The sequence below is a fragment of the Phyllostomus discolor genome, chromosome 3 (assembly GCF_004126475.2).
Source record: "Phyllostomus discolor isolate MPI-MPIP mPhyDis1 chromosome 3, mPhyDis1.pri.v3, whole genome shotgun sequence".
Lineage (NCBI taxonomy): Eukaryota > Metazoa > Chordata > Mammalia > Chiroptera > Phyllostomidae > Phyllostomus > Phyllostomus discolor.
In genome coordinates this window covers 102917336-102989424 of record NC_040905.2, presented here as the reverse complement: position 1 = coordinate 102989424, position 72089 = coordinate 102917336, and the positions used below count along the sequence as shown (strand labels likewise).

The following is a 72089-nucleotide window of genomic DNA, read 5'->3' as shown; positions in this document are numbered from 1 at the left end:
CAAACCAATCACTTTAATTCTTTCAAGCCAGTGGTCTTTGCCTTCATTTAAAGCACGCTTGCTACCCTGGATGACTGGGTTCTGGGAGCCATGACAGAATTATGAAATCGAAGTTGTTCATGTCCTGCCCTCCTGTCTGCCCGGCCAGCTTCTGCCTTCCTATTTTCAGCTCCCTTGCCTCCCCCACCTGCCAGTTAAACCAGGCAGGGGAGAAATGATGACCATGATTAGTCCCCTATGCTGCTCCATTTGAAAGGGGTTATTCCTCAGGAGACAGAATGTGTCCCTGATGGACAGGAAAGCCTGTTCAATAATGCAGGCTTTAGTGGTTGGAGAGATGTAGGGGAGGTGGGAAGGAAGGAAGATGTGTTGAGAACTGACAAAGCTGTTGGCCTCAAGAGTCCTTGAGTGAATAAACTCTGATTAAAGTCTCTGAAGGAGATGAGGGAGGACAGCCGCAGCCTGCTTCCTGAAGTGGCTCCAAGCAAGTGTACTTCTAGAGATGCAAGGTGAGGAGTTTGATGATTTTCCTTTTGAGATATAAATGGGGAAATGAAGCCATTTGCCATGGTCTCCCACCCCCATACGATTTGATATGCACAGTTTTCTCGGGAACAGAGTGACAGGAGCCTGTACTTCAGGAGACTATTGCCCCAGGAACTATACAGAGCTTGTAGTCAACCCTACCATTGGTGTGCAATTCCCTGGATTTTGTATGGAAGCTAGGGATGGGGAGTGGGGAATGTACCCATGCAAATGCAATTCATCTGTGAATTATTTCACATAATAGCCATTTTTAAAAGCCTGACTGATGGTTTAATTAAAATTATAAAATAATATTTTATGAGGATGACAAAAAGGTTAAAGAGACCCAACTTTTCATCTATAATAATAGAAAATCAGTGGTTACTGATAAATCAAAAAGTAGAGTAGCTACAATATCACTTAGAAATATGGAGTTAAGGACACTTGGACAAGCAATAGAGAACCTCTGCTCTATAGTTGCCTAAATCTGTTCACTAACTTATAGGTAAATCATGCCCTTTGTGTTAATATGGTATGTATGACCATTCTTAAGTGGTGCAGCAAAGACTCAACCACAGTGAACTTTCCACTCTGTCTAGAAACATCCATGTTTCATATCTGTGACTTTCCTTATGCCTGAAAAGTGCTTCCTCCATTTCTCTATCTGGTGAACCCTGTTCAAACCCTCACCCCAACAAAGTTAATCACTTCTTCTCTGGTTCCTGTAAAATGGTGCTCACTCCTCAATCTAGCAGTAGGTGACTCTTCTGGAGTATCACCTCATGCTGGCCACATGGTTGGCTCTGGGAATGGCTGGAGAAGTAAGCCCAGCCAATCAAAGCCAAAGAGAGGCAGTTCCAACACACTTGGTGAAATGTGGAGAAAATAATCTCTTTCCACCAAAGTTTCTAAAAGATGAGAATATGGGCTTAGATTTGCTGACAATGGTCTTATCCCCAATAGAAAAATTTGACTGAGTGAGACCAGCACAGGAAAAAAAGCCAAGAGGCAGAGCAAGCCATATTTTATTGTAATAAAATACCCATAAAATTTACCATTTTAAAGTATGCAATTCAGTGGTATTTAGTACACTCACAATATCATGCCACTACCACTAGTTTCAGAATGTTTTTATCATCCCAAAAGGAAACCTGCCACCCAATTAGTTGTCATTCCCCATTAATTAGTTCTCCCACCAGCCCTGGTAACTACTAACCTACTTTCTGTCTCTAAGAATTTGCCTATTTAAAATATTTCATATCAGTAGAATCATACAATACTTGTCCTTCTATGTCTGACTTATTTCACTTACTTTAATGTTTTCAAGAATCATCTGTGTTGTAGCATGTATCAGAACTTTCCTTCTATGGCTGAATAATATTCTCTTGCATGTTCATAACACATTTTGTTTATCCATTCATTTATTAATGGACATGAGTCATTTTCATATTTTTTGTATAAATATTAGTTTACATTTGTCTGTTTGAGTTCCTGTTTTCAATTTGGGGGGTACATACCTAGGAGTAGAAATTGTGGTTCATGTGATAATTCAAAGTTTTTTTTCTAAGGAACCACTAAACTGTTTTCCATGGAGGCTGCATCATTTTCCATTCTCACTGACAATTCACAAGGGTCCCAATTTCTCTACAACCTCACCAATTTTTGTTAGATGATGATGATGATGATGATGATCCTTATTATTATTACCATTCTTGTGGGTGTAAGGTTACATTTCATAGTAGTTTTGATTTGTATTTTCCTACTGAATGATGACATTGAGCATCCTTTCATGTGCTTTTTGGCCTTTTTTTTTTTCATTTTATTTTTGGCCATATATCTTCTCTAGATAAATATCTATTTAAGTCTTTTCCCATTTCTTTTAATTGGGTGGTTTGGAGAGACATGATTTTGATGACATCATTTGAACCCTGGATCCAGCCATCCATGATGTCTTGCCCTTGTCAGCTACAAGTCAACATATCTCTTTTTGTGTTTCAGCCATGTTCAATGTGTCTGTGTCACTCACAATAAAATACTCCTGACAAATAAGCTAAGTCTAGAACAACAAATCTGTATTCAATCTACCACCGAAGTCACCAAACAGTGGTCTATTAAATGAATTGTTCCTGCAGTTGTACTTATTTCTTCCAGAACCTTTTTTAAATGCGGGAGGTTTTTTTAGGGCAGTGATAATACTTTTCATGACACTATAATAGTAAAATGTATGCCATTTTTATCCAGATCCAAATCTGTAAAATATAACACCAAGAGTGAATCCTAGGTAGGTTTACCCTTTGTTAAAAAAAAAAAATTCCGCTCAGTTGAGTGATGTTGATAATGAGGGAGGCTGAGCATGTGTGGGGCAAGGGGTATGTGAGAAATTTCTGTATCTTCCTCTCAATTTTGTTCTAAACCTAAAATTGCCCCTCCAAAATAAATTCTTTTATAAAAAATTTAGAGAGTTTTAACTATAAGCCAAGGAATGACAATGAGCTGGGGCCAACCAGAAGCTGTTTCCTGAGGCTTACCAATTATCATCTGGTTTATTAAATTTCTAACTTTTCCATTTCATTAATGGGTTTCCTGACCAACCTCTGAAGGATTTTGAGTTTGCAATTCCTGACTTAAAAGATGCATGAATTTAGCCAATTCTCTTACCCTCCTTTTTCCTCAATGGTTAAACTGAGAGTGATAATACTTCAAAGGTTAATGTGTGGTTTGGGTACCAAATAATAAAAGTTATTATTGCTATTTCTTTATTATCATTATTGATGACTGGCAATGTGGCAAATTCTTAGGGTGGCCCCCATCATCCCCTCCTCCTGGTGTTAACATCCTTTTGTGTTCCCCTCCCTTAAGTGTAGAAGGAACCGCAACTTGCTTATAACCAACAGAATATGACTGAGGTGACAGGATATCCATGAATATGTGACATAGGCTTGTAGCACCTCTCCTGTTGGAGACTTTCTTTTGTTGACCTTGAGAAAGCAGGTGATGATGTTGAGAAACTCCATTTCAAGAGGAATTAGAGGCAGCCTCTGTGAGCTGAGGACAAGAAACTGAAGCTCTTAGTCTCATAGCAAGGAACTGAATTTTTCCAAAAATCACCTGTGCTTGGAAACACACCCTTCCCCAGTTGAGTGTCAGATGAAACCACAGCCCCAGCTGATACCTTGATTGTAGTCTTCAAAGGACCCAGCTATGCCATGTCCAAACTTCTGACCCAGAGAAACTGTGAGATAATGAATATGAGTTGTTTTAAGCTGCTAAGTTTATTGTAATATTGCTGTGGAGCAAAGGATAACTAGAACATTAAGTATTAATTATCAAGTATTAATGTACATGAACCAGCAGGAAGAATATAGAAGGAAAATTCTAGATAAGAAGAGAAAAAAATGACTTGTAGTAGATTTTTAATAATTCCTGAACAGCAATCAGTCACACAGACAAGCATCACAAAATGTTTTATTTCCCCAGTTTCCAAGGACAGTTTGCCTCCTTTCTGATTCTCCCCAAACAAACACTGCTTTTGACTGTCAATGAGAAGTTTTATGCAAATGAGACATCCCCCTGGAAAAGATGGATGATCCCAGGGTTGGAGAGCAAAGAAGAAATCTTATTCAGTGGCTCCTAGCCAAGGCGCTTATGAAACCAATATTTCAGGCTCTAACTTATAATGAAACACCCAGCTTAGACTTGATAAAGTGCATCGTTGGAGAAAAGAAAAAGAAGGAGAGACAGTCTCCATATCGAAGCTGCTGTACAACCATATTTGAAGCTGCAAGTGCAGAGATTAATGGCTCCTTATAGCCACAAATACATTTTTTTCTCTTTGATGAGTCCCAGCAGACAGAAATATGGTTATAATTGGATATGTTGCAATATTGCTTTTCATTTACAATTACAGTACCTAGAAAATTAAAAGGAATAGCATAGGTTTGAGTGCAGTGATGACTGAAAATCATGCCCATCAACATGCCAGCAATGGCAGCTCTTACTAGCTCCTCTCCCTTCTCTCACTTGGCACCTGCTTTGCAAGGAAATGGGTGCCTTGGGAGGAGGCAGGCACTGGTATATTGCAATTACCACCCTTCCTTTGGCTGATATTCATAGCAGGGCACACTTCATCTTCTTCTCTATGTTTTGCCTATCTCAGATTATGATATAACTATCCAAGTTCAGGAATCAAGAGAAAAAAGAAACTCTAATTTCTCCTCCTTATCTCTGCCACCTCCCTTCTCAGTTCTCCACACTGGAGTTAATGGTCATTCCTCAGACCTTCATGTTTACTTGTTTCCATAATATCCTCTCCGTGAATGCATTTACTAATGAAGGAGGACGTCAAAGAAAATAAGGTATGTAGAATACATCACACTTAGTGCCCCGTGCATTGTAGGTGCTTAATAAATGGATACTTCCTTCACTCTTTCCCATCACTCCCCACCTTCTCACCCTGACCTCACTCACGTTCTCACTGAAATGCTTCAGAATTTGTCCCTGACTCTAATCCATCACTCCTCAAAATGTGAAGTGTGGTTCCCCAGACCAGCAGCATCAGCACCACCTGAGTTCATGTTAGAAATGCAAACTTGGGCCCCAGTCCAGACCTGCTGAATCTGAAACTTGGAAGCTGAGAACTTGCAATCTGAGTGTTAACAAGCCACCCAGAGGATTCTGAGCAAGCTCAAGTGTGATAGATGACCACTATTCTAACCTCTTTTATTGCCTGATGGATCATCCAGATCAATTCACTTTACAACAAATTCTAGATTTACTAGAATTGTTTTTGAAAAAGCAGAAAGCCAGTTGTCAAAGCTGAGAAATCTATTCAAGAAATTTCTCTTGCTACATGTGGATTGTGAGAGGCTTTAGCTTGAATATTAAATATAGCTTATTGGTGAGTTATTCTCTAGCTCCACTCTGTGGATCTTTTACATCTATACATTTCTGCATTCAGAGGTGTGCTGGTATTTAACAACTGGCTTTCTGGAAATAAGTTGTCCTGGTGTATAGTATTTGCCAATTACCACAATGTAAACACTCCCACCAAGACCTATGTCAGGCTACCCATATGACATCACCACATACAGAGTTGGAAAAGGACAAATGCAATTGGTTCTTGCAAGGCAGCACCAGCTAGTTCCAGCACCTCACTGTCTGCTTTCCAACTAGAACAAACCTTTCTCATTTTGGTAGAGAATATGTCATTGGCTTCTTCAGCATTTCCCCCAAAGGCCCTACCTGTGAAAGAGAGGATATTTAAGCCTCATTACTTAGGGGAATAGGACACTTGATTCTCTCCAACAATTCTGTCCCTTCTGTTCATGCCAGCCCCATGGAAAGAGGATTTGCTGTATTTGGATGGGGACAGCTTGAGACAGCAGGATATATTTGACTAGTCAGCAGGATACTGTAATAAAGGTATGAGCCAGCTAGACCCTTCCTCTTTTGCCTCCATGCCCATAGAGGGTGGGCCTGCTTCCCACTTCTATTTCTTGTTCCCTGTCATGACACATGAAGACAGAGCAACATCTGGCTTCTCCTCCAATGGCTGGTGGTGTAGTCTGTGGTGCCAGAGTGGCTCACACACCCAACCATTATGAATTCCAGGGAGTACAGTCCAGGAAGCCCTCTTGGACTTCCATAACTGGACACACATACAAGAGAAGTCCACTTCTGTAGGAACAAAGGAAAGAAGGCACCAGGTACCCTTAAGGGTATGTCCACCCTTAAGGCAGCTTGCAATTCACTTCTCTCTTGACCATTGTTTTTTTTTGGCGGGGGGAGGGGGACAACCCTAGCCACAAACCCTGAAGCCATAACCCCTAACTCATTGCTTTGAAAAGAGCAAGGCCCTAGCTAGTATAGCGCAGTAGGTTGGAGTATTATCCTGTAGACTGAAAGGTCACATGTTCAATTCCCAGTCAGGGCACATACCCAAGTTGTAGGTTCAATCCCTGGAAGGAACTCATATGAGAAGGCAACTGATTGATGTTTCTCTCTTTCTCTCTCTTTCTCTCTCTCTCCCCCTTCCGCTCTCTCTAAAAACAATAAAAAATGTCCTCAGGTGAGGATAAAAAATATATATATTTAAAAAAGAGAAAAGAGCATGTACTTAATTCTTTATGGCATAAGAAGAGCCTTGGGTTTGGTGTCAGTCCTGAGTTTAAATCCTACCTGACCACTTAATGGGCCAATGGCTCTTGAGCAACCAAACAAGCACTCTGGCCTCAGTTTAATCCATAAAAAGGTAATAGTAAGAGCCACCTTTCAGAAGGATTTGAGTTGAATGAGATGATATACATAAAGCAGCTAGATTGGTGTCTGGTAGATAGTGGGTGCTCAACAAATAAACACTTTATAAGCCTTGTTTATGGTGTCTTGAGCCAAAAGGCTCAAGTTCAGCCTAGTATCTCAAGTTCAGCCCTTTAAGAGCCCCTCAGCCCTAGAAATCCTACATGTCTTCCCTGCCAAATCTCTCCCTGGGACAGCAGGCCCTGTAGGGGAACGTGGCCCCATAGTGGTCAGCCCAGTCCCACATGGTAGCTGCAGTACAGGTCCCTCCACCCCCAAGCCCAGCCCATTCAGGCCAAGTTTTCCTCTACACAAAGTAATTTGCAGTCAAGCGGCCATTCTCTGTACCACCTAGCAGACCTCCTTCTGGGAAGGAGGGTCAAGTCTAAGTTCTCTGCCTCCCTGTTTAAGGGCCCTACAAATCAAGGGATGCAATTGAGCATTTGTTTCAGTGTGCCTGACACTTAAAAATGTCCTTACATAAAAATGGGCATGTTAGCCCCGGCTGGCGTAGCTCAGTGGATTGAGCGCGGGCTGGGAACCAAAGTGTCCCAGGTTCGATTCCCAGCCAGGGTACATTCCTGGGTTGCAGGCCATGACCCCCAGCAACCACACATTGATGTTTCTCTCTCTCTCTCTCTCTATCTCCCTCCCTTCCCTCCCTAAAAATAAATAAATAAAATATTTTTTTAAAAAAAGAGTAATTAAAAAAAAAAAAAGAGAACCTCGTTTAAAAAAAAAAATGGGCATGTCTAGGAGCAAAGAAGGAACCTCAAGTGTGGTAAAGATACATTCTGTTGCTTCTCACTGAATGCATACAAGAATCCCCTGGGGATCATGTTAAAGACAGACTCTTAATAACAAAAATCTGGGGCAGAGTCTGACATTCTGCATTTCTGTCAACTCCCAGGTGAGGCCAATGCTGTAGGCCCACAGGCTATACTTTTAATAGCCAAGTATTGGATAGTAATGAGAGTGCAGTCTGGGAAACTGAGGAAATACAGGCCTGCAAGGTATAAAGCCCCAGTCAACTGACTTCAAAAGAAAATGAGGTTCTCTAACAACTCACGGCCAAGGAAGCATTTAAAAATGAGAAAAGTTTGACTCCTGACTTTATAAAAACCTTAGGAAGACAATGTTAAACTTATTTACATTTTTATATTTCTATCTTTTAAAATTACTGGTGGTGTGCAAATGCAATCCGTTTCTTTTATGACTCCATGCTTTTGTCACCATGACATAATCCAGTCATAAATTATAGGTATTGTGATTTTGAATTTAATTTAGAATTTTCTTTTATGTTATAATCATGCTTAGAGAGATGTGCAAAGTCAACATATCATGCTTTTGTATTTTATTGATTAGTGTTTAAATACAATTGTTCATTTGACTACTCACTGATTGCTTTCTTAAGTATCATCTCTTGTAATACTATTTTTCTCTACCACACACAACATATTTTAGGCCATAAAATTTTGTGATAAATAGTAATTCTCGTTAGAAACCAATGCATCAGCAATTCCATTGAAGAATTTCTTAAAATTGACTCTTCAAAATGCTATAGTGTGATTGTGTCTATACAACATCAGAAACATCTGTAGCAAACTGTTCTGTCTACACTGGGTCTTAGGATAGTTACATATCTGAAGACACAGAGGGAAAAGCACCCTAGCAAGAGACTGATTTTTACTTCACAGCATGCCCACAGGTAAAGATGGGGACCATACTACATAACAAAGCAGGAGTTAAAATATCCGAAGATGAATAAGAAGCCAACAAAACCACAAAGCACCCAAACATCCTGATGAAATTTTAGTCCAGTCGAATCTAATTAGCAGCATCCTCCAGTGCAATCCAGACCAGAGCTAGAAATAGAGGTGAAAATACCACCAGGTCCGTTCTATATTAGAGATGATGACACTGTCAAGTTTAAAGTAGAACTTGGCTAATTCTGTTGCAATGTGTCCCACATTGAAAAAGCAGAACTGATTATTTCAGAAAGCAGGACTCCAGTGTGAGGCAACCCCAGATATATCAAGCAATTATTGTCACACTAATGCTGCATAACCAGTACTCTCCTCCCTCCACCCCCAATCTCAGTGACTTACAAAAGCAAGCTTTTATTCCTGTGTTCATGGGTCTATTGATTGGATAGTTTGACTGATATAGGCTGCAATTAGTGGGGTGCCTTGACTCCAAGCTCTAAATTCCTTCAGATTAGGTTTGCTCCACAGCCCCACACTGAAGGAGCAGTGGTCTCATATCACTAGAATGAAAAAGGACAAGTGTTACTATACAAGCACATTGCAAGCCCCTACTCATGTGACAGGCTCTGAAATCCCACTGGCTAAAGTAAATGGCACAGCTGAACCCTAAGTCAGGAAATGGGGTTAAGGATTGAAAAATTGGGACCACTAATGTAATCTACCATACTAGATACACCAATGTTTCTCAATCTTATTTTCATTGTCATACCCCCAATTGGCCTTTCTAGACTTTTCCCCTAATCTACCCTCCTTCCATGAAATGTTAATACCACAGATATCCTGGATAAAAGTTCTGGTACTGTGTTTATATATACATAAAAGCATGAGATTTATTTATACATCCCCAAAACCAGGATTCATCCCCTTGGAGACAATAGTGCCCTGTTGAGAATGCAAGAGGTGCACTTTACCAGAAGTAAAAGCAAAGTCCACTCATTCATTTCCACCCAGCACTGCAATTTGAACTCACCTCCACTGCTTTATGGAAAGAAGAAACCTGCCACACATTTTTATTCCCAGGTGATTTGTTGTACACATCTACTCAAGTGCCTCAATACCTGGTTTTCACGTTGACATGCACCATTTTTGTTTAAAGAAAACATCTTATTTTATGCACAAAAGCCTTTCAAATGCAGCAGAAGTGTTATTACCAGTTTATGGAAGTTTGCATGGCCTCTCAAACAACCAGTAAATCAGATCCTACAGTTGCTACCAAGATCCTGGCTGCAGCTGGAAGCATCATCTTCTATTAGGGTAAACACAGTTTGCAGCTAGTTTCAGTACATACTACAAATGCTTATTGATATTACTACCTTAACATTAGAGACTAATTCCCCCTTAATAAAAACACTGCCATTTTCACATTAATTACAGTGGTAATTAATGTGCCTACAAGCACATCATATAGACAGTGATGTTTCTGCACCCATTAGGAAACACATTTGGCAGCTAGTGACAAATCCCTAAAGGCTAACAGTGGTTTAAACAAATTCAGGGTTGGGTTTTTTTTTCATACATAAAAGAAGCCCAGAGATATACATACCTAGGCTAAAAGTAGATGTACATCATGAAATTAAGCTTCTGCTTACTTCCGACACTGTTATCCTTAGCATACGGCTTCCAGCTTCAGTGTTGCCTCATGGTCATAAAATGACTGATAGAGGTATAGGTATCACATCCATGTTCCAAGCAGAAAAAAGAAAAATCTGAAGGGTGTGCATTTCAGCTGATTTCACTGAGTTATTTTATTTTAGGTTCTACTAATGTTATTTCTGTGTATCATCTAAAATTATCTCAAGCACCATGGGAGGTACCATGTTACACACTTTGACCACAAGTACATGGGTGCACAATTGTCACTCTTGAGTCTGTCTGCTCATAAATACCTCTATCCCCCATATTGCAGTGTCCTTCATTCTCCCCAAGTCCACCGCCATGAAGTGTGCATTTTACTCTATTATGACATTCTTTATTGAAGACCTGTGTCAAATAGAGAAGGAAACTTCAGTTGCGGAAGAAAAGTATAAAGTCCTCACTGCTAGGGCTTTTCTTTGAGTTGCAAAAGAAAGCTACCTAAAAACATGAAGTGTTCAAAAGGAGCAAATCCTTCAGATGCTATCCTCCCTGCTCCTGATCTGGCTTACCCAAATGCAGGTCTGCAATTCCCACCCCCCTCTCCATTTTTTCCTCCAGATTTCTCTGTTCAAATCTTTATCACCTTTCTGGGAAAGTGGGAAGGGGAGCCACTATTTTCTTAAAAAGAAAAAACACCTTCCCAGGACATACTTCCCTCTCTCCAATTTGCTATGCCCTGAAGCTGAGTCAGTTTGCAACTAGAGAAGAGTTTGCTAATTGCCTTACAATTTTCACTTCCTCTCTTCCCTACTAAAAGAACCTCAGTTTTAGGACATGAAGGCTTTGGAGAAAGAACTGAGAGAGTAGCCACTGGGATACCAGTGCTGAATCATCCCCCATACAGCAGCAGCCATCCTGCTCAGACAGACCACTCCCTCTGAGCAGCAGCAGCCTGAGGGGAAACAATAGCCCCAACCCCAGGAGGCATCCTGCCCTGCCCTATGGTGCTTAATCCTGACTGCTGAGAGCAGACTAGATTAACAATTGAAGGGGACAGCCACAGACAGTAGATCTCTGGAAGTCTCAAACAGGCTGCCTAAGATCAGATGGGGTCAACATCTGACATTACCAGATGCAGATTTAGAAAGAAAAAAACAGTGGTAAAAAGGAGAGGCTACCGAGATGAAATCCACTGTAGTCTTCTCCATGATTTGTGATATGTTCTTTCCTGCGTAGCTTTTTAATATTCATTTCTGGTCCATCAAATTTGTGCATATTTCACCTTCTTCATTCCAATTTTTATTCATGATGTAAATTTTACTTTCTCTCTTTGCATTGCTCTGACTCCCAATTCTTATTAGTGCTCCTTCCTCTACCCTCTCAAAATCATTTTTCTTTCAGTTAGTCATCTCCTATTCACTCTCTTTTCTTATATAGTCTTAATCTCTTTACATCCTAATTAATACTAGTTCATTTGCTTTTGATAGTGGTATTGCCAGTGGGGGAGTTGTTTTTGTCGGTGTGGTATTTTTCCTGGGCTTTGTGGTTTTGTTCTGGCAGTACCCACATAACAGCATACAGACGTTGTGGGCAGAGGGACCCTCAGTCAACCAGATGGAAGGAAGGACCCACCAAAGAATGACCCAACAACAATCAAATACCAATTACACCCAGAAAGCCAACATAAACAGCATGAAGGGCATCCCAGGAGCATCAATTTCAGGAGATCAGGGAGGCTGCACCACTGAATCTCACAGGTCTCCTACCATAGAAGATCACACCACAAAGTCAGGGTGTCAAAACAGATTATTTTAAGAAGCAGAAGAAAACAAGAAGTGTCTCACAAATAATGGAAGACAAAGAAACAACCCCCTATCAAAAGGAAAGGAGGAATCCTCAGAAAGTGCTAAATGAAACGAAGGCAAGTAAACTATCAGATACTGAGGTCAAAACAATGGTTATAAGGAAGCTCAATGAGCTCAGTGAGAATTACCAAAAACTACAGGGAAGCTATGAGCAACTTACTACAAAGTATATCAGCATGAAAAAGGACATAGAAACAATCAACAAGAGCCAAGATAAAATGAAGAACACAGTTTCTGAATTGAAGAACACAGTAGAAGGAATCAAAATCAGGCCAGATGAAGCAGAGGATAGAATCAGAAAGCTGGAAGACAAGGTAGAAAAAAATTCCCAGAAAGAGCAAGAAAAGGAAAAATGACTCACAAAGAACAAAGAAGGGTTAAGGGAAATGCAGGACAACATAAAATATAATAATATCTGTATAATAAAGATACCAGAAGGAGAAGAAGAGGAGCAAGGAAAATAAAACCTGTTTGAAAAACTAATGACAGGAAACTTCCCTAATTTGATGAGAGAAAAAATCACACAAGTCCAGGAAGCACTGAGGGTCCCAATCAAGAGGAACCCAAAGAGGCCCACTCCAAGACACATCATAATTAAAATGGCAAAGTTAGGAGACTTCAGGCCAAGATGGAGGCATATGTAGACACATTGTGCCTCTTCGCACAACCAAAATAAGGACAACAAAAATTTAGAAACAAAAAAACAACCAGTACTCACAGAAAATTGAACTGTATGGAAGTCTGATAACCAAGGAGTTAAATAAGAAATATTCATCCAGACCGGTAGGAGGGCGGTAGGAGGGGCGGAGTCAGGTGGCCCGGTGGAGAGTGCTCACAGCAAGGTGGCGGCTGGTACACTCCAGGTGCACAAAGCAGCAGTGGGAAGACCCAGCGAGGTGGTGATTGTGGAGGGGTGTGGCGTACAAGGCTACTGGTGGACCAGGCGGCCACACATTTGTGCGCAGATAAACCAGGTGAAACTGGGGAGTGAGGCAGACCACAAAACCCAGGGTTCCAATGCAGGGAAATAAACCCTCAAAACACTGACTGAAAACACCTGCAGGGGTTGAGGTGCTGGGAGAGACTCCCAGCCTCACAGGAGAGTTCACTGGAAAGACCCACAGGGTCCCAGGATGTACACAAACCCACCCACCCAGGAATCAGCACCAGAAGGGCCCAGTTTGCTTGGGGGAACCTGGGGAAGTGACTGAAATCTGGGAGAGAGGAGAGCAAGCCACATTGTTCCCTCTTGGACCCCTCCCCAACATACAGCATCACAACACAGTGACATGGGTTGCCTCACCCTGGTGAACACCTAAGGCTCCACCCCTTACTACAAAACGGGTGCGTCAAGACAAAAAAAAATGGCCCAAATGAAAGAACAGATCAAAGCTCCAGAAAAAATATGACAAAGCAACGAAGAGATAGCCAACCTATCAGATGCATAGTTCAAAACACTGTTAATCAGGATGTTCACAGAACTGGTTGAATTTGGTCACAAATTAGATGAAGAAATGAAGGCTACACTGAGTGAAATAAAGGAAAATGTACAGGGAACCAATAGTGATGGGAAGGAAACTGGGACTCAAATCAATGGTGTGGACCAGAAGGAAGAAAGAAACAACCAAACAGAAAAGAATGAAGAAACGAGAATTCAAAAAAAAATGAGGAAAAGCTTGGAAACCTCCAGGACACCTTTAAACATTCCAACATCCGAATTATAGGGGTACCAGAAGGAGAAGAGGAAGAGCAACAAGAGGAAAAGTTGTTTGAACAAACAATAAAGGAGAACTTCCCCAATCTGGCAAAGGAAATAGACTTCCATGAAGTTCAGGAAGCTCAGAGAATCCCAAAGAGGTTGGACCCAAGGAGGACCACACCAAGGCACATCATAATTACATTAGCCAAGATAAAAATGAAGGAGAAAATCCTAGAAGCAGCAAGAGAAAAGGAGACAGTTACCTACAAAGGAGTTCCCATCAGACTGTCAGCTGATTTCTCCAAAGAGACCTTACAGGCAAGAAGGGGCTGGAAAGAAGTATTCCACATCATGAAAGGCAAGGACCTACATCCAAGATTGCTCTATACAGCGACGCTTTCATTTAGAATGGAAGTGTTTCCCAGATAAGATCAAGTTAAAGGAGTTCATCCTCACCAAGCCCTTATTATATGAAATGTTAAAGGGATTTATCTAAGAAAAAGAAGATTAAAAATATGAACAGCAAACTCACAATTATTAACAACCACACCTAAAACAAAAACAAAAACAAAAACAAACTAAGCAAACAACCAGAACAGGAACAGAACCACAGAAATGGAGATCACATGGAGGGTTAGCAACAGGAGAGTGGGAGGAGGAGAGAGGGGGAAAAGGTACACAGAATAAGTAGCATAGATGGTAGATAGAAAATAGACAGGGGGAGGGTAAGAATAGTATGGGAAAAGTAGAAGCCAAAGAACTTATATGTATGACACATGGACATGAACCAAAGGCAGGGAATGTGGGTAGGGGGGCAGGGTAGAGGGGAGTGAAGGGGAAATGGGACAATTGTAATAGCATAATCAATAAGCTATATTTTAAAAAGAGAAAAGAAAAAGAAATGAATAAATGGCAAAATCAAAAGACAAAGAGAAAATCTTAAAGGCAGCAAGGGAGAAACAGCTAGCAACATACAAGGGAGCCCCAATAAGGCTAGCAGCTGACTTAGCAACAGAAACACTACAAGCCAGAAGGGAATGGCAAGAATTATTCCAAGTAATGAAAAGCAAAGGCCTGCAACCAGGGTTACTCTATCCAGCAAGGCTCTCAGTTAAAATGGAAGGTGAAATAAGGAATTTTCTAGACAAAAGAAGACTAAAAGAATAACCCTCCACCAAAACAGCATTGCCAGATATGCTAACAGGACTGCTTTACAAAAAATTTTTTTAAAAAGAGTGAAAGAGAAACACAGGTACAAAGGGGTTAAAATGTCAATGAATATGTACCTATCAATAATTGCATAAATGTAAATGGATTAAATGCTTCAACCAAATACATAGGGTAACTGAATGGATAACAAAATATGACCCACTTATATGCTGTCTACAAAAGATCCACCTCAGAAAATAAAGACCTATGCAGACTGAAAGTGATTGACTGGAAAAAATATTTCAAGCAGACAGGAGAAAAAGCCAAGGTAGAAATACTTGTATCAAACAAAATAGGCTTCAAAATAAAGGCCATAAAAAGAGACACAGAAGGACACTTCATAATACTCAAGGGAAGAATCCATCAAGAAGACATGAATATTGTAAACATACATGCACCCAACATAGGAGCACCCAAATATATAAGAAAAATATTGGAGGATTTCAAAAAAGATACAGACAGCAACACAATTATGGTAGGGGATTTTAACACCCCACTGTCAACAGTGTATAGATCTTCCAAACAAAATATCAACAAGGATATTGCGGAACTGAATGATGTATTACATCAAATGGACTTAAGTGATATATATATATATAACCTTTCATCCCAAAGAAGCAAAACACACATTCTTTTCAATTGCACATGGAACATTTTCAAAGATAGACCATATGACAGTACATAAAACACGCCTCAACAAATTCAAGAAAATTGAAATCATATCAAGCATTTCCTCTGACCACAAGGGCTTGAAACTAGGAACCACCCTCAAGGAAAAAAACTCAAAAACATTCAAACTCATAGAGACTGAATAGCATGCTATTAAACAATGAATGGGTTAATAATGAGATCAAGGAAGAAATCAAAAAGTTTCTGGAAATAAATGAAAATGAACACACAACAGTCCAAAACCTATTGGACACAACAAAGGCAGTCCTGAGAGGGAAGTTCATAGCGATACAGGCCTACCTAAAAAGATAAAAACATTTCAAATAAACAACCTAACCCAACACCTACAAGACCTGAAGGAACAACAACAAACCAAGCCCAGAGTGAGTAGACGGAAGGAAATAAGAGCAGAGCAGAATTAAATGACATAGAGACTAAAAGAACAATTCAAAGGATCAATAAATTCAGGAGCTGTTTCTTTGAAAAGATAAACAAAATCAACAAAACTTTAACCAGACTCATCAACGAAAAAAGGGAGAGGACCCAAATAAATAAAATTAGAAATGAAAGAGGAGAAATTACAACTAATACCACAGAAACACAAAGGATTGTAAGAAGTTACTATGAAGAACTGTATGCCAAGAAATTTGAAAACCAGTGTAAAATGGACAAATTTCTAGAAAAAACATAATCTTCTAAAACTGAATGAAGAAGAGGCAGAAAGCCTGAACAGACCAATAACAGATGGTGAAATTGAAGCAGTAATCAAAAAACTCCCAGCACACAAAAGCCCTGGACAAGATGGCTTCACAGGAGAATTTTACCAAACATTTAGGGAAAAGCTAACCCCTATCCTTCACAGACTATTGCAAGAAATACAAGAAGAAGGAAGACTCCCAAACTTTTTATATGAGGCCAGTGTCATCCTCACCCTAAAAACAGATAAAGAAACAACAAAAAAAGAAAACTATCAACCAATATCACTGATGAACATAGATGCTAACATCCTCAACAAAATATTGGTAATCAGAATTCACAAATACAAGCCCTGGTTAGCGTAGCTCAGTGGATTGAGCGCGGGCTGGGAACCAAAGTGTCCCAGGTTCGATTCCCAGCCAGGGTACATTCCTGGGTTGCAGGCCATAACCCCCAGCAACCACACATTCATGTCTCTCTCTCTCTCTCTCTCTCTCTCTCTCCCCCTCCCCATCCCTTCCCTCCCTAAAAATAAATAAATAAAATCTTTAAAAAAAAAAAAGAATTCACAAATACATTAAAAATATCATACACCATGACCAAGTGGGATTCATCCCAGGTATGCAAGGATGGTACAATATTCACAAATCAATAAATGTAATACATCTCATAATAAAAAGGAAACATAAAAATCACATGATCATATCAACAGATGCAGAAAAATCTTTTGATGAGGTACAGCACCCATTTATGATAAAAATATTCAGCAAAGTGGGAATAGAGGGAGCATACCTTGACATAATAAAGACCATATATGAACAACTTACAACCAACATCATACTCAATGAGCAAAAACTAAAAGTTTCCCACAAAGATCAAGAATAATACAAGATGTCCACTATCACCACTTCTATTCAACATAATACTGAAAGTAATAGCCACAGCAATAAGACAAGAAAAAGAAATAAAAGGCATCCAAATTGCAAAGGAGGAAGTAAAACTGCCATTGTTTGCATATGACATGATAGTGTACATAGGAAACCCTATAGACTCCATGAAAAAACTATTCAACCTAATAAGTGAATTTGGCAAAGCAGAGAGATACAAAGTCAATATTCAGAAATTGAAGGCATTTTTGTATACCAACAATGAAATTATCAGAAACAGAAATCAGGAAAAGATCCCATTTGCTCCAGCAACAAGAAAAATAAAGTGCCTAGGAATAAACCTAGCCAAGGAGGTAAAAGACCTGTACTCAGAAAACTACACAACACTGAAGAAAGAAATTAAGGAAGACACAAATGGAAGCATGTGCCATGTTCATTGATTAGAAGAACTAACATCATCAAAATGTCCATACTACCCAAAGCAATTTGTAGATTCCACACAATCCCTATTAGAATATCAATGATACATTTCACAGATATAGAGCAAACATTTTAAAAATTTATATGAAACCATAAATGACCCCAAATAGCTGCAGCAATTTTAAGAAAGAACAAAGTAGGCGGGATCACAATACCTGACATCAAATTATATTACAAGGCCGCTGTAATTGAAACAGTCTGGTACTGGCATAAGAACAGACATATAGATCAATGGAACAGAATAGAGAGCCCAGAAATAAACTCATGTGTTTATGGTCAATTAATATTCAACAGTGGGACAAAAATCGTAAAATCAGTAAAATAGCCTCTTCATCAAATGGTGTTTGGAAATCTGGACAGCTACATGCAAAAAACAGGAAACTCGACCACCAACTTACACCATACACAAAAATAAACTCAAGATGGATGAAAGACTTAAATATAAATCATGACACAATGAAAGTCCTAGAGGAGAACATAGGCAGGAAAATCTTGGATATTCCATGCAGCAATATTATCATGAATATGTCTCCTAGGGCAAGGGGCACAAAGGAGAAAATAAATAAACGGGACTTCATCAAAATAAAAAGCTTCTGCATGGCTAAATAAACATCAGCGAAATGAAAAGGGGACCAACCAAATAGGAAAACATATTTGCCAATGAGACCTCAGACAAGGGTTTGATCTCCAAAATATATGAAGAACTCACACAACTCCACTCCAGGAAGACAAACAGTCCAATTTAAAAATAGGCAAAGGACCTGAACAGACACTTCCCCAAGGAGGACATACAGAGGGCCCAGAGACATATCAAAGGGTGCTCAGCATCACTAACCTTCAGAGAAGTGAAAATTAAAACCACAATGAGATACCACTTCACACCAATAAGAATGGCCATCGTAAGCAAATCAACAAACAATTACGTGCTAGAAAGGTTGTGAAGAAAAGCGAACCTTAGTACAGTGTTGGTGGGAATGTAGACTGCTGCAGCCACTGTGGAAAATAGTATGAAATTTCCTCAAAAACCTAAAAATGGAACTGCCTTTTGTCCCAGCAATTTCACTGCTGGTATTTTACCCTAAGAACCCCAAAACAGCAATTCAAAAGAACCTTTGCACCCCAATGTTCATAGCAGCACAATTTACAATAGCCAAGTGCTGGAAGCAACCTAAGTGCCCATCAGTAAATGAGTGAATCAAAAAACTGTGGTACATTTACACAATGGAATACTAAGCAGCAGAAATAAAGAAGGAGCTCCTACCCTTTATGACAGTGTGGATGGAATTGGAAAGCATTATCCAAGTGAAATAAGCCAGGCAGTGAAAGACAAATACCATGTGATCTTACCCATAAGTAGAACCTAATCAGCAAAACAGACAAACAAGCAAAATAAAAATAGACATTAAAATAAAGAACAAAGTGACAGTAACCAGGGGGCCGTGGGGAGGGGCATAATGGGAGAAAGAAGGGGAAGGGTCATCAAGGAACATGTATAATAAAGGACCCATGGACAAACCAAAGTGGGGTAGGACTGAGGGTGGGAGATGGGCTCAGTGGGGCAGAGGAGAGTGTTGAGGAGGAAATGGAGACAGCTGTACTTGAACAACCATAAAAAAAAATAAAAATTTAAAAAAACTTTTTAAAAAAGAACCTCAGTTTTAGTTCATGGGGAAATATAATTAGCCAAAGGAGTATTTCCTGGCCTCCCTTACTACCAGAGCTAGTCACTACTATACAATAATAAGTTGTTAAGTGAAGTTTCCAGGAAGGTTCCTTAAAGAAGGCTGATTTATCTAGATGTAATTTTTCCCCTTCCCCTTTGCTTTCTACCTCCTGCCTGGAAAAGTTGATGTCATTGTAGGGGTTCCAACAGCTGTTTTGAACCATGAGGCACTTTGCCTATGACAGCCTACATTTTAGTATAGCAAAAAAAAAAAAAGAAGGAGAAGTGTAGGCCCTTGATGACCATGAAGCTGCACTATCAGTTCCAAACCTCTACCTCTGAAAAGAAAAATAAATACCTGTCTTCATTAAGCCACTGTTATTTTGGTTTTCTTTTATATGTATCTGCTGAACCTTATCCTAACTGATGCAGCAATGCCCAGCTGCATCAGTTAGACTTCATTCTGAATGTGAGCAAATTCACTAGCTCAGTGGTTCTCTTGGCATGCATCAGAGTCACTGGTTGGCTTAGTAAAGCACAGGTTGTTGGACCCTGTTCCTAGAGTTCCTGATTTGGTCATTCTGAGGGAAGGCTGGGGGTCTACTTCTAACAAGCCCCAAGGCTGATGCTGATGCTGATACTCTGGGGACTACACTTTGAGAAACACTAAACTGGCTCTTTCCTAATTCATTTGGATAATTTTCTTCCTACAGACTCTGAAGAAAATGAGCCACTTGGAACTGAGTCATTCTTGTTTTTTCTATTCTGCCTTTTTGGCCCAAGAATGCCTTTCCCAGCCATAACAAACTGTACCTTTTGCCTGATTTTTTTTCTTTTTTGGCAGCCTGTCCCTCCAAGTCTACTATTATGAGAACGCTTGCTAACTTGCTAACATGGACTTTTGGTTCTGGCACAGATCCATGCAATTAACGTAAATCCACAACTTGTGAGCACATTCTCTTTTACATTTTCTATTTCCCTTTCAGCCTTAATGTCAGAGTTTTCACAGACAATAGCTCAAAATTGTGTTCAAAAAGAGGTTTTAGTGTTTATGCCTTTTGGTTTTACTGTTTTATTTTGCATTTGAGCATAGTTGTATATATTTTTTTCTCTAACATAGTATTTTGATTCATTATCTGTAGCAGGTCAGTTTACTATTCATGGCCAAATACAAATTTTTTTCTTCAGAGCTTTTTCCAATTGACCCATACATTCTTCTAGGGGATTCAAACCAATGATATTATGATACATCACTCGGCAATTTTTTTATCACCCAGCATCCATTCTCCTGTATTTTGATGATAACGTTCTGGTTTCCACTTAAAAATTACCTCCCCTCCCTCTCAGCCCTTTCCTCACAGTGGAACATGTGACCCAGAGCTCATACTCATCTTGTTTTGGGCTAAATTTTGCCCCTCCCCCAAATTCATATGTTAGACTCCTAACCTTCATATTTCAGAATATGACTGTATTTGGAGGTAAAACCTTTAAAGAGGTAATTAGTTTAAAAATGAGGTCATTGGTGTGAGCCCTAACCCAATGTGACTGGTGTCCTTTTAAGAAGAGGAAAGTTGGACACAGAAGGAAGACCATTTGAAGGCACAAGGAGGATTCAGCCATCTACAAGCCAAGGAGAGGTTTCAGAAGAAACCTAATGACACCTCGATCTCATACTTCTAGCCCCAGAAGCATAAGACAATAAAAGACTGTGGTTTTGTTATGGCAGCCTAAGAAAATAAATACACCTCTCACCCTGGGGTTAGCAACCCTTTTTCTACCAAGGTTCAGACAATAAATATTTTAGATTTTGTGAGTCACACAGGCTGTTACAACAACTCAACTCTGCCATCGTAGCATCAATGCAGCCATAGGAAACATTCAAAAATCAATTGGTGTGACTGTGTTCCGGTAAAACTTTATTAACAAAAATAAGCAGTTTGCCCTCAGACTGTGATTTCCTGTCTTCCGCCCTAAATAATTGGTTCAGGAGAAGGTATGTAACTGAGTCCTGCTGATTGGGACACTCTCAGTGTCCAATGAGATTGACTCTCAGAGCTTGTTCCAAGCAGGAAAAGACACTCTCTTATTTAGTAACAAGAATGTGCAGATGCAGCTGTTGTTCTCAGACTAAAACCCAAAGTCTTTTGTTTGACTCCAAGGCATCCTGAACTTCAGGAAGGCACACACCTGCCATCTTTTGTCTCTTTACCAGAGACCAAAATTCAGTAGATGCATATAAATGCCTAAAGAACAAATAAGCAATAATCAACAATTTAATGTTGTATTTTTTAAATGTCAACATATTTTTATTAAAATCAAGTTCAGTATTGTGTTATAATAATGTAAAATGTAATGCTTAAATGGAAAATGACACTTTAAATTAAAGATATGCTTTTAGTTAGGTATGACTTAAGTATTCTAACAGGACAATTTTTTTTAACAATTTAATTTTTAAAATGAATAGTTGGACCAAGTCAGCTAGGGAACTATCAATTGTGCTATTTGAAAACAACCTAAAGTAATACATCATGCTGTATTTACCTGGCATTGATGTAATAGGAGCTTTAAAAGAATAACAAGACCCTGGGGAAAATGTAAGAGGGAAGTCATTTATCTAGATTTTTCTGAGAATGCCCAGAAAACATGCCTGGTCAGTAATAAAGGAGATTTGGGACTGGCTGAATTTCTTTCCTCTAACTAAGTTATGAGATTTTAATTTATACCATCAACAAGAGAATTCAGCATAGCTTCCAAGTGTGTGTCAGATGGAAGAAAATATCAGAGTTCAAAAAATTAAAAATTGAAGATCAGCAATTATCTTTTCAGATTGATATTTATTTGTTTAGTAATTATTAATGAAATCAGGTGCAAGCTGGCTTGGGCCAAGCAGGTCTTGGTGCTGGTGTTAGAGCAGACCAAGTTATGCTGTAGTAATAAGTAATACCGAAATCTCAGGGGCTTTAAACAAGTTTATTTCTTGTTCCATCCTCCATGTTGTAGCTGTTTCCATTTGTGGCACTTCCACTGCAAAAGATGTTTCACTCTAGAGTGAAAAAGAACATGGGAAGCCTCTTCACTTTAGAGGGAGAAAGCACACACTGGCTCTTAAATGCTTTCTCCCAGTAGTAACAGATGAGACTTTTACTCCCACCCAGTCCATTGGCCAGAACTAGTCATGTGGTTTTGTCCACGGCAGGAGGCTTCCCTATGTAGTCTTTTAGGTATTAAGGAAGTGGCCAGGGGAAGGGAACTAATGACTAATCGATAGGATACCTTCAAGATGGAATAAATGAGGGCAAGAAGTACGAAAATCCTGAAAATCAGTGAGGACGAAGCAGAGGGGAATAAAGGATACACATACATGAAAGAGAGGTGACTGAATTCAATTGCTACTCAGTTCGGTTGTTTTTCAAAATGTACCTGTATACCAATGCCTGCCCATGACACTGTTCACTGGCCTGTAGTATTAAGTGGAAAAACAAGGAACATGTTATTATAAAGCTAAATTGACAATTTGGTCCTTCATAATTACTAAATTGACAGTAATGAATGGACCTTCCTACATTTTTTTTTAATTTTAAAATGCCATTGCTTTTTGTGAATTGATGGTAATCATAGTTAGGAATTGCTTATCTAATACCCTCTTGGTAAAATAAAAAGTTGGCAATCGCCCATAACTTTCCCCATTTTTTAAAAGGTACTATGCCCATCTGTCAAATACAATTCTGGAAGCCATTGATCTAGCTAATGGTTGTGCCTAGATCTTGTTTTAGGTGTATAAGGAAATGTACTTTTTGAGACTCTGTACTGTTTAGCATATGCGTATTCCTTCATTCTTCCCTTACAACAATAAAGAAGAAAGTATTATTATCCCAAATTTACAGTAAGGTAAGAAAGACTCAGAAGAAACTGCTCCTGTTTATAATTTCTCAGTTGTTCTGCTTTCCAACCCTATAAAAAACCTGTGAATTTTTTATATTACTCCTGTGGTTTGCTTCTCTGATTGAACTCTGGTTGATACCCGCAGGGATTCTCATCTCAGGGTCTGATTCTAAGGAATCTGCCTTAAGACAAAGTGCTTAAATGACAGGCTAAATGACTTACCAAGGCTGCATGCTTAATTAAGGCAATGCTGCATCTCAGTCTAAATCTGCATAAGACCATGTTCTGTCTCCAAAGCACACTGCCACTTGAGATAATGAGCTACCCCAAAGCAGTGAATTAAGAGGAACTTCTGGGTCACATATACCTGGTACATATTAGTAGAAATTCCACCAGATGTATAAGAATGATATATAATACTGAAGTCCATTCATTAGGCACATCCTGCCTGTACACTAGCCACAAGAACAAGTCACCATTGCAGAGAATCACACAGCAGCACATCTGAGGGCAGAAACTGACTAATTCTCAGCACAGGTGCTCTTGTTGAATATTGATAGCTGGTCTGAAGTCAAAATAGAGTATCTCTGGCTCTTCCTACACCAGCAGGTGTTTCTCACTCCTGGCACCCAAAATGTATATGCCTTCTAAGACTATAAAAATAGGCACCTCTCACATTTCTCTATAGGAACTTTTAGAAACAAACAACATTTGGAAAATGGCATAATCTTATAAGTTCTTCCACTTCTACAAGGGATTTGCTAAGTCTGATGTGTGAACATAGATATTTGTATATTCATAAATTTCTGGTGCAAATTCAACTGTTCCTGAGAAAGACAGGAAGAGGCAGGATAACTGTGAATACGCACTGCCTTTTTTGAGAGTTCTTCACAAAACAGATGTGTAAATATCTAAATTGCTTTATGTTGTTAACACCCTAAATATGGTTAATTAAGATTAAAATATCAAACTTTAGGTAAGATATTGTAAATTTCTAACTGTCCCTCTTATATCTAAACTTTCTTCTCAGTAGATGAAAATAAGTTCTACAGATCATAATTTATTTTAGAACTACTGTTATTTTGACTTCAAAAACAACACAGGATATGTTTTCCTTTGAGTGCTGTCTAACTTGGGACTCATAATCAATTGTCATAAAATATCACAGATCATGTTATTCATGGGTAGTATTTTGGTGGAATAGTTAGCTAAGTGATGCAAAGATTTGCTTACCTAAAATTATGATTCATATGGGAGGCCTATAAGAAAGATATTAAATCATAAGATAAGAGAATTATTAAAGAAATTAACAGAATTTTAAAAATACTTTTTATCTACTTAGATCAATAGATAGATTGATTGATAAAGAGAAAGAAAAAAGAAAATCAAGAATTTGCTATGAAACAAAAGTAGGGAGTAAGATGAGATAAAGACAAAAAAGCAAAAACAAAAAGGCCAAATAAAAATTCTTTTTAAAAACTTGAACTCTAGTAGAAGAATTAAAATCTACATTGGAGATAATTTAAAGCAGAAAGGACACTGTAAAAATACTGTTATAGAGAACAAACTTGAAAAATCCTCAAAAATATCTGAGGAAGAAAAAAACAATGAAAAAAATTCTGAAAGATAAGAATACAAAAGCAGTAATCAGTAATCATAAAACAAATTACCAGACATAAGACCCAAACATATTTGTTGTGACAATAAATATAAATGGGTTAAATTTCCCTGTCAAATGGTTAGGAACTTTAAACAAGGTTTTAAAAAATAATGCTCAGTTTTGCTTAAACTATACATACCAAAAAGGAAGATTAAAATAATAGAGGGCCCTGGCCAAGTGGCACAGTTGGTTGGAACATTGTCCCTACACCAAAAGGTTGCAGGATCAGTTTCTGGTCAGGACACATACCTAAGGGCAGGTTCAATCACCGGTTGGGGCGTGTATGAAAAGCAATGGATAGATGTTTCTCTCTCACATTTCCCTCCCTCTCTCTCTCTCTCTCTCTCTCTCAAATCAATAAAACCATATCTTCTGGTGAGGATTAAAAGAAAAGAAAAAAAGGAAAATCTATCAGGCAAATGCAAACAAAAAATGAAGTAAGAGAAAAAGTAGGTGAGAATTCAGCATCTATGCACATATGCATGGACAGAATGTGCTGATTTGGCATTTGGTTGCATTTGGTTGCATCACATTGTTTTTGGAGAGCTAGCTTACCTGCACACCATTGTATGTACTTCTTTTTTCACCCCACTCCTCAACATTTCCAGTTTTATGAATATATTTTTCCTTTTAAATCCTGGTTATTATCATTAAAGAACTTAATTTATTGTAATGGATAATTTTATGTGTCAACTCCACTGGGCCCTGGGATACCATGATATTTGGTCATTATTGTGGAAATCTCTACAAGGGTGTTTTTATATGAGACTAACATTTTAATCAATGGAGCAAAACAGATTACCCTCTGTAACATAGGTGGGTCTAATTCAATCAATTAAAGGCTTGAATTGAGCAAAAAGAATGACCCCCTCCCAAGTAAAAGGAAGTCTCCAACAGACTATGTTTGACTTCATCTCCAGAATTGGGTCTCCTGAATCTTGAGCCTGAAGACCCACACTGCTGATTTGAACTTGCCAGCCTCTATAATCATGTGAGTCATCTCATTAAAACAAGTCTCTCTCTCTCTCTCTCTCTCTATACACACACACACACACACACACACACACATATATATATATATATTTAATATAAGCAGTTATACCATGAATTCTACATTCTTAATTTCTTTAATTTACTTCTTTGTTGTCTGGAATATGATGGTAAGTATTTCCAAGAAGAATATGTTAAAGGTACACTTGGATCATGTCTGAGATTATCTTTTTGTTCCATTCTCACCTGAACAGCAGATGAGCCAGTTATTGCAATCTTAATTCAGTATCTTTCCCCCTCCAAATTCTGTGCAAGGTGTTCTATCATCTTTGATCATCAGTTTTGCAGATGAGAAAAATATTAGCCTTATTTTTTCCTTAGTAAGTAGTCCTTTATTCTGTCTGAATACTCATAATCTTCTTTTTCTTTCCCTTAAAAACTTCATTTCATCAGAATAGTAGTGTCATCATTCTGCAAACCCCTTTTACTGACACCTCTGAAAAATATCAAGCATAAAACCTCCTTAGCTTTGATGCTGTATGAGTTACACTCTGTTAGTTGGTGTTCATTAGTCCATTTTTCCCACACTCAGTAAACCATAAATTTAACACCCAAGTCCTTATGTAGCTAAAAAAAAAGGTAACTTCTATTATTCCTTTGATTTATTTCTTCTCTATATGTTGTTTGTTCCTTATGAAATCCTTCTCATTCTTCTCCCTCTGTTCTACAGTTCTTTTGTCTTGAATTGATATTCATGTTTTTATCCTCTTCCTCCTCGTTTTGGGGGAAAAAATTAGCTTATCTCCCACTTCACTGACTCCATTTTCTGTAACAGATGACCTAACAATAGACAAGTGTGCCCACTGTAGATTTTAATTTATCTGTCACATATCTTTTCTCCATATAACCCTAACCAATTCTACCTTTCCTCTTTAAGACAATCTACAAATTTAGTGTTTACAAATGTAATGTTCCAAAGAACCGTGTTTAAAATAGCTTAGAAATATTCTAAACTTTAAGTATTTTCTCATTTCTTGAAGCACCTCTAGTTCACAAGGCAACTTTTGTTCTGATTACTGAGTTTGATGCCACTCTTTTGAAACCTGGTGCTTTTTCCTGTGTCAGTTGGTTTTTCTTATGTACTTATACCTCTGTGGTGATGGGCAGTGATGTGAAAACCATTGTGTGTGGAGCTAGTGATGTGTCTCTCAGACTTAGAGTTGGAGTTAAAACATGATTCACCCCCTCCTCACTCAGGTGTAGGTGGCATTTCCCCCCATTTCTTTCTTTCTTTCTTTCTCTTAAGTCTGTAGAAATTAGAGAATTAAACTGCTCATTCTTGCTCTACCAGAGAGGAAACCAGTTCATCCACTAGCCGTCTCCACTCTGTCCCTAACATCTCTCCCTCTTTCTCCTGATAACAAATGTTTTCCCCTCTCACCTCCAACAAGCTACTTCCCCTGAGTCCAGTCAACATATGTGACTTTGAGCCCTGTATTTCTTTTTCAAGAATTTGCTCCATAAATGCACCGCTGTTCCCTAGACCTTACCAGTCATTATTCCTACAGAGACAAGGTACGCCCCAGAGGGACATTTTGTTTTTCCTACAAATGATGTGGGATAATTAAGATGCTATTAATTAGTCTTGAATCACTTTGGAGTCTTTTAAATTCCTTATCTGATGGGATTAGGGACCCAAACTAATATTATAGGAAAGCAAATTATTTCCTTCACCAAAATAAACAAGCAATTGCTCGAATCCCAAAAAGAATGGTTAACACTATCTGTATTTGTGGACTTATATTTGGGAATAAGACACAAAAAGATGAGGTAACCTGCATGATTTACTGCTGATTCTATCAAGATGGAAATCTGTATGATGCAAGTCAAATAGAACAAAAAGAATCAAGCATCCTAATTACTATGTTTACAGAAATCAAGGTTAAGTTTTTGCTGCTATATTCACACATACTCTATATGCTATATATTGGCAAAGCACAAACTCATTGACCTTGTTATATAGAGATCAATACTATAATATATGAGTATGTGTGTTTGTATATATGTATTTATATATGTATATATACATACATTCTAAAAATGCATCTATATTTAAGCCAAATTGAATCTTTGCATCTATCCTCAGTTCCTTCCCTTGGACTTACTGTTTACTCAAAATGAATTCATTCATAAAGTTGATATTCAGTTTCCATGTATTTCATTACAATCTTCTTTCTTTGGAATCTTAGTAATATTGCTGGAAAAATAATTGAGGAAAAGTTTCATCTTAATATTTTTCTTTACTTAATTGTAATAATATATTTTAACATGCAACTGGCATCAGGAACAAATTGTGTGGTGAATAAAAAGCTTGAAAGAGAAACATGTGTTTTCTCAAAGTGCTGATAAATTGATATGAAATACAGTTCATTGACGCTGCAGCTCACAGTAACAAAATTATGTACTGTCTCTTGACATCTATGGTTTCCAAATTGCTCTGCTCTTGCAAGAATGTACTTCATTCAAAAATATCATTCTCCTAATGTTTACTGAGTTCTGACAATGCATCAGATTAATTCAGTTAATCTTCAAACATTCTCATGAGTTATATTTCATTTCTGTATAACCATTTTATGCATGAAAAAAGTCTGATGTGGAAGAAACTTGCCCACAGCTGTAGAGTTCCTAAGATGCAGAAGCAAGGCTCAAAGACATGTATCCCTGGTTCTAAAGCCTATGTTTTTTGCCACAGCACTGAGCCGCAACTCCTTGAAATGGGACTTCTTTTGACTACTACAAGTACACCTCACAGAAACACTGCTACAGGCTTTCAAAAAGGTGCCACACCTGGGCAGCTATGTTCCAGTCACCTATCACTGTGTAACAAACCATAACAGTGCCTTAAAACAATAACACATTTATCTTGCTCAGATTCTGGGGGGCCATCTGGGCTCATCTAAGCAAACTTCATTCAGCATATCTCATGTGGTTACAGTTGGTTGGTGACTGGGGCTGGGTCATTGCAAAAACCTTTTGTCTCACATGTCAGTACCCTGGGCTGGGAACAGACATGTGAGACAAAAAGGGCTGAAAAGCCTAGGATTCCTTAAGCAAGTTCTCTTTCTCTCTCTCTCTCTTTCCCTCTCCCCTCTTCCTCTCCCTCTCTCTCTCTCTCTCTCTCTTTCTCTCTCTCTCTCTCTCTCTCTCACCTGTGTGCACTTACACACACACCTCCAAGTGGTTTCTCTACATGGTAATTTTGGAAGAGCCAAACTTGTGACATGGCAACTGAAGGCTCCCAGAGTGAGTATTCCAAGAGACACCAACAGGGCCTTTACTAAACCAACCTTGGAAGTCACACAGCATCATCACTTCTGCCACTCTTCATTAATCCAGGCAGTTACAAAGTCCCATCCAGACTCTAGCACAGGGAATCTGGACAGCACCTATTGATGGAAGAATGTCAAAGAGTTTGCAGGGAAGTTTCAAAAGCACCACACACTACAATCAGGGCTACTGCTGTGTTGAGTTTATGGTATTCACTCCCAGCCACCATAATGCATCTGACTTTGTAGAGGACAGACCAGTGAATTAAATGAGATATGAGGAGTATGGCTGCCCCTGCAACATTGGTTTTTATTTACTACACGGCTAGCATGAAGGAAGGAGAGGGCACTTTTTGCTGTTGACCTGCTCCCACTATGATAGTGTTTACTCCACAGGCCAAGGAATGAATGTGGGGTTCTACCAACCACCAAATGTCCATCCATTTATACATCACCAGGTCCAGGGAGGAGAAGCGACCTTGGGCAAGGCGGCCTTCATCAGCTGAGAGCAAGTTTTAGAGAGAGACTCAGATTGGAACTGTTGGCCTCCAGCGTTTCTGGCAGACAGGGAAACGGATGCACTAGTTTTGAATATGGGGGAGGGGGTGGTCTCTGGGTGGCACAGCACAGCATCCACTACACTGACTGACCCTCACATTCTTTGACAAAATTCATGGTTGAAAAGTCGAGGATTTATCTGGAAGTGGCATAGGAGATAAAAAGGGAAAGAATACTATTTACTTTCTTTCTGTCCAGACTGGGTAAAGAACTAACCTTTGGATTCATTTATCACAAAGAGTCATTTGCTTGAGTAAGCCATTCCACAACCTTGATTTTCCCAATGAAACAGTACAGAAACAATCATACTATTTCCTCCTTTCTGCCATTCCAAGCGGTTGTCTGTCTTAACTTCTAAACATAATTTCTGCTCTCCAGGATGACAGCTATGGTAGGGGGAGGTGAGTGGGTAGAGGGAATGGACAAAAAGGAAAAAGGACTCATGGACATGAACAACAGTGTGGTGATTGCTGGGGAGGGGGTATAAGGAGGATAAATGGTAATGGAAAAAATTTAAACATAATTCCTGCTCTCAGTGTCAATGCTATATATCATATTTCCCTGTGAAGGCAAACCTAGGCAATGATTCGCTCTACATTAAACAATTATCAATTCCAATTTTTAAATGAGCCAACTTTGAATTTTCTAAACCTATTTTTTATAGATAAAACATTCACCCCAAGGCACTTTTTAGAAAAATATAAGTAGCAAACTCTAAATCAAGCATCTCAGAAGTCAAGACAGGACTAGAATTTTAACTCAAAATTTAGTGCAATATATAATAATTGATTCTTTTATTGAATTCAATTTTATCTATGTTACTCTTATTTAATTTTTAACAATATGATTCAAACAATTAAAAGATAAACAATGGGGGCTTCCGACCAAGATGGAGGTGTAAGGTAGACACACTGTGCCTCCTTGCACAACCAAAAGAAGTACAATAACAATTTAAAAGACAAAAAAACAATCAGAACTGACAGAAAACCAAACTGTATGGATGTCTGACAACCAAGGAATTAAAGAAGACACATTCATCCAGACCAGTAGGAGGGGCAGAGACATACAGCTGGGGCAGCGACAGACAGCCAGGGCAGAGAGGACTTGCGGCAAGGTGGCAGCTGGAAGCAGTGGCCAAAGAACCAGGGTGGGCAAGATGGCAGCTAGCGGACCAGGTGAGGCAGTGGCTGGAGGACCAAGTGGTCCCACATTCAAATGCAGATAAACCAGGAGGAACCACTGGGGAGCACAACCAAGGGTCCCAGCACAGGGAAATAAAGCCTCAAACCTCTGACTGAAAACCCCTGTGGGGGTGGAGGCAGCAGGAGAAACTCCCAACCTCACAGGAGAGTTTGTTGGAGGGACCTACAGGGTCCTAGAATGTACACAAGCCCACCCACCTGGAAATCAGCACCAGAAGAGCCCAATTTTCTTGGGAACTGGGGAAGTGACTGAAATCTGGAAGAAAGTAGAGCAAACCACATTGTTCCCTCTTGGACCCCCCACCAACATACAGCATCACAACACAGTGACATGGGTTGCCCCACCCTGGTGAACACCTAAGGCTCCACCCCTCACTACAAAACAGGTGCTTCAAGACAAAAAAATGACTCAAATGAAAGAACAGATCAAAGCTCCAGAAAAAAAAATACAACAAAGCAACGAAGAGATAGCCAACCTATCAGATGCTTAGTTCAAAACACTGGTGATCAGGATGTTCACAGAACTGGTTGAATTTGGTCATAAATTAGATGAAAAAGTGAAGGCTACACTAAGTGAAATAAAGGAAAATGTACAGGGAACCAATAGTGATGGGAAGGAAACTGGGACTCAAATCAATGGTGTGGACCAGAAGGAAGAAAGAAATATCCAACCAGAAAAGAATGAAGAAACAAGAATTCAAAAAAATGAGGAGAAGCTTGGAAACCTCCAGGACACCTTTAAACATTCCAACATCCGAATTATAGGGGTACCAGAAGGAGAAGAGGAAGAGCAACAAGAGGAAAAGTTGTTTGAACAAACAATAAAGGAGAACTTCCCCAATCTGGCAAAGGAAATAGACTTCCATGAAGTTCAGGAAGCTCAGAGAATCCCAAAGAGGTTGGACCCAAGGAGGACCACACCAAGGCACATCATAATTACATTAGCCAAGATAAAAATGAAGGAGAGAATCCTAGAAGCAGCAAGAGAAAAGGAGACAGTTACCTACAAAGGAGTTCCCATCAGACTGTCAGCTGATTTCTCCAAAGAGACCTTACAGGCAAGAAGGGGCTGGAAAGAAGTATTCCACATCATGAAAGGCAAGGACCTACATCCAAGATTGCTCTATCCAGCAAAGCTTTCATTTAGAATGGAAGGGCAGATAAAGTGCTTCCCAGGTAAGGTTTAGTTAAAGGAGTTCTTCATCACCAAGCCTTTATTATATGAAATGTTAAAGGGATTTATCTAAGAAAAAGAAGATTAAAAATATGAACAGTGAAATGATAGCAAAATCACAATTATTAACAACCACACCTAAAACAAACAAACAAAAAAGGCAAACTAAGCAAACAGCTAGAACAGGAACAGGACCACAGAAATAAAGATCACATGGAGGGTTAGCAACAGGGGAGTGAGAGGGGTAGAGAGGGGTAGAGAGGGGTAAAAGGTACAGAGAAGAAGTAGAAAATAGACAGGGGAAGGGTAAGAATAATATAAGAAATGTAGAAGCCAAAAAACAAAAGTATGACACATGGACATGAACTAAAGCAGGGAATGAGTGTGGGAGGGGGTGTGCAGGGTGGAAGGGAGTGAAGGGGGGAAAATGGGACAACTGTAATAGCATAAGCAATAAAATATATTTTTAAAAAAGAAAAAATAAATCAAATAAAAGATAAACAAATGGGAAAATTTTTCCTTTTGCTCTCATTCCCATTTGTTCAATTTCTACCAATAGAAAACTAACAGTCTTAGCTTCTTATATATGCTGCCAGGTCTTCTTTATGTATATTCAGACATAAATCTACATGCATAGAAAGTATCTTATACACCATTCTGCACTTTGCTTTTTTCACTTAACAGAATCAACTATTTCTGATTAATGAGAAAGCACAGGGTTTGGAGACAGAAGTTGCTGCAAAATATTATTATGTAGAATATTTTTTATTATCATAGTATCATTGCATGTATGTTTGGGATATCTACTACTTATAATTTATATATTTAATTCTGTATATATACACCATTCTGATGACAAGGTCCTATAATTAATATTACATGATTTGTTTCCTTTTGATATTAAGTCATGGAACACTATGAGCAATGTAGTCTATTAACAAGACCTCAATATTGCCTTCTTTCACCTGTGCTTCTTTACCTACCTATGCTTCTATGAGGCTGTAGGTAGAACAGGTAGAACCAAATTCTGAGAAAACATCAAACGTCTACCTTTAAGTCCCCTTGTGAATAAGATGCCCAGAGAAATGACCCCCATAGCCTCCAACTTGCTCCTCCCCCAACGAGAGCCTCTAACTCCAAATCAGGCGAATATTTGTAACAACAGCATAACCAGTGCCTCCTGACAAAGACAGACAGCTCTCAGAGCACTTGTCATTTGCAAGGTCAAAGCTCTTTCCCAGAACCAGGTTCCAGGCATGTGCAGTCACACAGGGCCCCATGCTCAGAAGGGTCCTGGGTTCAGTCGACTGCTCTGCTGTTGCCATCTTGAAATTCTCCGTCATTTTTTAAGATGACCTGCATTTACATTTTGTGCTGGTCCCCACAAATTACGTAGCCAGTCTTGTCCTCTGCCTCTTCTCAGAAGACATTCTAAGAGAGAGGATGCAGCAAAGGAAAAGGAATGCCCCCACAAATACTTAAATAAGGAAATACCTCACAAAACTTGCCTGACTTAAGTGTTGTTTTTCCCATGAGAGAGCTTCCTCGAGCCGCTCATAAATCCCTACAAAAGGTTAATTGCCTAAACCATGAGAACAATTTCTACTTTCAGAAAAGTCTACTTGTTGTTGCAAAGAGGAGTAGGTAATTAGTTTTCATGTTCAGCTTCATTCTTACTTTTTTCCCTTTTCTGTTAATGATGAATGGCTTGTCAAACAATAAAAATATTTTTTTAATTACAGTCACCAAAAGTCCTTATTTCCAAGAGAAAGGATTAGTTTAATGATTAAATTCCCTCTGCCTCCATGAGGAATAATTAGTTAACTAAATACTAAGTCTTCTCTCAGTGGACTTGTGATACAGCATCAGTATGCAGGTGACTTCATTTTCAGAGAATTAATGTCAGTGATCCACATCAGTGAATCTCCCTCAGATATCAGTTCCCAGCAGAACTCTGCAGGTGTTGCAACTGCTTCCCCAGTCCTGTGTATACCAAACTTTGCCTGCAGATGGAATCAGTTAAGAAACTTCTCAAGGTTATATACTAAAGTTCCTCAAATGTTTGTAGATGCTGTTGGGATTAATAGGCCCCAAATCTACATGAAAGTGTTGCTCAGTTTTTAGTAGCCTTTTGCAAGCATTGTTGCAGCCAATAGACAAAAACTCCAACTGGCATCAGGAGGGATTGATCCAAGAGTACTACGAGTTTATGCAAAAGGATGGGACAATCTGAGACACACATTCAAGGCTAACTGATTCAGGATGGCATTCAAGGCCTTGCAGCATCAGGCAACTAATAAGTCAGCAGCAGGGTAGGAGTGAATGAATGCCACATGTTTAGAAGTCAGATGGACTGTGCTCTATGCTCCACATTTAGCTGCTCGATGTTGGACAAGCCACCTAACTTCTCTAAGTTTTAGTCTCCTCACTTGTAAAATGAGGAATACAATAGTACCTACTTTATTAACTTAGATCACTCCATAGTGCCTCAGGACACCTTGATCTCAAAAAAGGGGGTTCCTGGTAGCAGGGGGAGAGGAACAAACTGAACAGAGCAAGCTGTTCAGTTTGCCAAGACACTGGTTAATGATGCACCCTGCATGTGCCTGTAAAAGTCTCACCATAGTGTCTGCACACTGAAGCCTGCTCGGTGTTGCTTAGTTATTGTTGCAATGGTTAAGTCACTTGCCCACCTATCTCTAGCTGATTAGTGGTCCTAACCTGTGTAACCATTAAAAGCACATTCCAGCCCTATGTTTCTCAACTTTTTTTGTTCATTACCTTTGAAGGCATTATTTCTCCTAATTGCCTGCCCATGAAATTTTAATACTACAGATGTATTGTAATTCTGTTCGTGATGATTCATTTCATGTGTTGACTTGGCCAGGCTATGGATTGCCAGAGTTGCAAACCCTACCTCTGACATAAAAACTCTGAGATGAATGGGTTATAGACTCTGGGTGGGAAGTTCTTGGACGAGCAAGACTGTGACACATGGTTTCTTGGGGCCTCTTTCTCAGTCCTGCTTTTCCAGACAGGATGAGACATCTTCCCTGAAAGCTGTCCCAGGACTTTCAGACCCCACATGGAAACCTGCTTGCCTGCTTCTCATTCCCCACACCCTAGTCTTCCTTCAAATTCTTAGCCCACACTCTCTTTAGTCCTCCACATTAAACCTCCTAATTTCCTCTCTTCCTCTCACAATCCTCTTTAAGACATTTTAAAACCAGAGCTCAAGTGACTCACAACCACAAACTATTTTCCCCTTATTAGAGGGCAAGGAGGATCCAGGCATCAAATCCTCCTTAGAAATAAGGGAGAATGTTTGGTTTCCATTCTAAGAGGTAGATGTGCCTCATGTCCTAGATTAGGTTGGATCATGTTAAAGCAGTCGTCATTACATTTCTGAATTTAAAATTGGTTGAATAGCCATATCCTGCTATATTCTTCATTTCAATTAATCTCTACAACAACCAGATGAGATTGGTCCTATCACCAGCCCCATTTTAGAGGTGAGGCAACTCGGGCACAGAGAGGTTAAATAACTTGCATGAGGTCACACAACTAGTAGGCAGCCAAGCTGAGAGCTGCCTACTAGTTGTGTGAACCATTCAACCACAGTCACAAACTCTAAGAGGCTCCCTGGGGCCTCCTCCCCTGGCCTTAGGGGAGGAGTTAATCCCATGAAGTGTTCACTCTTAAGCCTTTCTCCAGCCTCTGGATTTAGTAGGCATTTCATATATATATATATATATATGAAAGATCAAAGTTGCTAAGAGAAATTACAGTAGCCTATCTATGGCAGCCAAGCTAAGGGTAACTGAGGTGTGCTGGGGTCTATCTCAGGTCAGGAGGAAGATAATGCTCAGTCTCACTCTCCACACAAAGCCAAAGGCCGAAAGATGAAAGCCTGCCCTGTTTCCTCCTGGGCAAAACTGAAACTTGCAAAGCGACTGGAGGGGAGATGGTTCTGGTGATCAGAATATCAAAAAAAAGAAGGAAAGGTTTGGAGAATTACTGTGACAGTGACAAAAAAAAAAGCATCCTTTCACTTTAAGCTGAAAATGTTTCCCTGTGGACTAAACTAAAATGTCTAGACACAATCTGTTAGAATCTGCAAGAGTCTGCTTCTTCAGACACTAACTTTTGACATTAAGTATTACCCACCACACAGATATTAAATTTAGAATTCACCAGGTAATATTTTTTAGTGATGGTGAAGTATTTATATAGTACTTGGGAAATTTTTCCTTTTGTTTTTATATATAAGCAATATAAGTTCATTGGAACAAAGTCAAACAGAACAGAAGGGAATGAGCTAAAATATTAAGGCCGTACCCTGATGCTGACCACTCATTTCAACTTCCCAGAAACAATTGCTTTTTTTAGTAGCATTTCCATGCAGACACAAGAAAGAATTTTTTTTTACTGATGTTTTTAGACAAATGGAGGGATACTATGCATTATGATTTTGGAAAAGCTTTTCTTAGTATATAATAGCATGCATTGTATATCTTGCCATATACAGCTTTTAATAGTTGTATGATACCCCACTTATTAGGGAAGACTGAAGAAAATTTAACTAGTGTCCTAGTAATGAACATTTAGGAGAAATACCTGAGAAATAATAAGAGTTCGCAAAATATATAATGAATAAACGTCTTTGTACACAAGTTCCCTACTAGAATATAAATCCTATGGGAGCAAAAATTGTGCTTGCTTTGCTTGCTGATGAACCCTCAGCGCTAAACAGGCCCTGACACATAGCAGATGCCCAATAAACATCTGTAGGGTGACTATATCTTCATGTGTATATGTACCTATACAGATACTTGAAATTTCTATATATATGTACATATATATATGACCAATCATCCTCCAAAATTATTGCTGCATTATATACTCCCATCTATGTGTTTTGCTTTGCTTTGCTTTGTTTTGTTTCAATCAGCTAGGGACATCATTTTTAGAGCTCGGTGTAGCAGAAATAGTAAATGCTTGTGTATTAGTTTCCTCCTGCTGTTGTGACAAGTTGGCACAAAGTTAGTGGCTTAAAACAACAGAGATTTATTATCTTTTGGGTCTGGAGGTCAGAAGTCCAAAATGGGTTGGTAGGAGTGTGTTGCTTCTGGAGGGTTTCAGGGAAAACACTTCTTTGCTTTTTCCAGCTTCCAAAGTCTGCATTCCTTGGTTTGTGGTGCCTTCCACATCATCATCCCAACCTCTGCTTCCACTGTCACATCTTCTTCTCTACTCTGACCCTCTTGTGCCCCCCCCTTCCCTTGTGATTACCTTGAGCCCATCTTGATAATCCAAGGTAATCTCCCCATCTTAAAATCTCTGTCTTAATCACATCTGCAAAGTCCTATTTGCCACATAAGGGATCTATTCATAAATTCCAGAGATTAGGATGTGGATGTCTTCAGAGAGCCATTATTCTACATACCACATCTTGGGAATCAGGTCTGAATCTCAGCACTGTCGCTTCAACTGTGTACCCCAACTACGTGTTGGGTCTCTAATCACCACGTCCTGAACTAAATCTAGGAAGTACACTAACTAGCTCAGTGGTCTTACCCCAGTTACCTATCCTCCCTGAGCCTTTTTTTTTCCCTTACTTGTATAACTGGAGAGATTAATAGCTGTCTCATAGAAAATGCTGTATGTACAATGTCTACAGACATCCCTTTCCATTTAACCAGCCTTCATAAATTATTATGTGCTGTTTTAATCTTGACAAAATGTAAGTAAAATATTGGATTAAGTAGTAATTAGGTAGAGAAACAGATGCTCTTGTAAACTGCTGATGTGAATGTAAATTGGTACAGGCTTTCTAGAGGGCAATGTGGCACTGTGAATGTAATGAAAAGCCTTATAAATGATTTTTTTTCTCTCTTTATTCCAGTAATTATCCATTTCTAAAGTGTATCTTAGGGGTATAGTTGAATTTGTGTACAAAGATGTTCAGTGAAATATTATCTATAATATTGGGTTAGGAAGAATGGAAACTGTCAGCCCTGAGAAACAAGATAACTACTAAGAGGAGCTTAGCACGTGACCCACTGGGCTCAAATTTAAAAAGAGAGCCTAACGGCCCTTTCTAAACACACTGAAGACCATTGGTCTAAATGTTCACTAATAAGGGATTAGGTAAATAACTACCATACATCTCATTACAGAATCTCACCATATGAAAGGATTTTGTGAAAGTATGTTAAACACCACATTCAGAGGTTTGTCAAATGTTAGTGACAAACTCGGGGTTTAAAACAGGGTTACTTATTAGCTCATATTAGAAAGAGAACTCTGTGGGGTGAGTGTGTATATACCTGTACATATACTAAAAATATAGATTTCATGTTACAGTGGATATTTTAAGGTAATGGAATAACAAGTGACTTTTATTTTGGCTTACATCTAATTTTTTTTCCTAACAATAAAGGTTAGAGAAAGGGATTTCTACACTGAACAATTTCTCTCGGATTAACAGGCATTTCTAGACATAGAACAAATACTACCAATACTACCGAAGGTGTCCCTCTAGTGGAAGGTGGGACAGGGCTGCTGCGGCACACATGGTTGACACTATTTTAAATAGTTTATTATATTAAGACCTTCCGAGAGCAACAAAAGCCTTGAAATTAGTAAACTATTCTGCTTACTCAAAACTTTTTTGTTCTAAGCGCACTTGGAAGATTGACAATCACTTTTTCAATTGTGAAGGCCGGGGAACTAAGCTCCTTGGAGTTCATTCTGCTGTTCTATTTTTTCGTACCGTGTGTTCTAGGTCCAGGTCTAGGACGCCTGACTCTCAAACCCAAGGCACCAGACAATGTGAATAACTAAAAGGCTCGGGAGCAGAGCCTGAGGCAAGTACGCGACACCAGTTGCGAGCTCTAGCACCTCCGGGTGATTCTACGACTCTTCGGTTCCACTCGGCTCCTCTTCGACTGAGTTCGGTCAGCACTCGGGTTCTCGGGCTCGTCTCTCTTCGGCTACGTTCGGGAGATTCTCGTCTCGGCCTCGGTTCCTCTTCGGCTACGTTCGGCCACCGTTGGTCTTGGGCTCAGCTGTCTTCGGCTTCCTTCGGGCGACGCTCGTCTCGACTTCGGCTCCTCTTCGGCCGAGCTCGGATGACTCTCGTCCTCTCGGGCTCGACTCCCTTCGCCGGCGTTCGGCCACGGCCCGGAAAAGCGCCCATGAAACCCGGACCGTCAGCTCCACTGACGGCTATGGCGCCGCTGTTGGAATACGAGCGGCAGCTGGTGCTGGAACTACTCGAAGCGGATGGGCTGGTGGTGTGCGCCCGCGGACTCGGCGCGGACAGGCTCCTGTACCACTTCCTCCGGCTGCACTGCCATCCTGCATGCCTGGTCCTGGTGCTCAACACACAGCCGACCGAGGAGGTGCGGCAGCCGGCCCGGGTTGGGTGTTTCCCAGGAGCGTTGGGGGCCTCTGGGGCGGACGCAGGCCCCAGAGCAAGTGCGAGGCCTCTGAGGATGGTGCAGGTCCGGGACGCTGGTGGGAAGGCACTAAATAAGGGTTCTCGAGGCAGGCGCAGGGCCCTGACACGGATGCGAGAGGACCGGAGAGGGAAGCAGATCCCTGACCAAGGACAGTGAGAATTGTGGAGGGGCTCTGAGAGGAGTAGGGTAGTTACTTGAGGAGGTTGGGGTGGAGAGAAGAACTGGAGGCTCCTGAAGGAGATAGAGATGTCTGTAAGAGGACAGGAATAATGAAGGAATCCCAAAGTTGGATATTGAAAGAGCTTGATGGGGTCAAAGGAGTGGAATCCGTGAAAGGGATGGAGATGGCGGAATCTCTGAGGGTAATAGGGAGACGTGAAAGATGCTGAGGCTGGGGAGAACCTTGTAGGGAAGAGGAGAGACTAGGAGGGTTCCTCAGAGCTGTGGAAGGAGGGCACAAGATCAGAGGGGAAGGGAGCTGGAAGCGGCAGGGTACCTGGGGGTTACGGTGAGGGATATATCTGTGCTGGGGGTGTTGAGAGGTGATACAACCTGGTCTGACAAGTCTAGTGAGCCCGGAGGAAAATGTCAGGTGAAAAGAGTGACTACAGTCTCTTTAAGGGCAGGGATCCCGTTCCATTCATCTAGGTATCTCCAGTGCTTGTCATAAGTTTAGCACAACACAGCTCCCCCGCCCCTCACCCGCCTAGAAAGGTAGTATTGACCTGAAAGTGTAAGGGCCAAGGGCCCATTGACATGATGAAATTCCCTCTAGGATGGATCTTGACAGCGCTAATAGTCAGAACATTAGCTGAGAAAAGGAGCTCCTGGATATCTCCTCAAGCAGTACAAACCTGGCTTTGGTGGGAACTAGTTTCTAAGCAGCAGAAGTGTTTTAACCCAGGGTTTAAAAGCCTTTTTTTTATTGTTGTTAAAACGCTGATAACAGGTGAAGCAATTCCTTAGTGTAAACCCCAAAACAAAAGCAAGAAAACCCTAGTTTGAATGTAGACTGGCTGATTGATCAACATAAAGTAGTAACTTAGTTTGTATATTCATTATTAAGTTTGTTATCTCTGAGAAAGGCAGCATATCACTTTAAATACAATACCTGCAACCTAATCAAAACTGCCCGCTGTATTAAACAGCCTACTAATCGTTTCATTTCATTTAGGAGTATTTTATCAATCAGCTGAAGATAGAAGGAGTGGAACACCTCCCTCACCGTGTAACAAATGAAATCACAAGCAACAGTCGCTATGAGGTTTACACACAAGGAGGTGTGATATTTGCAACAAGTCGAATACTTGTGGTTGATTTCTTGACTGATAGAATACCTTCAGATTTAATTACTGGTAAGAATTTAAAACCTTATTGTATGTAAATTTGCACCTTCTGCTTTTAGGCTGTTCCCTCTGCTCAACTCTAAGCTAGAACCTTCTTATGAGTTGCACTGGTCTTTTCAACCATTAGCACAATGTCAGATACATTATATATTCTCAGTATATATATACACATACACACACACACACACACACATATATATATATTTGTGGTCTGAGTAAGGAAAGAAATGTAAGATTGATTTTCCTTGGTTTCTAAGCTCATATTCAGTAAATACGTGGTAATTGAGTAGCATTTACTTTTAGAACATAATTGGACTTGAATGTTTGTAAACATTCTTTATATATTTTCTAAAATATTTGGTTTTCCTCTTTAAAGAATGTATTTCCTATGATGTGAATTAAACCAAATAGTTGCTTAATTATTTTGAGAAGAGTTGTTTAATTTTAGCTATAATTAACACAGAAAAGGAATTTTTTATTACTATTTGTTTCTGTGGAAACCTTTTCTGATTTCCCCAAAGCTGGTTTAGAGGCCCCAGCTCTTAGCCCTCAGGTTACCCTGTGCTCCTCATAAGTACCCAGACGGCCACCCAACATTTGCATCTGTCTGTCTCGCTCATGAGATTACAAGCTTTGTAGGCACAGGGGCAACTTGTTCATCCCAGGCTAAGTAACTGGTACACAGCAGGTAATAAGCACGTATTTGTTGGATGAGTGATGCAGGGATGTACTGTGATCTGTAGTGAACTTCTGGAGGGCAGAGAGACAGGCAATTCGTAATTGTACATCCCACTTTGTCTATCGTATGGCCCTGAACCTAGGAGACCCTCAAAAATAATTAATGAATAAACATATAAATGAATTCTTTATATGGTTCATGGTGAACCATACATATAAAGGAAAAGTTTTGTTGTACTTTTATATAACATTTATAATTGTTATAAGCTGGGGCACAGACCATGTGGTCATGGACCACTTGACTGCGTGGTAATGACACTGCTTACGAGCAAGTTACTTAACTTTTCATTAGTTTTTTTATAAGCCTGTTTTCTTATTTCTTAAATCAAGAAAAATAGTGCATCCTAGAGTTTCTGTAAGAATTAAGTGAGATAAAATAAATTGCTTAGTATTAGTTCTGGATACGTAGTAAACACTTAATCAGTAGTAGCAAAAAAAAAGATACTGACTTTTTGTAATCAAATCTTGGGGCATCATAAAGTCTTGTACTGTTTGCTGCTTTCTGATAGGTTTTGTTCTTTACTTAAGTTGATGAAGTGGAGAAAAATATGCATTGAAACTACCACTAGATGTCAGTATTGTTCTTTCAGTAATCGTTCAACCTACTTAGGCATGGCGCAATCTGAGTCTAATAAGTGTTCGAAAGAGAATTTATAGGTAGTTTCTAATTAAAAGCTACTTTCTGTATAACTCAGTTAACTCATCTGTAAATTGGAGACAGCAATATTACCTTCCTCCTAGGATTATTGTCAGGATTATTGAAATGAAATAACTATGTAAAATTTTAGCATTGTGTGTGGCTCATAGTAAGTAAGCATTCTGTGATTATTATGTGTTGTGATGTTCCAGTCCTCAGGCAGTGTCTTAGGGGAGGCTGATGCAAAGAAGTATTTACAAAATGTTACAGGAGCATAAAAAATTTCAGTAAGCTATTGTGGAACCAGAATTGCCCCCAGAAATATGACCTGCTTGTTGTTTTTATTTTATTTTTTAAAAGGGAGGCTCTTGGATGGTGTCACTTGGTAGGAAAACCTGAGTTTGTTCCCAAACATGATTTGGAAACTTTGGTCTCCCATTATGGGTTGGACGACCTTGATTAAGTTGCTTCCCTTTCCTGGTCTCATAATAATAATGCCTACCCCATAGAATTATTGTGAGGGTTAAACAAAATAAAACTCTGTAAAAGCACCTCACCCACAGCTTCAGGTGTAGCATTAGTTCTTTTCTCCTCCTTCTTCTGAGTTCCTAAATGACAGCCTTTTGGAACACAACATTTTCTTAAATTGAAGTTCACCTTTTTCTTTAGAAGTTATTTTTATTATTTTTTATTTTATGATATGTTCAATCCAGGTCAGCAACCATGGCCCAGTAGAGTACTTTAGAAAAACCACCTACTATGTACCGAATCTTTTCTTTTTTATCTTATTGTATTTTTTTCCATTACCATTTAATCCCTTTATACCCCAACTCGCCCCAGCGATCACCACGCTGTTGTCTATGTCCATGAGTCCTTTCTCCTTTTTGCTCAGTTCCTCCAAATGTACATGTGCTGGGGTAATTGAAAATCCTTTGGTCTTTAAATTCCTAAATAGTACTATTAATTTTTACCTTAATTAAAAAACTATTTGCTTAGGTAGAATACATATAGCTCCACCTACCTTGATCCAAAATTTAAACATCAAAATAATGGAATCTGAACTGAGTTTATTGACCTGCTGGAAGGGGTCGTTAATTACTGTTGGTGTCACTTTCCAGACCCTAGGAGTGACAATTGGAGCAAAAACATTCAAGCACATTTATAGCAAATGGACATAAGTTACTGGCTGGATTTACATCTAAAAGACTGAGAATCATCATATAATTGAGTTTTGGATCCAGAAATGTCTGTGCACTCTTATGTCATCTTATGTCTCTCCTAATTTATCACTCACTAATCAGACCACATCAAAATTCTGTACATTCAGGAGATCATGTGGTCCCGTACTCATTTTATAAATAAGGAAAAATGTATAGTTGTTCTTGTTTTTGTGATTCAGAGGTGTCATCTCCACACCCACATGAAAAAAACCTTATGTATTAAATATTAATGGTTTTTATTTTAAATGGAGTAATTTACCACTCAATTGAATATTCTGATTCTGAAAATAGAGTTATTCTAATAGGATGTAATGTGATAAAAATATTCTAATAGGATAAAATATGTCTAGTAGGATATAATGTGATACACTTGTTGCCCAAAATTGGAAAATGCAATGATTTTGTGTCATCCCCATCTGATTCACATACAAAAGGAGAATTAGTGACCCACTTAGCTTTCAGAATCCTTTCTCCACTGTGCTAGACATGCCCCAACCCAGGGCCTTTGCTCCTGTCATTCCCTCTGGCCTGGAACTCTCTTGACCCACCTGGCCTCGCGGTTCATCTGTTCTCCAGCCAGCCTTTACTCACACACCTTAGTGAGGCCACCCTGTCCAAAATTGCAAACCACCACCCTTCACACATACTGCCTCTCCCTCTTTGATGTATTTTGTTCTCCCCAGCTCTTATCACCTTATAGCCTACTGAATATTTTACTCACTTACATTGTTAATGTAAGTGCCACGAGGACAGGAATTTGCTTGTTTTCCTTTGAGGTTATGTATCCCCAGCCTAGAACAGCGCCCTGCCCAGGCTCAAGTAGGCACTCAAGAAAAATGTGATGAAATAAGTGGAATGAAGTAAGCCTGAAAATTACATGTCTATTCTGTAATTGAAATTATAAATTTCTCCCCTCAGGCATCTTGGTGTATAGGGCTCATAGAATAATCGAGTCCTGTCAAGAAGCATTCATTTTGCGCCTCTTTCGCCAGAAAAACAAACGTGGTTTTATTAAGCTTCACAGACAACGCTGTTGCCTTTGATACTGGTTTTTGTCATGTGGAAAGAGTGATGAGAAATCTTTTTGTAAAGAAGCTGTATCTTGTGGCCAAGGTAAATAGCATTATGTGATCAATTTCTGAGAGAGAATCCGCTGTCATTTAATTTTGGCACTTTAATGTAAAATTTTACTGTAATTGGACTTGATACATGCTAGTCAGGTTCATAGCAAGTGTATTCAAATAGAAATACTGCCTGGTCACCACATTTGTGATTCTTTTATTTAGTTATTTTTATTCTTCTCAAAGATTTTATTTACTTTTTATAGAGGGGGAAGGGAGGGAGAAGGAGAGGAAGAGAAACATCAGTGTGTGGTTGCCTCTTGTGCACCACTACTGGGACCTGGCCCGCAACCCAGGCATGTGCCCTGGGTGGGGAATGGAACCAGTAACCCTTGGTTTTCAGACTGGGCGCTCATCCACTGAACCATACCAGCCAGGGCACATTTGTGATTCTTTTAAAAGGAAAGAGAGATTTTAAAGTTATTTTTCTGGCAGTACATCAATCCATCCCAGTGCAGCCACATCATCCTTTCTTTTCACATAGGGTGACCCCCAAAGATTACCTAGAGAACAGGTGGCCCAGATCCTAGCCCTCCACCTTGTGTTTACCCAGCGGCAGCACCAGCTCCTTGCCCCTAGTTAAGTAGTTACATTTATATAGTCCTAAAATTACATTTGGCCCTTTGAAGGCAACCGTGAGGCTGATGTGGCCCCCGGTGAAAATGAGTTTGTCTTTCCCTGACCTAGAGACTCACATATACTGCAGTGGTAGTTGAACTACAGATTTATTGGTGAAGACACCCACTTCCACTTTCAAAATTACCCATCAGGGAAATAATGCCCAAAGATTTTTTTTAAGATTTTGTTTATTTATTTTTAGAGAGAGGGGAAGGGAAGGAGAAAGAGAGGGAGAGAAACATCAGTGTGTGGTTGCCTCTTGCATACCCCCTACTGGGGACCTGGCCCACAACCCAGGCATGTGCCCTAACTGGGAATTGAACCTGTGACCCTTTCATTCTCAGGCTGGCACTCAACCACTGAGTCATACCAGCCAGGGTGCCCAAAGATTTTAAAGAATTTTTGTAAATTTCTAGGAAAAACTGAAGGTTTTATTTCAATTTTCAAACATTTTGCCACCTATGCTAAATAGGTATTTGGTTATACTAAATGGGATTTAAGAGTAGCTGTTGCCCTGGCCAGGTGGCTCTGATATTTGGGCAGCATGCACCACCAAAAGGTTGTGGGTTCTATCCCCAGTCAGGACTTATGCCTAGGATGTGGGTTTGATCCCCAGTTGGGGGTGAGTACAAGAAGCACCTGATTGATGTTTCTCTCTCACATCAATGTGTATGTGTGTCTCTCTCCCCTCTCTTCTCTCTCCTTAAAATCAATAAACTATCCCGGTAAGGATTTTTAAAAAGTAGTTGTTGTAGTCTGTTTCTTGATTATGCCCTCCTTTGGGAATCACAAACTTTTCCTGGAAGAGGCCAGACTGTAAAGATTTAGGCTCTGCAGTCCATGTGGCCTGTTAGTCACTCGGCTCTGCTGCCCTAGTGTGACAGCACCCGTGGACAACAAATGGACAGTGGGCCCAGCTGTGTTCCAGTATCTGTAAAAATAAGTCCTGGATTTAGCCCAGACCATAGTTTGCGAGACCTCTGCCTTATGGAAGGAATATTTTCCATTCATTAGGTTAAAGTATTTCTAAAAACATGCCATTTTTCTATTTGTTTCTCAATTGCATTTACAAAAAAAAAAATTAGACTATGAAACCAAGACTAGAAATGCATAACTGCTGAAACTCTAGAAAATGTTTGAAAAATATTTGCTTCTTTAGGTTTCATGTAGCAGTAAACTCGTTTCTAGAGCAGCACAAGCCTGAAGTGGTGGAGATTCATGTCTCTATGACGCCAGCCATGCTGGCCATGCAGACCGCTATCCTGGACATTTTAAACGCGTGCCTGAAGGAACTGAAATGCCATAACCCTTCCCTTGAAGTCGAAGATTTATCTTTAGAAAATGCTATTGGAAAAGCCTTTGACAAGGGTACTCTATTTCTTTTCCTTTTTAAAGCACAGTTTGTTATAATTTTAAAGAATGCAAGCTATTTTAATATTTGCAGTGTTCTTAATAGGAATTTGCTGTTGTTTTATAATTAAATTGGAGGGTGATTTAAAGTATAGATAACTTCTTTGAGTTACTGGAAGTAATCATTTGTAGTAAAATATGTGGATTGGCATATAAGCACAATTCTCCTTTTTGCAATGATTTCCCCCATTTTAAGTATGACTAAGAAGAGGATAAACAACATTTTTGCTCTTAATGACAGCATTTGGATAGCTACAGGTAGAAGAGTTTTACATAAGAATGCTTCAGAATTTATGGTCATCTTGTTAAAACAATTAAAATAAATATAATTTGGATGAGTTTTTCATGAATGAGGAATGTGAAATGTATTCTGTCTTAAAATTACATTCTGAATTGAGAAAATAATTCAAGGAATTTTATTTGAATTTTTTATCATAGATTAATATTAATGCAGATAGGTAAATGTCTAAGACTTGAACTACAGATTCAGAAAAAGGGCTGACCTTTTAATAATTCCAGACAGCATTTTAAAAAAATATTTTGGTAGACTAAGTTCCTGGACTTAAAACTTTAAATTAACCTCTCTGTCACTGGAAATAATTGTAAGAAAGAAAAAATTTATTTAGTTTATCAGGTCTTTATCTTCTGACTAATATGTAAGTATGGATAATTATTCACTCTATCTGATCATAAAGATTCTACTGATAAAGAACTCTGCATTATATTTGAAAAATTAAACAATTTTTTTAGAATCTCATGACCTGAAATTTTCTATCTACTTCCTGGGAAGATATTTGGATCTTTTTAGTTTTGATAAAACATACATACCAAAATGTCATTTTAAAGCATTTTTAAGTATCTTGGAATGCTTTATCGAAACCACAATCTGTATTAATAATAGCTATATTGAACATATTTTTAAGCCAATACTGACATTTTATTCTGTTGTAGACAATCCGCCATTATCTGGATCCTTTGTGGCACCAGCTTGGAGCCAGACTAAATCCTTGGTTCAGGATTTGAAGATATTACAAACTTTACTGCAATATCTCTCTCAGTATGATTGTATTACATTTCTAAATCTTCTGGAATCTCTGAGAGCAACAGAGAAGGCTTTTGGTCAAAATTCAGAGTGAGAAATAAAAATATTATATTATCCTAGGAGCTGATTTGAATGTAGTTCTGGTTTTGTTGAGGATCAGTGTGGGGAGTGCAGTATTCACCTACATGGTATACTAAGGTTTCAAATTACATCTTCCTAGTGGGAAGGATGTAGTTATATTGATAGCTAATGTTTCCACCTACTTAACTTCTGTGCTATATAACAATAAATATTCATACCATTCTGGCAATTTTATTTATAGAAAAGGTTGTATATGATACAGGCAGTCCCCAGCCTAGAAATAGCTTGCATTCTGGAAGTTTAGTTGTTGAGAATTTAAAATTCATTTTTCTTGCAAAAACAGTAAGGCAGTCCAGGGTTTCATCAGCTAGAGTGCTGACGACCAAAAACAAGAGATTTGTGAAGAAACATACACATGTGACTGGCTACTCTCTGCTTTCCCATCAGTCACATCCACCCACACATGTTGTGGCCTCTGGTCCCTGTTTGGCTAGACCAGTGGTTTTCAAAGTGTGGTCCATGGCCCCTGAGGCCAAGATTTAATAGAAGTAATATTTTTACTACCTCAGAGACACTGTTGAGCGATAAACTGCAAACGCACTGAAATGAAAACCATGCCGACTGCTAGGACACTTTGGTTCCACTGCCTTGATTGTGCTCGGGCAGCAGCAGTGTTACTGACTCGAGCTTTTGCACGACAGGGAATGTCAGCACAGGGGGACCAAGTCAAGTAACGGCTTGTGTGATTACAGGGCTAGTTGTATTATTAGGAGAATAGTCCCCCTGAAACTATGCTGGGGACCCCCAGGGGCCTGTGGCTCAGGCTACACTTTGAAAACTGACAGTCTGACTGAACAGAGACAGAGGTCATGGTCAGGGAGAAGGTGGGGCTCAGAGAAGAACAAGATGGCGGCCGATGTAACTTTAAGTTGAAGGGTTTTTTTAACTCTTTATATTAGGTTGGCTATTTCTTGACTCCAGCACCTCGCTTTGTGAATGCTCGAGCAAGGGTTTATCGCATTCCAGATGCTAAAATGAGTAAAAAAGGCAAAGTGTCCGGAAAAGTGGAGATTAAAGAAGAGCAAGGTATCTCGTAGGCTTAAATCTTTATATGTGTCTTTATTCAAGTATTTGGTGTGGAATTGTTTGTCAAGTTACGCTATACTTTTAAATCTCTTTTTGGCCATGTGAGAAATGTGTGACTGTGTGTTCAGTGTAGGTTACATGTAACATATGTAATGTGTGTTAAAAGTGTTCGACATGGCAAGTCTTAGAATTCACTGCCAGGGAATTCCAAGTAACAAATGCCAAGAACCAACCAAGTGTATCTTACTGCTACATGAGAACTATAGATTTTTTTTTTAACTTCAGAAAAATTACGGTACTGCTTGAGGCACTTAAAGTCTTAGGGGAACATTTTAACTTCCCTTTAGTTTTTAGAGAACATAAATATGATAGAATAAGGCAAATATAGATTTTATTCCAGCACTCATCTAGTAGGGAATTTCAGGGGAAAGGGGAAGGGTTTACAAGAACAAGTATAAAGGACAAATGGACAAAAACTAGGGGTGGGTAGAAATGGGAGGGAGGTCGGGAGGGCTGGAGGGTGGGCTGGGATGGGAGGAGTAAAAGGCAGAAAACTGTACTTGAACAACAATTAAAATTAAAAAGAAAAAAATAATTGTTTTTTTAAATTAAATGTATTAAGTTAATGTTGGTTAGTAACATACAAGTTTCAGGTGTACAATTCTATAGCACATCATTTGTGTACTGCATTGTGTGCTCACCACCCAAAATTTAGTGTCCTTTTGTCACTATATATTTGACCCCCTTTACCGTCTCCATTCTCCCCCATTCCCCTCCCCCTCTGGTAACCACCATACTATTGTCTGTGTCTATGAGTTTGTTACTTCTGTTTGTTCATTTGTTGCTTTCTGTTCTATTTCCACATATGAGTGAAATCGTATGATTCTTGTCCTTTTCTTTCGGACTTATTTTACTTAGCATGATACTCTCAATCTACAGTATCAAACTAAAAAGCACAGCAAAGAAACCATCAGCAAAACAAAAAGGCAACCAAGTGAATGAGAGAAGATATTTGCAAATGATATCTTGATAAGGGGCTAATATTCAAATATGTAAAGAACTCATACAACTCAACAACAAATATGTCATTGTATTTTTAAGGCACAGGCATAAGGTTAATGCTTACTTTGTAGTTCAAGGCTCTATTTCAAAAGCTTAATTAAATATATTATTAGTGACCATGAATACCACTTTCTATCAAGGCATTATGAAACCTGTGTTAATGTGGCTTGAAGTGTCTTGATTTAAAACCACAAGGACACCTTTTTCAAGGAAGCAGATCCTGTGCATTATAGGGAGGAAGCTCAAAGGAATGGCGTATGGACAGTGCTTGTGTTTCTGTTGTTCAAAAGTCCTCGGAATCCCTTCATGGATAAATACTATCCAGAGAATGAAGTTATCTTTTATTTCTGTACAGAAACAAAGAAGGAGCTGGTCCTAGAAAGCAACCCTAAGTGGGAAGCACTGACCGAAGTCCTGAAAGAAAATTGAGGCAGAAATGCGGAGAGTGAAGCCCTTGGTGGTCCAGGTAGGAAAAAGGGAGATGAGAGATGAGGACATCTGCTTTCAAAATCAAACAAGTCAGTCTTTTCGGGTTAGCCCTTTAAAAATAACTTACTATTTTGTTTATAAAATTGTAGAGGAATAAATGCCAAAGGAATGCTGAAATCCTACAGCAACCCTCTTTCTGTTCCTTCGGTATGACCTTCTCCAGGTAAAATCATTGTACATTCTCAAAAGCAGTTCTTTTACTGGTCTGGTTCTCAGGAATTCTATTTAAGATACACCTGATCTCCACATTTATATTTACTAGGCCCAAAATCTGGAATACCCAAGGAGAAAACCAAAGTGTCTTGTTTTATTTTCTCAGGAAGTATTTTCCAGAGAAGCCTGAACTGTTGTATGGGCTGACACAGACCTGGCCTTGCGAACACTCCAGACTTTAGGGCTGCTGTCTTCAAACGTGAGCATGCTGGTTAGCTAGTGTAGACGAAATCTGAACTAAACTTAAAAACTAAAACCAAATAGAAAATAAAAGAAAACCAGACTTTTAAATGCATCTGTTGAGTCTTTGAAACCGTGCAAAGCAATAAAGGCAAACACACAATGCTTATGTTAGTAAATATGCCAGTGATATGATCCCAGAACTGATGGTGCAGTGATTTAGGACCTGAAGTCATACGTGCTCACCTAGAAAAAGTATAAACAAAATAAAGATAACAGAAAAGGAAAAAAATGATGTCTAGCAGCCACTATGAACTTCAGCATCTTTCCTTCCAGGTTTTCTTTCCCGTATCTTGTATTTCACATTGTGAAAATCATGTATAGATATAATGTCTGGGTGTAGAATTGATGAGTCAAATGATATTAACATTTTTAAAGTTCTTGAGACATATTAACACAATGCTTTACAGAAAGTTTTTAACAACTTTTTCTAGCAAGATAAGAAGAGCTTATTTATTTTTCACTTAGCTAACAATGACTAGAGAGTCCATCTGTGTGTGTACACATATATATGTGATAATTTTATAGCTTGATTAGAGAAAAATGTTATCTTGTTTTAAATTTTGATGTTAGACAAGCTCAGTACTTTCTCAAATGCACTTCTTCTTTTGTGAACTGTCTTAGTTTCCTTTGCCAACTTAGGCTATGCCCTTAATTTGTATGGGCTTTTTATATAGTAAAGATAATAATGTTTATCATTGTTGTGTAAAGTGTTTTTTGTCTTTAGGGGTTTTTTTTAATTATATTTCATTGATTAGGCTATTACAGTTGTCCTGATTTTTCTCCCTTTGCCCACCTCCATCCCGTGCCTCCTACTCCTGAAGGCAATCCCCCCACCATTGTTTGTGTCCATGGGTCACGCATATAAGTTCTTTGGCTACTCTATTTCCTACACTGTACTTTACATCCTCATAACTATTCTGTAACTACCAATTTGTACTTAATCCCATCACCTCTTCACCCATTCTCCTCCTACCCCCTCCCATCTGGCAACCATTTGGTAACTAATTTCTTTTCTCTTGCTGCTTTAAGAGTCTCTCTTTATCTGTAACCTTTGGCATTTTAATTATGATGTGTCTTATTATGAGTGGGCCTCTTTGCATCCATCATAATTGGGACTCTCAGTGCTTCTCGAACTTGCATGTCTATTTTCTTCAGCAAATTAGAGAAGTTTTCTTTCACTTTTTTTTTCAGATAGATTCCCAATTTCTTGCTCTTTCTCTTTTCCTTCTGGCACCCCTGTGATGCAAATGGTGGACCTCTTGCAGTTGTCCCAGAGGCTATTTATACTATCCTCATTTTCTTGGATTCTTTTTTTCTTCTTATTGTTGTGCGTGGTTGTTTTTTCCTTCCTTATGTTCCATATCTTTAATTTGATTCTCTGCTTCATCCACTCTACTGTTGTTTCCCTGTAAGTTGTTCTTTATTTCAATTAGTGTATCCTTTGTTTCTGACTGGGTCTTTTTCATGCTGCTAAGGTCCTCACTAAGTTCCTTGAGCATTCTTAGAAACAGTGTTTTGAACTCTGCATCTGATAAGATTGCTTATCTCCATTTTGTTTAGCTCTTTTTCTGGAGTTTTGATCTGTTCTTTCATTTGGACTGTGTTTCTTTGTCTCCTTATTTTGGCAACCTCCCTGTGTTTGTTTCTGTGTATTAGGTAGAGATGCTTTGACTCTGTGTCTTGGTAGTACAGCCTAATGTAGTAGGTATCCTGTGGGGTCCAGTGGCACAGCCTCCCCTATTACCCAAGTTGAGTACCTGAGTTGCACTCTTCTTATGGGCTGAGTACACCCTCCTCTTGTAGTTGAATCTTGATTGCTGTTGGCAGATCAACGTGAGGGATTTACCCAGGCCAGCCAACTGCAAGGACTGGCTGTAACCACTGACCACTAACCTCCACCCTCTGTGGAGGATCAGCTGTGCAGGGGCAGGGTGGTGGTGCTCCAGTATGGTCTGTAACTGTCCACTGGTTGTGCTGGCACTGGGATTTCCCAGGCGGTACAGGTTAGGGTCGGCCCCCACCTGTATTTTGCCTGAGGCACCCTGCATGAGCTATACTGTAACCTGGGATGGCTGCTATTTGTGCTGGGCTTGGAGATTTTCAGGTGAAGCCAAGCTGTGAATCCAATGTGGCTGCTGCTAGGGCTCACTGAAGTCAGCTGTTGCTTGTCTGATAGGATTTGGGAGCCAAAACCAGCCATTCTTGTGGAAAGCAGCATGGGTGGACCTATAAGTTGGGTGGGGCAGAGCCTCTGGAGATCTCCAAGGTATATCACACAGTTAGCCAGACTGATGGAGGCTCAGATTTGGCACCGTCTTGCCTGCTCTGTAGGGGGAGGGATTAGAAAAGGGACAGTGGCCTCTGTTCATCTTGATGCCATACACTTCAATTCCTCCCTGTCTACCACTGATACCTCTCAAGCTGCTATCCTGGTGCTAGAGCTCAAAAGGAGTGAGTCTGAGTAGTTGAGTCTGTGTGTGGGTTCTTTAAGAGGAACTGCTTGGGGCTCCAGCAGTTTCTTCCATGGACTCAATCTCCGCTGGTTTTCTCAGCCAGAAGTTGTGGGGACTTATCTTCCTCTTGCTAGAATCCTGGGTTTGGAGGCCTGGTGTGGGTCTGGGACTACTGACTCCAGAGATATCCCTCCAAATTTTTACCCACGACTGTCTGGGACCAGCCCATTCCACATCTGCACCCCGCCTACCAGTCGGGATGTGTGTGGTTTCTTTAATCCGTAGTTTGTCAGACTCCATTCATCTTGACTTCATAATTGTCAAGCTTCATTCAGCTCAATTTCTGACATTCTGAATGATGGTGGCTCTGTATTTAGCTGTAATATTTATGTGGTTGTTCAAAGAATGAGCCATGTCTGCCTATGCTACTATCTTGACTGGAAGTCTGTCTAGTTTTGTTTAATGCACAGTTTCTTATCTTATAGAGTCAGTCTTAACTTATAGATATCAATCTTCTCTGCTATTTCTTCTGTTGCTTTTAAGCCTAGAAAATCATCTGCAGCCAGACAGATGAAGAATAGTAACTTTTTTTAATAATTTCATATTTAGCATTTGACTCTTTAATCCACTTGGAATTTATTTTGATGTATAAGATCCTCTGGAAATTATCAATTAAAAAGAGCTTCTTTAAAGCCTCCTTTATACCATGGCTATACTTTCATAAGATTAAATATTTCTGGCTTCAACTTTACTCAAAGCTTTACATAATCCTGCATCTAAGACCCCTTTTAAACAAATTGTAAATGTTTTATCTTTAGCACCAAGAGGTAAAATGTGCCTTCCTCATGAGGAAAGAGATGAGGGACCTATGGGGAATAGGAAGACAAGTAAAGTAATAGTAACATAACATCGTTTTCTAATTTAGGTCAAGTACTTATTGTGCAAGCGATGACCGAACGTGTTCCCAGCTAAGAGAGTACATCACTGTTGGAGCAGAGGCCTTCTTGCTGAGACTCTACAGGAAAACTTTTGAGAAGGATAGCAAAGCTGAAGAAGTGTGGATGAATTTCAGAAAGGAGGATGGCTTGAGAGAATTAGGAAATCTAACAAAAGACCCAAAGAACCCCCCGCAAAAAAAGAGCGAGCTTCTACCAAAGAAAGGACTCTGAAAAAGAAAAAAACAAAGGTTAACTTTAACTCAGATGATGGGAAATCTGAAGAACTTGAAGAGGAAGGGATGGCAAGGAAGGATATCCTGGAGACTTAGGCAGTAGCCCAGAAGCTGCTTAGAAGAAAGTAAGCCTGAGGAGTTTGAGTTAACTTGTCATCAGATGCTGCTTATGGAATCTAAGGACCCCCTCACTATCATCCACCCACTTCTGGGTTGTAGCGACCCCTACGCCCCTGCGACAAGGGTACTCCATGAAGTAGAGCCAAGATACGTGGTTCTGTATGACGCAGAATTAACGTTTGTTCGTCAGCTTGAAATTTACAGGGCAAGTAGGCCCGGGAAACCTCTCAGGGCAAGTTATAAAGAGTATGAACTATATCTTAAAGGCTTCAGATTCACAATTTTGTTTTTAATACTCACCCAAGGACATGTTTATTTTAGAGGGAAAAGAGAGAAACATCGATTGGTTGCCCTCCCATAGGGGCCCTGACCAGGGATCAACCTACCACCTAGGTTATTTCATGTTCCCTGACCAGGAATTGAACCTGCAACCTTTTGGTGTCTGGGATGGTGCTCCAACCAATTGAGCCACCTGGCCAGGGCTCACAGTTCTTTAGGATTTAACACAGAATCTATACCAGTTGCATGTGGGTTTTTCTCATCTTAACATTTTGTTGTTACAATTTTGGTTACATTTATGAAACCTTATTTACTTTCTGATGAATCTGGGAAGTTTGCATAGGAAAGGTATCTGCTGTAGAATAACAAAGAATCCAGGAGACGTCTTTGGGTTCTCGTTGCCTGCTGCTCTGCTGTTTTGTACCATGTTCTTTATGCATTGGTTTGCAGCTTATGAGGTGCTCTAGGAAATTTATAAAATCCTAACTTCTCCCCAAAATTAATATATTGTGACTCAAGTAATTTCAATCTTCTAAAATCTCCTACTCCATACATTTTAAGTGACTTTTGAGTTACATTCACATAAAACTAAAGTATTTGAGGAATTATTGTACCAAGTTTTCTTGGATTTCAAGAAATATCAGATGAAAAATCTACAGAAATAGATGAGAAAATGATCCCTTCCAAAGAATATAGTGTTCTGGCTCTGCAATTATATGACGGGAAATAAACAGCAAAATTAACATCCTGGATGCAGTCTGAACCAAAAACAGAGCCAAAAGAAATTTTTCTAGCAGTTTAATAAATGCAACCTTTCAGAGTAGAGATGAATGGAGGAAGTGGATCAGAAATAATGCAGGATAAAGAGATTAGACAAAGCTGGTAAAATAATTATAGACTGGTAAATTTTTCATTCTTTGCTATTGATCAACTTTGGAGACAGCTTGTCTGTTCTTTGTGGCCTGAGAATAAAATAGTGTGATATTTGCAAACAAAATGTCAGACTGTTAAGGGACCTGGGAGTTCAACAGCTCGCTCTATCAGCCGGGACCTGGAGCCCACAGATGGTGAGCGACTTGCCCTCAGCCACCTGGCACACTCCCAGGAGCACCAGGGTCTTAGGACTCACTGCCCAGTGGTCTCTTCCCTGTTCACACCTCAAAGAACCTAGAAAGATGAAGTCTAGAGGGAAAATCAAGGGCTTTTAAAATAGGAAAATGTCCTAATAGAAGGTGAAGAAATGGGACAGGAGAGGAGCTTGATTCATCTTCTTAGCAAGAAACAAGATAGAAAAGCAGATCTTTTCTAAGATGAAAGTATATATCAAATCATTTCTTAAGTAGCCTGATATAATCCATATGTCTTCAGTGTCTGTGTGTTTATGTAAAATGTGTGATGACTTAGTTCTGTTAAGACATGAATAAAAAGAGCTGAGAAATTACTTACGAAGATAAAGGTCATATAGATTTCATTTGTTTATTTTTCACTAACTTGAACTTTCATAAGCTGGTTTTTATTACTACTGTCCAACTTTTAAAATGTTTATTTGGCAGGGATGCAAAGAAAAATTGTAAAAAGAGAAGCACGGAGATTTTGTGTGTTTTTGACTTGTTTATAGTTATAAGGAAAGAATTATCTATCCCTCTAGTTATATTTCAGTGTTTACCTAAACTTTGTTCCTCCTTCTGGCAAAAGAAAAGAAACCCGTGTGGTAATGAGACCTTTAACAGGTGGGGTTTAAGCAGCTTAATTTCAGTAAGTATGTGATTAATGGAACCTTTTATCTTTAGTCAAATATTTATTATTTGAGCACTACAGGTTGCTGATTTAAAATGCTATGTTCTTCCTTTCAGGGATTAAAGGCTTTTGCACTCTAAAAGAGCTCTGTCTTAACTTGCAGGGTTTACTTTCTTATATACGGAGGTTCAACCGAGGAACAACGTTATCTCACTGCTTTGCGGAAGGAAAAGGAAGCTTTTGAAAAACTCATAAGGTAATACATAGATCAGTATGAAAACACAAGTTGTATTGGAGGCCTTTCAAGATCCAGAAGCTTCTCTGGGTGGGGGCATATCTCATAGCCCTCTGGAAACCACTAGAAAGATGGAGAGGGGAAGAAGTTGGAGAGGCTCACATCAAGACCAATCAGGACAAATATGAGCATGTACTTCCTTTTTCTCCCCATCTCTTCACCATGTCCAATTGCTTTCCAGTGGTTTACTAGGATATTAGAAATGTGAGGAGAACTGCTTTTCTGCTCGTAAAGAAATAAAACTGAAACGCTACTTTTCTAAGAAATATGTTCTTAAAGTTCTATCTGCTCCTCCCCCGTGCATAAGATTTCTCCTGTTCCTCTGAATTATGATTTTTTTCTCCTTATACAGTTTTCATTGTCTGTGGGTGGGTGACTGGTTGACTGTTTACTGGGAGATGCTGTTGCTTCCCAGGCAGTTCAGATCGAAAGATCACTCTGGAAAAATATTTTTGAAAAGGTGTGACATTTGCCTGAACATATGTCTATGCTTTTGAGAATGAGTATCCTTTAATGTTCTACATCCAGATAGGAAAAGTTGTTCAGTTTAGTATAAGGAAAATATTTTTAAGTGAGATATTCACAAACTGGATGGCTACCTCTCAGCCCTGCAAATGTTTGAGAATCTTATAAATCCCACCAGGGATGTTGTGAAGGAGAGCACAGCTTTGTGAGAGAAGATGATCTCTAAGGGGCCTTAGAAGCCAGGGCAGGGGCTGGACAGGGCATCCTTGAGCAGAGGCAGAGGAAAGGCAGACCAGAAGAGGCTGTGACCTGGGCTGAGTGTCACTGGGCCATACCCATCTTCCAGGCCACAGACACTGGCACCGTATCAGTGGCAGTGAGAAGGCAAAGATCATTTTCAGTGGCAGGTAGCCTGAAATTTCAAAGTGGACAACCATCCTTCAACACTGGCTGAGGACTCTCAGCATATGCATGAAACATGCACGGTCCACACAGGGTCCCTCCCCTGCAGACCCTCTGTGATGGCGGCATGCCTTGTTGATGGATTCTTCCAGTGCCTAGTCACACAGTTATTGGTCAGTCCTTTCTGCCTATGAATATATATTTTCTTCTCTTTAATAGTTTATTTTATTGTATTTTTTTCCATTGCCACATATCCCCTTTATACCCTGTTCCACCTCCACCTGCCCTCCTCCCCAACCTCACAATCACCACACAATTGTTCATGTCCATGAGAAAATATGTTTTATTTTTTAAAAAAGATTTTATTTTTAGAAAGAGGGAGGAAGAAAAAGAAAGAGAAACATCAATGTGTGGTTGCCTCTCCTGCACCCCGTACTGGGGACCTGGCCCACAACCCAGGCATGTGCCCTGACTGGGAATCAAACCAGTGACCCTTTGGTTCGCAGGCTGGTGCTCAATACACTGAGCCACACCAGCCAGGGCAGAAAATAACTTTTCTATTAACATGCTCTGTGGAATGGTTTATATGGTATATGTGTATGTATGTGTTTTCAGAAAAAATGTTTCTGAAAGAGCTATAACAAACAGTGTTTTATAGGCTACTTGTTCTTCTCCAGAGTTTTTAGTGCCTCTATCTGTCTTTCAGATCATTACTCTCCCAAGACTCAGTCAACAGATATTTATTGAGCATCTATTATGTGCTAAGCCCTGTGCTAATATTAAAGTGCTTAAGTTAACAGTGGTACAGAAAAAGTCTCTGCCCTCCTAGAGCTTGTCCTCTAGTGGAAAAGACAACCATTAAATGATTAAGCATTGAATGAATATTATTATAAGTAGATGTGTGCAGAGTGCACCTGGCCGCAAAGATAAAGGACATGGGTGTACTAAGAGAGTGTGTCAAAGAGACCTAACCCAGTGTGGCGGTCAGGGGCAGCTTCACCGGAGAAGTGATATTTGGGCTGATAAATGAATGTGTACTAGTTGCTGGGTAGACGGGGTGGACACAGGGGTTGTGTTGAGCAAGGATGTGTGTGAAGGCTCAGAGGTGCAAGAGGGCTGCTAAGGTTTTAAAATTTGGCTCTAAAGATGATATGACACCACTGAAGGTTCTAAGTAAGAAAGTGACACCAAACCGAGGAGCAGGGAACATCATCATACGGCTATTGCGATGGTCTGATGAGAAAAGGTCGTGACCAAGAGCCATTTGAAGAGAGAGGAACAGATTTAAGAGATATTTAGGAGATAGAATCAGAGAATTGGTGATACTGGATGTGGGCCAGTACCTCCTAACCATTTCTCCACTCTTTTTAAAACATCCTTTGCCTTTAGCACATAAAGCTAAAATATTCAAATTAGGCTATAGGTGTTCATGTTGAGGATCCCCAAGGCCACCGTGAGGCCCAGTGATTCACTGAAAGGACCCATGGGAATCAGAAAAACAGGTATCGCCCTGGCTGGCGTAGCTCAGTGGATTGAGTGCGAACTGCAAACCAGGCATCGCAGGTTCGATTCCCAGTCAGGGCACATGCCTGGGTTGCAGGCCATGGCCCCCAGCAACCACACATTAATCTCTCTCTCCCCGCCCCTTTCCTCTCTAAAAATAAATAAATAAATAATCCAAAAAATTAAAAAAAAAAAAGAAAAACAGGTATCGCACGGTCGTGGTATGTTACAACAGGGTACCAGTGAGAATGAGCCAAGGGAAGGAACACATGGGGCAAAAGCCAGGCATAGGCTCCTGGGTGTCCCTTCCCAGTGGAGTCACACCGATGTCTAACCTCCCAGTGGCAGTGTGTGACAGCACACACTAAGTGTTGTCTGCAGGGACACTCTCCTAAGCCTTGGGGTCCACCATTTTTATTGGGGGTCAGTCACATGGACACAGAGTCCCAACCTGACAGACTGCACCTCTGAAGCAAAAACACATGTTAGCATAGAGCATCTGATTCAACTGGTACTGTGTGGCCCCAGGCCTCAGACACATGAAAACCAGGCAGAATATTCCAGGGGCTCAGAGTTCATCTCCCAGAGGCTGGCCAAGGACCAGTCCTAGGAGACAGGCCTTTCTTGGGAATGCAAAGGGTTTGAGCAGCCTGAGCTCTCTGAGTTAACCCTTTCCTTGCACGGTGTTATAGCCTGAGGAACCTGGTCAAATGTGGGGAGAAAGGCACCTGAGGACATGAGCTTTTATGCTTGAGGCTCCCCTCATGAGGCTGCCTCTTCCCCAGCACATCAGGAAACCCAACCTTAAGATTACTTTTAATTGATTGTAGCAAGATGTTGGGGACTCCATGTCATTCCCAGCTTATATAAGTGATTCTGTACATCAAAGGGCTCAGTGACACAGTGTGAATAAGCCTGGCACTTACAGGAAATTGTACTCCACAGGACACAGAATATGGACTGCCTCCTACATTTCAATCTGTACGATAATTTCCATAGCTGATTTTAATGTAATTTTATCTATGGTCTGCCATAATTTTCTAAATTCTCTCAATGGTGATTGTCTATGTATTAGAAGTTAGATCTTCCCACATTACATAGCAATCAGAGAGTTACACTATTTAGAATCTTCGGATATTTACTTTCCCAGAAAACCTGGGGAATTTGAGAAGTGTTTGTTTTGAAAAGAAAAATATATGTGAGGTGCATTGCAGAAAGACCATTTGCACTGAACCTTTACTTGGAGAAAAATTTAATGGCAGAGTCAGATAATGTGCCTTGCCAGGACCTCCATGGGTGATGTGGTAAGAATAAAAGCAGTGCGACTATTTTAAATAACCAGAGAAGAATGAAGCAAGCGAGCTGGCAGTGAAAAGATTGTTTGACTGGACTGAAGATCAGTAGATTACAGATGAGTAAAGAGAAAATAGATTGCACTTTTAAGTATTGATAATAAAATGCTCCCTAGGAGAAAAAACTTTATTACTGTAGAAAAAAATAGTAATAAAATTGTGAGTATACATAGTTTTTGAGAGGTCACTGCTTTTCAGAGGAAGAGGTCACACTATTTGAAATGTTACAGTTAGAAAATATGATCACAGAATGGGTTAGCTCGAAGGCTTGAATAAATGCCTGTTTGAAGAGACTTCTCATTCAGTGCCTCCTCCCTTCATTGTCTTGTACAAGCTATTCAAAGTGTCACTGAAGATGTTAAAGCAAAAATAAGAAGCCTCGGTACGTTAGGTGGAAATAGGAATCTGAATTTTAAAATTATTATATTGTGCCTATCACATGGAGTAATGAATAATTATGCTAAACGTTGAAAGCAAGGGACTGAATATTTACAGTTGTGGTGAATTTCTGTTAAATTAGCCCTGGCTGGTGTAGCTCAGTGGATTGAGCACAGGCTCGAACAAAGGGTTCACCGGTTCAATTCCCAGTCAGGGCACATGCCTGGATTACAGACCAGGTCCCCAGTGGGGTCCACATGAGAGGCAACCACACATTGATGTTTCTCTCTCTCTCTTTCTCCTCCCCTTCCTCTCTCTTTAAAAATAAATAAATAAAATCTTTAAAAAAATGTTGTTAAATTAATTTGAGTTACTGTTAAGGAAGGCTAAATATTTCCTTCACAATTGTGGCTTCATTTCAGTAGTACATTTTTTCTCCAATTCAATTCGCAGTTTGTTATAACAATTCATGGTAAACTAGCTATTTTATTTCACAATATTAATTGAAACAGTTGTGGGATCATTTGAAAGTATCCTTCAGTTTTTAGCGTAATCATGGGTAACTGGAGGTTGAGGTTGCCATAGAATAAGAAAGCACACTTACAAGAACAGCTAACCCTGCGTGGTGCTCGTTATGTGCCAGGCAGTGTTCCGAATGCCTTACTTGGCATGCGTAATCCTTACAAGAAGTCTTTGGAGGTAGGTTTTATCATTATCCCAATTTTACAGATGAAATCGAGGCACTGAGCCATTAAATGACTTGCCTAAGGCTGCACAGCCAGTAAGTGGTTTCAAATAAAACATAAAGACCATCCAGAGTCTGCACTGTAGCCGTGCCGGCAAGCCACTCCCAGAGTACAGCTTAGTCAGGACACTGGAGGGCCCCGTGTACGTACGTAGCCTAGTCAGTAAAGAACGGAAATGAAGAGAAAAAAAATCCCCAATGTTAACTGGAATGTTGAAGAAAAAAGACATTGAAGAGCAGTAATTGTTTTGAGTGGTTGATTGGCCCCTTGTCCTTAACTAGAGTCCAGTAGACGCAAAGGAACAAAAACAAGTGGCTTGCCAGAGCCAGCGCCATCACAGAGAATTTTCCAGCAGGCAGCACTGGACGCCGGTGTTGAGAGTGAGGAGGAAAAGTGGAACTGGAACTGTGGACTTGTGACCTATGTATAAAATGTTGTATCGAGTATAACTGTGCATTTGTATATTGTTTCAAATTGTATAGAAATTGAAATTATATTTTCTATTCATTAGTGGTATCATTTAATGGTGCCCCGCTCCAAAACTTTATCATCCAGTGTGGTTGGAGACTTGGTCCTTCTGGTTTCATTTCCTTCCATTGGGGAAATCTTTGTTGTTTGAACCCTTGTTGAGATTATTAGTTGATATTGAAGATTTGTCTTCTGTTTCACCTTACCCTAGTCTCTTATTGCAGTTTATTCTACATCTCCTCCCCGCCCCTTGGTTTCCTCAACTCAGTTGCAAGCCATACAAGGGAAGAAAGAAGCCTTATACATCTCTCCTGTCGTGCCTTGCACTGACGACACACAGTACTTGCTGCCTCATGAATTGAATGTAACATGCTTTACTGGTTTTGAAAAATAAGACTATAACAAACCTGGCTTACTCTTTCTTTGGGTTTGGGCAACCTTGTCACAGTCGTAGCTCCTGATTACAGATCTTCGGCATGACCGTGCAGTCCTATTGATCTACAGGTGTGAGGCGCTGAGCTGCCTCGAAGACAGGAGTCATCATGTCACCATGTTTGGGTGCAGAGTGCCCGGCACAGCACATGGGGGCACTCCCTAGATGTTTTTAAATACGTGCACCAGTGACCAAATCAGTGCTGCTTAACCTGAGGTGTTGATTTTTTTTTTGTTTAAATCTCTGCTAGAAATTTGCTTTCTTGAATTAATCATGATTTTCCTTAAAAATTGACAGTGTTTAATGGAGTTTTTAAAATCAAAGTTCTATCGTGTATGTTTTCATTTTCTAAAATCATTGATTTTTAACATCCCTATTTATGATTACCCTGAAAATATTGGAATACAAATGATTTAAATTATTTTTAATGCTCAATAACACATTAGCATGCTCTTATAAAAAGTCTCAATGATCTCTCTGCAACATTTTTTACATGCTCACTTCATGGCTGAACGTGTTTGAAGGACATATAGAATAGAAAGTGAACAGCAGCCTTTTTAACCCTGGGCAACAGGAAGTGGTACCCAGCTAAACGTTCCCTCCTGTGCCCATCACTTGTCCGGGCATATCGACCTGTAACATATTTCTTACGCTCTCTTTTACTGCAGTGGCCACATAGATCACTTTTTATATTATAATTTGCAAGAGTTATTTAATATGTTTTTTTTCTTTTCTCCCAGGGAAAAGGCTAGCATGGTTGTCCCTGAAGAAAGGGAAGGCAGAAATGAAACAAACCTAGACCTGGTAAGAGGCTCTGTGTCTACAGGTGTTCCCATCGACTCGCGGAAAGCAGGTGAGTCCCGCCCTCCTGTTGCTAGGTTCCAGAGTTTATGTGCAGAGACTTGGTTTTTCTCAACAAACTTAAAAATGGGTGTCTGCTCCAATGCCCTAGTCTCAGCTCTGCCATTTATTAACCATGGGTCCTTCCTGAGTCTAACTAAGGCTTTTCATCTGTAATGTAACGGGGGTATATTTGATGCACCCAGCTTGGAAATTAGTTCTGTTCCAGCATTGCTTTTAATTGTGGTTGGTTGAGACTCCAAATGTACTTTTGCAAAGAAACTTTTGTAAATAGTGATTAGGTTCTTAACTGGAAGAAGCCAGTTTAACCAGAGATAATAGATAAGAGTTATTTGAGGTACCTTCCCACTTGCCTTTCTGGATTTGTTTGTTGCTCCTTGGCACTTTTCCGGATCCCAGGAGTGTGGTGCTCTCCTGCCTTGCAGTACGTGAACTGTGGTAGACCACCAAGACCTGCTGGACTCCAAGCACACTGTGATCGAGTAATAACCATTTCCTCTTCCCCATATCCCATTTCCCTGTAGCAGCAGCTGAGATCAGCCAAGTGACATGAGAAAAGCAATATGATTGAATTGATGTAACCTTTGGTAGGGCCAAGCACAGTTAGAGCAGTGGGTCTCAGAATCTAGTGTACCTAAGAATAACCTCAGATGCTTGCCCAAACTGTGGATTTATAGACCTCAGTCAGTAGACATTCCAGTTCAGTAGATCTGAAATGGAGACAGCGTCTCAGGGGCTTCTGATGGAAGTGGTCCTTGGATCATCCTTTGGGAAACAATGCCTCAGAGCATCTAGGTCTTTTGGAAGAAAATTCCTATTAACTTGAACAGGTTGCTGACACTTCATACAGAACACTTCAGAATGTAAGGCAGTATGAAGGAAGAAAGACCTGAGTGTGTAGCTACCACTCAGAAAGCTACTCAGAAGTCTGTCCTCTGAGTTCAGTCCTCTAAGCCCTATGTTAGTTTCCTATGGCTGTTGTAACAAATCACCACTTAGTGTCTTGAAACAACGCGGTATTTGTTATGTTACAATATTATCTTATCATTCCAAAGTCCAGTGGGTCTCCAGGCTAAAATGAAGGTGTTGGCAAGCCTGTGTTCCTCCTGGAGGATCTAGGGGAGAGGCCCTTTCTGTTCCAGGTTTGGAGGCTGCCTGCGTTCCTTGGGTGGTGGTCCCCTCAACCACCTTCAAAGCCAGCAGTTCCAACTCTAACTTTCCTACTTTTCTCTTTCACATATAAAGACCTGTGGGCCCACCTGGATAATCTGAAATAATCTCCCAATCTTAAAATCAGTAATTTAATTATATCTGCAGAGTCCCTTTTGTCATGTAAAGCCACATATTTGCAGGTTCCTGAGATTAGGACAGGGACATCTTTGTGGGCCATCATTCTGCCTACTTTAGCCCTTGTACAGCCCTTAAGCCAAAAGCACTAGCATCCCAAGAGCTCATTAAAATGCAGTCTTAGACCCTATCCCAGACTAAATGCAGGGGTTGGCAAAAGGTAGGTTCACAGGTGTAATACAAATGAATACAATTATTAATAAATAATAATATAAGAATGAACTCTATTTTGTGTACTCACAGCTACACACCTACTTTTGCCCACCCCGTATAGAATTCACTCTTTACCGTATGATTTCACTTATATGTGAGATATAAAACAGAAGGTAATAAATGAAAAAACAAAGCAAACTCATAGACACACACAATAGTATGGTAGTCAGCAGAGGAAAGGGGGTCAGGGGAGGGGCGGGAGGGTAGAGGGCACATATATGGTGACAGAGGGCTCTAGACTTCGGGTGGTGAGCACACAGTGCAGCGTACAGATGTGTGTCATGGAGTCATACACCTGAGACTTGCATACTGTTATTGAGCAGTGCCACCCAATAAATTTAATTTTTGTAAAAACAAAAGAGTAAATCTGGGTGGTAGGAATTTAAAAAAAAAAAAGAAGAATCTGCTCTTTAACATAACCCTGGAAGATTCACATGCACATCAGAGTGTGAGAGCTCTGTTTTATAGCGTTTTTGTTTTTCCTGCCTCCTTCCATTTTCCCATCACTGGACTCATTGATCGCAAGCACTCAAATATTGATACAAGCACTCAAAGTTCCAAAATTGTTCACAACAGCTCATAAGGTGATTTACACAGCAAGCATTTTTAGGCAACTACTGTATGCCAGGCTGTGTCCTAGGAATTGGGAATACAATGATCAGTAAAACGTGGTCAGTACAATGGTAAGGGACTATAGGGGAACTACAGAGGGAAAATTATAGCGAAATGCTGATATTTATGGATCATTATAAGTAAGGAACCACCCATTCTAATTTTCCTACTAGTTCTATGTAGTTTAAGAGAAATTGCCTTTATTTACTCTGTATATAGCCTTTTTGAAAATAGAGGAAAATATGGAAAAAGAACACATAGTATTTTGGAACCATGCATCATAGATTAACAATAGAAACATAATTTTAAACTTTAATTGTTATATTTCATCTTTGCAAGTTGTTCCTCAGTGACAGTACTTAAAATGCTGCTTTTTCTTAATAGGTGGCCAGGAACAGAAAGGTACACAGCAGACGATCGTGGTGGATATGCGTGAGTTTCGAAGTGAACTCCCATCTCTGATCCACCGCCGGGGCATCGACATCGAGCCAGTGACCTTGGAGGTTGGAGATTACATTCTGACTCCAGACATGTGCGTGGAGCGCAAGAGCATCAGTGATTTGATCGGCTCCTTAAACAACGGCCGCCTCTACAGCCAGTGCATCTCCATGTCCCGCTACTACAAGCGCCCAGTGCTTTTGATCGAGTTCGACCCCAGTAAGCCCTTCTCTCTCATTGCCCGAGGTGCCTTCCATCAGGAGATCTCCAGCAACGACATTAGTTCCAAACTCACACTCCTCACCCTTCACTTCCCCAGACTCCGGATCCTCTGGTGTTGCTCCCCTCATGCCACCGCGGAGTTGTTCGAGGAGCTGAAACAAAATAAGCCACAGCCTGATGCAGCGACAGCCATGGCTGTTACCGCAGATTCTGAAACCCTCCCTGAGTCAGAAAAGTATAATCCTGGCCCCCAGGACTTCTTGTTAAAAATGCCAGGGGTAAATGCCAAAAACTGTCGCTCCGTGATGAGCCACGTTAAGAACATTGCAGAATTAGCAAGCCTGTCACAAGACAAGCTCGCAAGTATCCTGGGGAACGCTGCAAATGCTAAGCAGCTTTATGACTTCATTCACACCTCTTACGCAGAGATTCTGTCTAAAGGGAAAGTGAAAAAATGAACAATGGTGGCTGTTTTCCTACCCCGTGACTGTGCTTTTCAGCTGTTCTTTGCCAGCCATAATAGATTGTTATTAATTATTAGCTCAGCATCTCATTCTCTTCCAGTGTTTTTAATGATTGTGCTGTTTCCTGGTTGAGTGGATCAGAAGCCAAGGTTCCTCCCTGAACTTTGCATTCAGGCATCTTTTCTGACTTACCTGTACCCGGTCTCCTCCCTTCCTGTGCCAGCCATGCCAGGTGTGTGTGTTCAGTTTTGAAGCGAGGTATGTCAGGATCAGGTAATGTTTCTGTAAGTGCTTACAGAAGGCCACTTTGGAGACAGCCAAAGTTTGTCTCCTACCCAAACTGATAAAACACACAGTCAGTTGTGTCCTCACCCTCTGTCCACAGAGATACCCCGGAACACTGAGGAGGAAACGTCTCTTTGCCATTCCCCACCAGTTTCTCTCCTCCACATCTTCATCCATGACGTACTTCTCCCGCTTCTGAGAAAACTGCATGGGGACTGCCGCCTGATGAGCTAAGACAGCCACCTCTGAAACTGGCTGGTTGATTTCCTAGACACCTAAATAGATGTCGATGTAGCACTCAATATCATTCAAAACCAGCATTTTTAAAACATAAAATGAATTGCCTATTTATAGAATTTAATGCTGTAGTTGAGGAACCCTCAGAATTCTCTGTTTTTACTGTGATATTTAAACTCCTAAAGATTTGGTTTTCCTTCCTTGAGACAAAAAACTGTAAATATATGGAAAATCAATGCATAGATTATATAAAAATTCTAAAGAAATATATACGTATTTAAAAATTCATAAAGAAAACAGTCTCATTCTAAACCTTCTGATTGATTTCATTTTGCCCTTTACTGGTGTGTATGTACGGGACATTCAGAGCATCTCTGTGCAGTTTTTAAATTTTTATACTTAAATATTATTAACTTAGGTATTATGCACATACATAGCAATGAGTGGCAATTTTTCTACCTCAAGAGCTGATGTAGATGTCTGTTCCGAGAGCCATACCACACAGCTGGGTGCTCCAGCGGTGTCAACCGTGCCCTCAGTCCACACCGCCGAGCTTAGCGGAGACCGTGGGCCCTGGAGCACAGACATGGTTGTCAGCTTCCACTCACATGCTTTTAACTGTCCTCTCCAGACTGAGCCATACTGACGCCTCAATTTCTTGGTATGTTAACATATGTTAATACAGTTAAAGTGTATGTGGGTTTTGAACTCTGTACAGAATGCTGCCAGAATGAGTTGAGGGTTATCAAAGAGCCCCGTTGGTTGTTGTAGAACTCTGTACAGTGGTTTGGAGGGTAGAGAAGAGGACAAGAAACAGAAATTAGTTTAAGATAGAGTAAAGATTTGAGCTACCCACTAATTTTCTCCCAGGGTTAAAAATATACTCTTGACAATAGAAAACAAAAATGTCAGATACGTTTCACTTTTGTATGTGTTTCTTTATCTAAGACTTCAATTGTAATTAAAATTGCATTCAAAAAGGCATACCACCTGCCCTAACTGGGTGGTTCAGTTGGTTGAGACTCTGATACACTAAAAGGTCACAGGTTCAATCCCCAGTTGGGGCGTGTATAGGAGGCAGCCGATTGATATTTCTCTCTTACATCTCTCTCTCTCTCTCTCTCTCTCTCTCTCTCTCTCTCTTTCTCTCTCCCCACCTAAAAAATTAGTAAACATACCTCAAGTGAGGATTTTTAAAAAAGGCATACCACCTCAGTCACAGTTATTATCATTTTTCTTCACACTATTCTAGCACTTCTACTTGAGATATGTAATTTCTATTATTTCGTAAAACTACCAGTTTAAATAATCCTAGTTACTAGTACAAGAGTGACAACAGTGTAATTGTATTCAGAAAGCCAGCGTCCTCTGGCTCGAATGTTGTTACTTGCTGCTGTACTTAGTGGACATTTGAAGAGAGGTGCACAATCTCGTGTGTGTTTGAATTATGAGTGATATTTGCTAATGGACTCTTAACACGGTCCTTATAGATGAAAGACTCTCACTGCCATTTCCTCTTCCAACTAAATATGCAGGGTCTGGCACAAATAATGCTCCCTTTTCATTACAAAACCATAAACATGCAATTCTGTAACATAACAATATCACGCTCAAGCACACTATTGACATTTTAGGTGAAATGTTCCAATTAAGACTATAAATTACTACACCATATTATTACCCTACCAACCACACTCAAGCAGGCCTCACTTCTGCCGGACCCTGTGTGGATATTTTAATGTGTCTCCAGTTGTGGAACCCTTTAATACAACCATCATTTACTTTTATTGAATATTTTTACAAATTTTTACAATCTTTGGCAGAAGAACTAGAAATGCACAGTTGAAAAATCACTTAATTTTCTAGCATAACTTTGTTAGTTCTGCCTCTTTTAAAATCATAAATATCCAATATACATATGAACTCATGCTTAACTTTTTAACTTTTTTTAAAAACTGGAGATCATTATTATTCTACTTTATAAGTGTTTTACATAAAAACTTGAGCATATGAGATACTATGAGAAATTGTTTGTTTTGTTTGTTTAAATCACTGTGCCTATCTTCATATTTCTTAAAATTATATAAGAAGAAAGCATTTTTAATACCGGCCATAAATAATGTCCTTTTGGCAGTAAGTTGCTATTTCTTCATTCCGAGGCTTAGAATATATGGCTGTGTGTGTTTTCGTACATCCAGAATGCAACTTCCCAGCTCCCAAGGGACTAAAAATAATTGTCCCATTCCTCAGTCCATCGGGAACATAGAGGGTTAAGTCGAGATTTGATCGTTCTGACAATATAAAGTTAACAAGTGGCCTTGGGCAGGAAAACCTGCGCTGAAGCAGATCTGGACAAGTGGGCGGGGGGCGAAGAGGCAGCAGTACTAGTCTCCACTTTTGTTTTTCAAGCCTAATTTGATTTTCCTTTGGCTCAGAAAACTCTTTAGGGAAATTGCCTTCTCTTTGGTGTTCAGTTTAACCTAGAAATGTCCTCTTAAAAACCAACATTGTAGGAAAATTCTTTTCTCAAGCTTGAGTATATGAAAACTTGCCCAGACTTCCGCACAAGTTGTCATTTTTCTTCATTATTTCACTTTGTAATTTGGTTCATAGCTCTTTCCTGATTGATTCTCAACTTCAGTACTTAACTTACCGTCTTTATCCATAGGTTTTTGGTGGCCTACAGCACTGGTGTTGGTTGGTTTAAAGGTGTATGTAAGCCAAAATTTGGATGGGCTAGAGACATAACTGATTTATATCAATTTGTAACAGTTTGTGTGTTTTTAATAAAATGTATATTTATTCAGTATTTTCCTCAGCATTCTGTGGGTGAACTAAAAATAACAATGTATACTTGAAAGGACATAAATTCCCAATGCTTTATATTTACCATTGTGTTAGTAAATATAATTTTTAAAACAGAATATTTAATTTGGCTACTTTTTTGTTCTGCAGAGTAAGTGATTAAAGATGAACTGCTCTTTGAACAACTGCTATTGTGTTTGATGTGATTGGTAAATCCAAAATCTAAGGCTTTAGTATATTTTTCTTTTGGTGGTTTTTTATTTTGTAGCAGTTCTTTTCAAGGAAGAAAAAAACTATTCTCCTGAAAATACTCATTTGTTGACATGTAATGAATATGTGGTGAGCAGAGTGCCTGGGACATCTTAACTCAACAGAGACTCATTTCCTACCATCCCGACTCAAACGTTTTTGTTCCTTCAACTTCAAAGTTGAAAGAAGTGAATTATCATTTTGACACATCTAGAATCTACTGTAATCCCTTAACAAGTTTAATTATTAGTTAACTAATTGGCTCATTTCCATGATTTAATTATTGTTGCTTCTGCTTTAAAATATAGAGCCAAATCCCCTTTTAACAAGGCATAAGACAGGTTATTTCTCAAAATGTTCTAATGTTGTAATAAAGACTCTCCTAGAATAATGAACTCTTTTTTTAATAGTAGTGACATAACTCACATTCACTGCGAGCTTGAGCGTTCCCATTTAATCCTCATAACAAAACCGTGAAGGTGCTGCTATTTAAAATCCTCTTGACTCTTGTGAAACTGAGGCCCAGAGACATTAAGTGATTTGCCTGTTGATGGAAACACCACCTGAACCCAAGAGTCTCACTCCAGAGTCCACGGTGAAACACTGGTGGTGAGTGGCAGGAGGAGGGAATGGGAGACTGGTTCATGTCCACTTTTATGTGTCTAATTACAGATGTGTCATAGAAAAAGCAAATTGGTTTGCTTCCACACAGCTCAGTTAATAGTTTTAAGAGCAAGTATGCAAAACTTGGAAGGAGGTCAAAGAGAATACTGAGTAACCTCTCCATGAAGAACTGGATGTTGTTCAGTGGTCTGTGCCTCCTGGGGATTATCTGATTTTCTAGGACCATAAACCTTTTGTTGACTGATTAGGAATGCCATTTTGCAACTTTATAAGAATAGACAGGTTAACTTGTAGAAAACCCACATAGCAAAACAGGTAACCCCCAACTTTTCGAAAGTTTACATTAGGCCCATTCCCTTTTACAAAAGTTCATAATACTGCTTTCATTCACCGAAAGAAGTCCAAAGAGGATTTTTCTCTATTTATGGGAAAAGGCAAAAATAGCATTTAGCATTTGTTTTGCAGCAAGTTATTATAGAGGCAGTGAGCACCGGGAGCGGAGGGCATGGCCCCGTCCAGCTCCTGCCCCCAGGAACCACACTCCGCATCCAGCCGCCACAGTTTTAAACAATGTCTGTGAGCACCTGAACTTTATCTTGATCTATTTCGTGAATATTTTAGCAAGACAAGTCCTTAAGGTGTCAGAAAAGCCTAAGAGAGCTTGTGAGGGTCTTGTACTTCCTATAAAACTGGACGTGATTACGCATTTTGATCACGCTGAACAAAATAAAGGCATTGTACCTCTGTTGAATATGGGTCTGGGGATGCTCAAAACTTTTTCCGTATCTTATTAATGGCATTTGCTTCTTTGCATCATGCCGTTTGGCTTACAAAAGCTTTCGTGGGAACACTCTGCCTTCAGATGGCAAAGGACACCTGCACAAGTGGCTCCTGTCCGGTGGCATCACAAAAGTTACTGCCAGTGGGACAGGAGTCAGTTCTGTATTTTTATCTCTGCATTCCTTGACTGACCAACTATGAATCTCTGGATCCCTGAATTTTCTTTCGAATCAGTCTTAACATCTTCTTGCCTTCCTC

At 39.7% G+C, this 72089-nt stretch overlaps 1 protein-coding gene across 1 annotated transcript; it reads left to right on the top strand.

The window, feature by feature from the left end:
• The first annotated feature begins 39176 nt into the window (after positions 1–39176).
• Positions 39177–68347, top strand: ERCC4 (ERCC excision repair 4, endonuclease catalytic subunit). Its single transcript, XM_036020086.1, is given in 21 exon segments — positions 39177–39526; positions 40761–40941; positions 44446–44542; positions 44544–44628; positions 44630–44640; positions 46426–46631; positions 47626–47670; positions 47673–47805; positions 48757–48786; positions 48788–48885; positions 50303–50413; positions 51514–51547; positions 54271–54428; positions 54431–54577; positions 54580–54624; positions 54627–54656; positions 54659–54692; positions 54694–54867; positions 56816–56908; positions 63435–63547; positions 66112–68347. Coding segments are annotated over 21 exon segments (2832 nt in total). The 5' UTR covers positions 39177–39253; the 3' UTR covers positions 66846–68347.
• The last annotated feature ends 3742 nt before the right edge of the window (positions 68348–72089 follow it).